Here is a 56,046-nt window from a genome sequence, read left to right on the forward strand (position 1 = left end):
TGGTCCCCAGTATGGGGCATGCAGGAGGCAGCCAATTGATGTTTCTCTCTCTCTCCCGATCTCCCTTCCTCTCTATCTAATAAGTCAATAAACATATATTTTTTTTAAAAATAAAAATAAAATAAAAGCTAATAAAAATTCTTGGGTTGTTTGGATTAGCAATGATACTCAAAATTTTTATTTTTTTAGTATTCACAATGCTACAAGGGATAAATAACATATGTCCACACCAAGAGTTATACAAGAATGTTCATAACAGCCTTATTCATAACAACCAAAAACTTGAAACCAAATGCCATCAGTGACAGAATAGATGACTAAGTATGGACTAGTTATACAATGAAACAATACTCAACAATAAAAAGAAATAATTCCTGATGCAACAATATGGATGCATCTCAAAGATATTATATTGAAGACAGACATAAGGCAGGAGGAAGTCAAAGTCAAGGCCATCCTTGATATCATTTATATGAAGTTCAAGAACAGACAAAACTAGTCTGTTGTGATTGAAATCAGAAAATGGTTGTTTCAGGGAAGGGGATTATCTAAAGAACTAGAAAGGAGCACAAAGGAACTTTATGGAGAGATGAAAATGTTCTATATCTTGTTTGGGTGGTAGTTACATTAGTATATACTATTATTAAAAGTCATGAAGTTGAAGTAAGATCCATGGGTTTTTATTATATGAAAATTATACATCAACTTTAAAACATTACAAAGAGCTATCATTAACTAAAGTTTGTGCCATAGCTTATTTAACCATTCCTCTCATGTTGGACATTAGTTTTTTCCCCACTTTTTCACAATTATAAATTATAATACAATAAATATCTTTATGCATATATTAGGTTGATCCATATAAGATTACCAATCTTCAACATATCAATGTACAAAAATGACAAGTCCATGTTTCAACATAATAATTTTTTAATATTTTGGATTATTCCCTTAGGTTAAACTTTCAGCTAAACTTGAGCTAAATTTATGAACACAAAAGGGTGTTGATATATATTGCTAAACTGCCTTCCCTACTAGTTCTCCAAATGTAAAATTCTTACTAACCTTTTATAAACCTACTTGCACCTTAATATTTCTTTATAATTTGATAGCCACTTACATCTCTTCCACAACTGTATGCATTGTCTTCTATCTTACCAGCACTTTGTAGTTTTCTTATGGCTCATAACACATTCTTCTTCCATCATGTATGTGTATACATATGGGTGTATAAGAAAACACCTTCTGGAGGACAAGAACAATGTCATTTTTCTTTACCTCTTAGCCCAGTACCTTGTGTAGGACATTCATTCATTCAAGGAAGTCTATTGAGTGTATACAATGGACCAGTAACTGAGCTAGGTGCCACAGGCATTCAAAATGTTCACCGAACCGAACACCACTAGTTTCAGATATGCCTTTATTGTACCAGCGGGTCTCACTCAACGTTCACGCCCCGCGTTTTAAATTTCCAGATTAATGCTTCCTCGTTTCTATGGTGCACTTAATCCGGAAACAAAAGCTCCGACAGCCTTTAAATGTGATGACTATGTACGGGTCCTTCCCTGGCCCTGTTAACAACTCCTTCAAATGCACCGAGCACCCATACTCTGGGGGACTTCGGACGGGACAGTAACATCGAAGGAAGCCTGGCGGTGCCGGGACTTTTCCCCGAAGTCTGAAGGGGGCCGAGGTGAGGGCACCAGTGTAATTAATACACAAATCAGGGCAGTACGAACTCACTCTCATTCCGGGCGCCCTCGCTGCCCCACCCCACTCCCCTGGGTCACCTTACTGGGAGCGTGGGACTCACACCTCTCGCGGGGTCTGAGGCGAGCCCCGCCCCCGGCCCCGCCCCGCCCGCTCTGTCCCTGGCGCACGCCCGGAGCCCCGCCCACCGGCTGAAAGGGCGGGCGGGCGCTGTTGCTCATCCTGCTGCGGACGGATTTGCGGCCGGAGCTGCGCGTCACCGGCCCGCACGGGAGCGCCATGAGCGCGCGCCCGAGCCACTGACAGCCTCCGGGATGGACTGTGACTCGGTCTCGGGAGAGGGGCCGAAGCGCCTGTCAGACCGCCGGCGGCTTCTGCTCTTCCTCGCTGGCCGCTGTGGAAGCCGGGGCGGCCGGGGCGTCCTGGCGCGCCTGTCCGCACTCCCGGAAGGTCTAGAGGCTCTGGTCCCCCACGCGCCGGCGGCCCGCGTGGCCTCGCGTGCTTCCGCACTGTACCTCCTGGTGCTGCTGCCCTCCCCGCGCCTGGCTGCCGCTGCCCTGCGCCGACCGCCGGGAGACTGGGAGCGCTCGCGCCTGGGGCCTTCGGCTGCCCCCGCCGGGCGCTGCTCGGCTTGGAGGTGCCAGCCCGGACTCGCCCCGGGCGGCGCCTGTGCAGCCAGCCCTCTCTACCTGTGCCATGGCCGGGTGCCCGCCCTCACTTCCTCAAGGAGAGGTAGGGTCTGGCGTCTCCGGAAAGGGGGCTCACCTCGCGGGGCTGGGGCAGTGGGCTGGGTGGAGCTTTTGCTTTGACCGCCCCGGGAGACCCAGACGTCCGGTCACTTGAGGTCACCGGGCTCCTCCTAGGGCGTGGGGACGAAGGTCTGTCTGGCCCCACCCTCCTGGTCCGCGGTATCCTGGGCTTGGCCACTAAGAAGACCTGAATTACTCGGATTACGTGTACAAGGGTTTGGGCGCAAAATTGGAATGGATTTGGGGAGGGTGCTGCGTGCTGGGGCAGTGCGTGGTGCACGCCCTGGTGCAGAGCTACCACGTAGGCGCTTGCGTACAGGTGGCTGTTGTGACAGGTGCTCCCCTTGTTGCAACTCAAGTGAAGGATGTGCAGAAGACTTGCAAGTTTGAGAAGTGGAGATCTGGAAATGAAGGCACTGTTTTACGATTTAAGTTTAAACTCGAATGCATTCGTGGATTCATTCATAAAGTAGGAGCTCCTACCCTGTACCTGGCACTTTCCTAGATATTTGGGATCTGCCAGTCAACAAAATGCCTTCCTTCTTGGAGCTTAATTCTAGCAAAGGAGATGATATAATATGTGTTTAAATAGATAGATATAGGTGTGATTTTTATATATGCATAATCTGATATGTAGGAAAAAATAGAAGTGGTAAGGCTTAGGAAGTGGGGTGGGCTTCCAGTTATGAATGTAATAGTGTCATCAGAGTAGGTTTCATTGAGAAGGTGGCATTTGACTAAATACTTGAAAGGAGCAACGGCAGTCACTGCCCTACATGAGAATAAGGAAATCTAAACAGGCTGAATTGACTAGATAGCAAATTGTTGATTAAAATGTCATCCTTTGGGGTAACGTTTATTGGCAAAAATATCACTTTGGGAGTGTATTTTTCCATCAGTAGCCATCAGTAACCACTGTGGTAGCTTTTTTTGTTTGTTTGTTTGTTTGTTTTTCTCAACAGAAATGCCCAGTAAATGTTGTCTGCACCTAAAATCTAAGAAGACCCTTGGCTGGGGGAGAAACTGATTGGTAGAGCAACAAAGTGAACAAAGATTTACACACACAGGGTGGGGAATGAGTCGTGAGTGAACTCTGTCAGTGTCTAGCAATAATTACCAGTTAGAGATGGCTTTGACCTTTATTTCTGTACTTTGCCTTTTGGTGCTCTTTTTTGACAGGCTGGAAACTTGTAATTTATTTTCTTCTCGTAACTCAAGATTATGGAGCAAAGGGGAGAGTGTTCTTTCTCATCAGTTTTCTGTCTTTGTAGCAAGGTGATAGTGTTGAATTGGTTTCAAATTATGTCATTCTTCACAGAGTGTGGATAGATTCATAAATATGGGGAAACACAGCCAAGACAGTTAAGGAATAATGTATGCCCATTAACCATCAGCAAGTGAAAGTTTTGTTCCTTTGTCTTCAGCTTAGTGGTTTGTTTGGCGCTGAAGGTTCTAATTAGGGCTACTTAGACTTAAGGATGTTATGTATAGGACATTTGTACTTGATTCCCTCCTCTGGTCAAGGCTAACATTGGGCTTCTTTGTAAATGTGTTTTTAATATCCTTTTGATATACTGAAGTGTCCTCAAAGGAGAATTTCATATTACACTTTAACATGGCTCAGTTTACTTGCTTCCTGGTTATAAGTAGAAATTTATAGTTCTTGGGGCTCATTTTGTTGTCACAATAAAAGAGGAAATGTAAGCCTGGCCAGTGTGGCTCAGTGGTTCAGCATCGACCCATGCACTAAGAGGTCGCTGGTTCGATTCCTGGTCAGGGCACATGCCCAGGTTGTGGGCCAAACCCCCAGGGCATGCATGAGGCGGCCAGTCAGTGTTCTCTCTCATCCATGTTTCTATCTTTCTCTCCCTCTCCTTTCCTCTCTAAAAATAAGAAAGAAAGAAAAAAAAAATTTAAGAGAAGAAGAAAAGTGAGTCAGAGGTGTTCTGAATGTGAGAGTGTTGCTGCATCCTCAGCATTGCCCTATGACAGAAAGCAAACTGACATTGACTGTCAGTCAGCAGGGCTGGAGGGCCAACTGGGAAGTGGCCAGCCCTTTTCTCCACTTCTCAGATGACAATATTTCTTTGAAATAAGCTTGCAATTGTAATAAATTCTGATAATTTATTGGGGAAAAAATCTGCAGTATCTACATTGGAATTAGCTCTTACTTAGATAGTAATTGTGATGCTGTGTGTGTGCGTGTGCGTGTGCGTGTGCGTGTGTGTGTGTGTGTGTGTGTGTAGGGCATGTTGTTTTAAATCACATGAAAGATTATTTTGTTATTAGAAACAAGGAATTCGGGAGTAGACCCTTCATAAGCCAGTTCTAGACTCAAATGTTTTCAAGCTCCCTAACCCATGACAATCCAGCACAGTTCTAAGACGGTGGGGTGGCCTGTAGAGAGCCCCTTGAGAGGTACATTCATTCATCCCTTCACCCACCGATGTTTCTAGAGCTAGGTCTGTTCTATGTCAACAGACGTTCAGGGTTTCTTCTTGTGGAGGCCACTTTTTGTCCCAGGACTGGAGATGAGGAATGGAAAAAAAGGTACCCATTTATGTGGAAAGGGAAGACCATAGGTGAAGAGAGGAACACTTGCTCCCGTGATTTTTTTTTTTTTTTTTTTTTTGTGAGCATGTAATAAGATGTGCCTCCCTTAGCATAGTATCTGTCACCTGATAATTAGTGATACTCTTATTACTTTTGCCATCGTTACTCTGTCCTCTGAGCATGCTCCTAGGCCCGGTCCCCACACATATTGGACTAGACATTATGACTCTGCCCCATAATCATAAGTAGCTGGGCCCATCAGGGCCTCTCAGAGGTCAAGAGGCTGGCTGTGCCCAGTAACTGGCAATGTGACCTTGGGCAAGTATCTCAATCTCTCTGACCCTTATTTTTCCTTGTATGGAAAACGAGGGTCATAATAGACCTAAATGCCCCATAGGATTGAAATGATAATCAAATGAGTTACTGCATGAACAGCATTTAGCACAGTGCAGGGCACATAGTAAGCACCTTTAGATGTTAACTATTCATGTTACTATTGATCCATGTGACTACAAGTTATTTGAGTGCTTGTTGTATACCAAGAAGTGTTCTACGTGGAGCAGGTACGTAGTGAACAAAACCAGACACAGCCTGACCTTGCAGAGCTTAGATTCTAGAGGGAGAAGACAAACAGTAAACAAGTAAATATAATATCTGGTAGGGAGCAGTGCAATTAAAAGCATTAGAGCAGGGTGGGATCTGTGATATAGATGATTAAGAAAAGGGGTAACATCAAGCTCTTCACCGAAGAGCTTTTGGGTTCTCCTTCCTGACCTTTGCAACTTGTTTTGACCAACGAAATGTGAATAGAAGTGGTAGGTGTCACTTCTGAGAGGAATTGCAGAGCAACTGTGTGATTCTCCACATCCCTTTAAAACAGAGAAAAAGGAATGAAAAAAGAGGTACTTGTTTATATAAAAAGGGAAGATAACAGGTTAAGAGGAGAAAGGAGTTGATCTCAAAATGTCCTTCTAGACAGTTTCATGATCCAGATCTTAGAAATCATACAATTGAATGTTTGTTCTTTAATATTTTTGTCCTACAGTATGCCAGGCCCCTAACAATACAAAAATGACTAAGATTGGCTGCTCTTGGGATCGTGGACTAATAGATAAGTCAGATATCTGTCCTGGGCTGAGAACACAGATAAGGGAGCAATAAAGGCTGCTTTCTGACCTGGGTGGAGTTGGCAGAGAGAACCATATATTGTATAACCATAACCAGAAACACAATGAGTGCTTAGGAAGTTGTCAAATTAAATGAACAGGGGTAAAGAAGATGCTTAAAAGTTACCAGGTGAGAAAGGGGAGCAAACCAAGCTTAAGGATGGAATACCAAAGTATGAAAGTTTAGGAACAGAATAGCATAGGTGGCTAGAAAGAAAGCTGAAAGGTTAAGTGTGGGCCAAACTGGAACAGGCTTTGTATGCCTTGCCAAGGACTTTATAGTATAGGCTAGTGCTTCTTTGAATCTAAGGGCCCTTTATTGACCATTAAACACATACATACAGACAATAGTTGTTGCATTTTATATTTTGTCAGTCTGCAAACTGTGTGCTACAGAGTGATTATTGGGTTGATTGATCTTACTGTGATGCTTGCTGACTATGACCACAGCAGCCCTACTCTTTCCAAATAGCCAGTAAATTGGGAACCAGTGCTCTAGGCTTACAGAGAAGAATCAGATCTGTGGGGTCCTGTAAATGTCATGTTTTTGCTTACTTCGCAGTTATTTAGAGTGTAGGGGTGAAGAATTGAGAATAGAAGTTTAGCTGAAGTATCTTTTTGGTCATTTAGGAGAACTACTGAGAAAATGTTTGAACTTTGAGTTAGTAGATGAGTGTTCTCTCTTCTACCACTCTTCTACAACACCTGGCATCATTGGAAAGAAAGGACAGATATGTAACAAGATTTCCACATAGCTATGTTTATAATATTTAAATGGAAGGTTTTTATTTTATGTTGTCCATCTCTTTTTTTCCTATGAAAATGTCTTTCTTATAATGATTATAATAGTAAGGAGCGATTATGTTTAATGTCCTTTCTTGACAAAATTATAAATTGACACTGCAGTTGTTACGTTTTCTTTTGTTGTTGTTGTTGTTTTTAAAAAAAACTAGTATTGTGGTTCATGAACTACAAAAACCAGGAAACCATTACTATCTACCTCCTTCAAATGAGTACCTTGAAAAAACTTTACAAAATGGGTTGGATTTGTGGTTAAGTGCACAGAAATTCATAAAAATAATAATATACAAATTATTAGAACTCATCTCTCCAAAAATGGGCTTTTGCAAAGACATCACAAGAAAAGAAAGTGATAGATTAATATCTTTTATAAATAAGGACACTAAATTCCTCCAAAAAATACTGGCAGGCAAAATCTTACAATACATAAGAAGAAGTATACACCAAGACCAAATGGGATTTTGTCCCAGGAATACCAGGTTCATTTAATATCTGAAAATCAATTTATGTAATGCACCATATTAATAAAATAAAGGAGAGAAACCACATGATAATTTCAAAAGACAAAAGGAACTTGACATAATTCAACATCCTTTGTGACTTTAGAAAAACAACAACAAAAACTATTCATTAAATTAGTAATAGTAAGGAACTGCCTCACCTGATAAATGTTATCTGTGAAAAACCCACGGCTAACATACTTAATGATGAAAGATAGAATGCTCTCCCTTTAAGGTCAGGAGCAAGGATGTCTCTCTCATCATTCCATTCAACATTGGACTACAAGTTCTAACCAGGGCAGTTAGACAATAAAATGAAAAAGCATCCAGACTATAAAGGAAGAAGTAAAACCATCACTGGTCACAGATGACGACCTTGTACATAGAAAACTCTAAGGAATTCACTAAAAATCTACTGGAGCTAATAAGTTCAGCAGGATGCAAAATCAATATGCAGAATATATGTTTAAAATATTCAAAAATTAGTTTTATTTCTATACACTAGCAATGAACAATCTGAAAAACCTAAAAATGAATTCCCTTTTAAAAGAATAAAATGCTTAGGGATAAATTTAACAAAAGAGCATAAAATTTGTAGTCTGAAACCTACATAACATTATTAAAGAAATTAAAGACCTAAATAAATGCAAAGACATTCCATGTGCATGGATTGGAAAACTTTAATATTGTTGAGATGGCAATACTCTCCCACATAGTAATCAAGAAAATGTAGAGGATTCCAAAATGGCAGTGGAGTGAATGGAAGCCACACAGACCATCTCCCAGGACCAAACTGGAATTACAACTAAAATAAAGACAAATTGTTGGGAAAAAGCAACAGAAAAGGAGCTGGAGAGGACCCATATAACCAGGGACAGGAAAAAAAGGACACTGAATCGAGCCTGGTAGGTGTGCAGCAGCACGAGAGGGTGGTCTGGGAGCCCACAGACAGCAGCTGTTTTAGCTGTGATCAGCTCCCTCAGGGTTAAAATCCCAAGCTGGCTCCACAGCCCAGAGAGCCGGGACAGAGCACTAAATTAGCTACAGCTACTCACCTTGGGCTCTGGCAGAAGGAGGGTGGACTGAACTGGAACTATGTGGGGACACTCGGGAATTTGGAGGGTGATCAAAGTTTTTGCTGAGTCATGGCCACACAGGACGGTGGCCATCTTGCTCAGGGAGCCCCTTCCTGAAGCTCTGGGGAGAAGCAGCAGCCCCTCCCTGGGAGATTTAACCCCACCCCGCTGGGCCAGAGAAATGCAAACTGAGGCTCATTAACAACCAGCATCTGTCCTGCACCCAAATCCTTTTATGCTGAACACCTGAGGGAGTTTTTCATTCAGCTGAGGGCTACAACCAAAGGCTCATTAAGTAACTGAGACTAATAGCCTCCAGGCAAAAAGCTAGAGAACAACTGAACCTTTCCTGGACTTACAATTCTACCCAGGAAAGTAAGACTTGACAGTGGTGTTTAACATGGATCCTCCCACACTCATCCAAACCCAGTATAGGGAGCCACAAACAGTAGAACACCCACAGGGAAAATTTGGCAGGCTCCAAAACCCACTGAGATAGCCAAAATGGTGAAACAAAGAAACAAATTCCAAATGAAAGAACAAGAGAACTCTACTGAAGATGAGATCAATGAAATTCAGTTAAGCAAGTTATCAGAGGTTGAGTTCAAGAGCCATGATCATGCGGAAGCTCAACAGCATGAGTAAGGAGTGCAACATCATTAGTAAAGATATAGAAACATTGAAAACCAACCAAGTAGAAAAGAAAAATGACATGACAGAAATAAAGAACTCTTTGGACGGTCTAACCACCATAGTAGAGGAAGCTGAGGACCAGATAAGTGAATTAGAAGACAGGGTAGAAAAAAATCAATCAATCTGAAAACCAAAAGGAAAAAAACAATTTAAAAACAGAAAGACAGCTTAAGAGAGCTGTGGGACAACTGGAAACGTAACAACATTCGCATCATAGGAGTTCCAGAAGAAGAACAAAATGAACAAGGGCTAGAGAATATATTTGAAGAAATAGTGACAAAATACTTCCCTAACTTGGTGAAGGAAGAAGGCATTCAAGTTCAAGAAGCACAGAGAGCTTCTTGTAAGAAGAACCCAAACAGGCCCACACCAAGACACATAATAATTAAAATGCCAAAAATTAAAGACAAAGAGAGAATCCTAAAGGCAGCAAGAAATAAGCAACAGGTTACTTACAAAGGAACTCCCATAAAGGCCATCAGCTGACTTCTCAACAGAAACACTACAGGCCGGAAGGGAATGGCATGAAGTAATCAAGGTTATGAAAAACAAGGATCTGAATCCAAGACTACTCTATCCAGCAAGGCTATCATTCAAAATAGAAGATGAAATAAAGAGCTTCCCAGACCAAAAAAGGCTAAGGGAATATAATGGCACCACACCAGTGCTGCAAGAAATGTTAGAAGAACTGCTGTAATTAGTAGAAGAAATGGGAAGAAAAATATAACCACAATAAAAAATGGCAACAAATAAGTACATATCAATAATAACCTTAAATGTAAATGCACTGAATGCTCTGATCAAATGACACAGAGTATATATGTTGTTTACAAGAGACCCACCTCATCACAAAAGACTCACATAGGTCGAAAGTGAAGGGATGGGAAAAAATCTTCCAAGGAAATGGAAAGGAAAAAAAAGCTGGGGTAGCAATACTCATATCTGATCAAATGGATTTCAAAATGAAGGCCATAACTAGAGACAAAGAAGGCCACTACATAATATTGAAAGGATCTATCCAACAGGAAGATATAACCTTGCTAAACATATATGCACCCAATAGAGGAGCACCAAAATTTATTTAAAATCTTCTGGAGGACTTCAAAGGAGAAATCAACAGCAATACAATCATAGCAGGGGACTTCAACACCCCACTCACATCACTGGATAGATCCTCTAGACCAGTGGTTCTCAACCTTCCTAATGCTGTGGCCCTTTAATACAGTTCCTTATGTTGTGGTGACCCCCAACCATAAAATTATTTTTGTTGCTACTTCATAACTGTAATTTTGCTACTGTTATGTCTTAGGCAACCTCTGTGAAAGGGTTGTTTGACCCCCAAAGGGCTCATGACCTACAGGTTGAGAACCACTGCTCTAGACAAAATAAATTGACAAGGAAACAGAGACTCTAAATGATGCACTAGATCAAATGGATTTAATAGACATCTACAGAAAACTACACCCCAAAACTGCAGAATCCACATTCTTCTCAAGTGCATATGGGACATTCTCAAAGATAGACCACATGTTAGGACACAAACTAAGTCTCTACAAGTTCAAGAAGATTGAAATTATATCAAGCATCTTCTCAGATCACAATGGCATGAAACTAGAAATCAATCAAAACAAGAACATGCAAACACATTTGAACACATAGAAGCTAAATATCATGTTATTAAACAGTGAATGGGTTACCAGGGAGATCAAGGAAGAAATTTAAAAATTCCTGGAAACCAGCGAAATTGAACACACAACAACATAAAATCTATGGGATGCAGTGAAAGCAGTTCTGAGAGGGAAGTTCATAGCACTACTGGCCTACCTCAAGAAACAATTCTAATTGACTATCTAACCTCACGACTTAACTAGAAAGCAAATAAAAAGAAAACCCCAGAGCAAGGAGAAGGAAAGAAATAGTAAAGATCAGAGCGGAAATAAATGACATTAGAGACCAAAAAAACAATTCAAAAGACCAATGAAACAAAGAGCTAGTTCTTCGAAAAGATAAACAAGATTGATGGACCCTTAGCTAGACTCACCAAGAAACAAAGAGAGAGAACCCAAATACACAAAATCAGAAATGAAAGAGGAGAAGTAACGACTGACACCACAGAAATACAAAGGATCATTAACAAATACTATGAACAATTATATGGCAACAAATTCGACATCTAAGCGAAATGGACAAATTTCTAGAAACACATAGTCTCCCAAAACTGTACCGCGAAGAGATCGAAAACTTGAACAGACCAATAACAACTAAGGAAATTGAAGATGTAATCAAGACTCTCCCAGCAAACAAAAGCCCAGGCCCACACGGCTTCATGGGGGAGTTTTACCGAAATTCAAAGAAGAACTAAAACCCATTCTCCTCAAACTATTCCAAGAAATCCAAGAAGAAGGAAGGCTTCCAAACTTGTGTTATGAGGCCAACATAATTCTCATTCCAAAACCAGATAAAAAAAACTACAAAAAAGAAAACTACAAACCAATATCCCTGATGAATATAGATGCCAAAATCCTGAACAAAATGCTAGCAAATCGGATCCAGCAATACATTAAAGAAATTATTCACCATGACGAAGTGTGATTCATCCCAGGGATGCAAGGTTGGTACAATATTCGCAAATCAATAAATGTGATACACCACATAAACAAAATGAAAGATAAAAACCATATGATCATATCAATAGACATTGAAAAAGTATTCGACAAAATCCAGCACTCATTTCTGATAAAAATGCTCAGCAATGTAGGAATAGAGGGATCATATCTTGACATAATAAAAGCCATATATGAGAAACCTACAGCCAACATCATACTCAATGGGCAAAAACTAAAAGCATTTTCCTTAAGAACAGGAATAAGACAGTGATGCTCACTTTTGCCATTCTTATTTAACATAGTACTAGAAGTCTTAGCCGTAGCAATCAGACATGAAGAAAAAATAAAAGGGATCCAGATAGGAAAGGAGAAAGTGAAACTGTCATTATTTGCAGATGACGTGATATTATACATAGAAAACCCTAAAGACTCCATCAAAAATCTGCTACATTTAGTGAACAAATTTGACAAGGTAGCAGGATACAAAATTAACATCAAGAAATCTATGGCATTCTTATATACCAATAGTGAACTCACAGAAAGAGAAAATAAAAAAACAATCCCATTTACCACTGCGGCAAAAATAAATAAATAAATAAGATACCTAGGAATAAACTTAACCAAAGAAGTAAAGAACATATTTGCAGAAAACTACAGGACATTGAAAAAAGAAATAGAGGAAGATATAAAAAAGTGGAAGCATATACCTGGTTCATGGATTGGAAGAATTAACATCATTAAAATGTCCATACTGCCTTGGCCAGTTTGGCTCAGCGGTTGGAGCATTGGCCCACGGACCAGAGAGTCCTGGTTTCAGTTCCCGCTAAGGGCACGTACCTCGGTTGCAGTTTGTGCCCAGCCCCGGTTGGGGTTGTATGGGTGGCAAACACTCAATATGTCTCTCTCACATCGATGTTTCTCTCTGTCTAAAAACAAAATAGAAAATAAAATGTCCATACTACCCAAAGCAATCTATAGATTAAATACAACCCCCCTCAAAATACCAAGGACATATTTCACAGAACTAGAACAAATACTTCAAAAGTTCATATGAAACCAAAAAAGACCCTGAATAGCCACAGCAATCTTGAAGAAGAAGGACAAAGTAGGTGGGATCACAATACCAGATATCAGGTTATACTACAAAGGTAATCAAAACAGCCTGGTACTGGCACAAGAACAGGCATATAAATCAGTGGAACAGAGCAGAGAACTTGGAAATTGACCCAAGACATTATGCTCAATTAATATTTTGACAAAGGTGTCAAAAGCATTCAATGGAGTAACAACAGTCTCTTTAATAAGTGGTGTTGGGAAAATTGGACAGCTACATGAAAAAGAAAAGAAACTAGACCATCAACTTACACCATACACAAGAACAAACTCAAAATGGATAAAAGACTTAAATGTGACTCGTGAATCCATAAAGATCCTAGAAGAAAATGTAGACAACAAAATTTCAGACATCATATGCAGCAGAATTTTCACTGATACATCACCTAAGGCAACAGAAACAAAGGAAAAGATGAACAAATGGGACTATATCAAACTAAAAAGCTTCTGCACAGTAAAAGAAATAACCATCAAAATGGAAAGGGAACCCACTGTATGGAAGAGCATAATTGCCAATGATACATCAGATAAGGGTTAATTTTCAAAATATATAGAGTGCTCATACAACTCAACAAAAGGAAGACAACCCAATTTAAAAATGGGCAGAGGACCTAAATAGACTCTACTCCAAACAGGACATATAAGTGGCCAAGAGACATATGAAGAAATGCTCAGTGTCACTAATCATCAGAGAGATTCAAGTTAAAACAACAATGAGGTATCACCTCACACCTGCCAGAATGGCCGCCATCCACAAATCATCAAACAACAAGTGTTGGCAAGGGTGTGGAGAAAAGGGGACTGTAGTACACTGCTGGTGGGAATGCAGACTGGTGCAGCCACTATGGAAAAGAGTATGGTGTTTCCTCAAAAAATTAAAAATTGAATTGCCATTTGACCCAGTGATCCCACTTCTAGGAATATATCCTAAGAAGCCTGAAACACCAATCAGAAAGAATATATGTACCCCTATGTTCATAGCAGCACTATTTACAATCGCCAAGATCTGGAAACAGCCCAAGTGTCCATCGATAGATGAGTGGATAGAAAAGCTGTGGGACATATATACAATGGAATACTGTGCAGCTGTAAGAAAGAAAGATCTCTTATCCTTTGAAACAACATGGAGGGACCTCGAGAGTATCATGCTAAGCAAAATAAGCCAATCAGAGAGAGACAAATACCAATTCATCTCACTTATTTGTGGAATATAATGAACAAGGTGGCCTGATGAATGAAATAGACCCAGAGACATAGAAAGGAGTATGGTTCAGATTGACAAACTTCAGAGAAGGCGGGTGAGGGGATGGATGAGATGAACCAAAGAACTTATATGCATGTATGCATAACCAGTGGATATAGACAACAATGCTGGGGGTGGGAGGAGGCAGGATGGGGAGTAGGGTATCTGGGGGGGGGGGAACATCTGGTAACAAAAATAAATTAATAAAAATTGGAAGGAAGGAAGGAAGGAAGGAAGGAAGGAAGGAAGGAAGGAAGGAAGGAAGGAAGGAAGGAAGTTAGTTTTTAGCACTGGCTAAAAACAGACATACAGATCGATGGAATAGAATGAAAGACCCAGAGATAAACCCTTACTTTATAGTACACTGACTTTTGACCATAGTCACATGACAGATTATGGGAGAAAATGGTGTTGGGACAACAGGACATCCACATCGTTCAAAAAAATGAAGTTGAGCCCTGGCCTATTTGGCTCAGCAGTTAGAACATCAGCCTGCGGTCCAGAGAGACCTGGGTTCGGTTCTAAGGGCGCGTACCTCGGTTGCAGTTTGTCCCCGGCCCATGCGGGTGGCAGCCACTTGCATCGATGTTTCTTTCTCTCTCTTCCTCTCTCTCCCTCCCACTCTATCTGAACAAAAAATGGGGGGAAAAAATGTCCTCGGATGAGGATTAAAAAAATAAAATAAAATAAAATAAAAAGATAATAACAAGTGTCGAGGGTGTGGAAAAATTGGAATGTTAAAGGGCACAGGCACTTTGGAAAGTAGTCTGACATAACCTCATAAGGTTTAAATAAAGTTACTATATGGTGCAGCAGTTCCACTCCTAGTTATGTACCTAAGAGAATTGAAAACATGTTTACAGAAAAACATATACACAAGTGTTCAAAGCAGCATTATTCATAATAGCCAAGAAGGAAACAGCTCAGATGTTCATCAATTAATGAATAGGTTAAATAAAATTGGCATATTTAATACAATGGAATAGTATTTGGCAAGAAATACAGTACTGACACATACTACAAGGTGGATGAATCTTGAAAACACCATGCTAGGTAAAAGAAACCAGTTACAGAATACCACATATCTTATTGTGTACATCTGCAGTGTCCAGAGTAGGCAAATCCATAGAGACAAAGTATGGATTTGCCTGGCAGTGGGGGTGTAGGGAGTTTGTGTGTAGGGTTTCTTTTGGGGATGATGACAGTACTCTAAAGTTGATTGTGAGGATGCTTGCACAATTCTGTAAGCATAATAAAAACAATCAGATTGTATATTTCAAATGAAGGAGTTGTATAGTATGTTAATTATGGTTCAATAAAGCTGTCGTAAAGAAAAAACGCAGGCTTTTGAGGTATACCTGATTTTTTCATGTTGCTGTGTTCCTTTTGTTACCACTAGGTCCTGTTTTGAACTTTATTGTCTTTTCCATTCTAGAACTAAGCCTCTCTGCTGGGTGCCTGCAGCTGGAGCACAAACACCGAGATTTTACCTCCTCTGGGAATAGGAAGCTCTACTTTGACACCCACGCCTTAGTGTGCTTACTCGAAGAAAATGGTAATTCTCTCTCTGGTCATCCTGTGCCATAGAAGAACAAAATAAATTGTGACTTCTCTTATGATTTCATCTAATTTCTCATATTTCTCTTTGACTTTTGAGTCTACAGGTAATCTTTTGATCAATCATCATTTTTTAAGTCCTCATGTTTTGTTAAAGGACATTTTTACTTCATTGGTACAGTAGAAATATTTCCCACACATTTGTCCAAGTGAAGCATATTGTTTTAATATCTCTGGAAATGCAGTGTTAACGATAAAAATTTGGACACAAGTCAGCAAAACTCAGGGGTGGTTTCTTATGACAACTATCTAAAACACAAAAGTGATAGTTTTATTACCATGCATCTTGTGTGTTTTTACAGTTTTTATGAAATTAAAATGTTGCTGAACGGCAATTATTGATAACATCAACTCACTGTGTTCTTTAAAAAAATTCAGACTAGCATTTTCTCTTATTACTATTCTGTTAATATAAAGGATTGTTCTGACATCTGACATTTGTTGAAAGCGCACTTAGTATATAGGTAACATTCTTATATTTATTTAATCTTATCTAGACAAATACACCAATTATAATTCTCTCTACTGTGACACACATATTCTCAAAATCAATCTCACATAACATAGATTATGCCTTGGAAATAATTATATAAGTGATTTTTACTTCATTGAATAAGTATTGATCGAGTCGTGCATGATCACATCTGAAAAGCTGCCCTCTGTAGATGTACTAAACTTGCCCAGGTCAAGGTGATGGAATGAATTCTGTGCTCCTGTGGGGGTGTTAGAAGCTCTGGGTTCACGCCATGCTGGGTTCTAGTCTAGGCTGTCCTTTTATCCTCAATTTCCATTTCCTCATTGTTGGCATGGGCATAATAAGAATTCCAAAGAACCTTCTGAATATTAAATGAAATAATGTACTTGAATGCACTTTGGAAAAACTGTCAAATGCTGTATAATAATTTTTACAAGCTTTTCTTCTCAAACTTGAAATAGTAGGCCTTTTTCATCAAAAACTTCTTTTATTGGCAAAAAAGAAAAGTGGGAGTGAGAAGGCGACCATCTAAAAGTATCTGGACAAGCAGAAGTCTTCCTACTTTTTTCTTCTTATTCTTTTTTAAGTTTTAATTGATTTTTAGAAAGGGAGAGGGTGAGAGAGAAACATCGATGTGAAAGCAACATCTCCATTCTCTGCCTCCTGCATGCTCCATACTGGGGATCAAGCCCACAGCCCAGACATGTGCTCTGACTGGTAATTGAACTGACAACCTTTTGGTGCACGGGACAGTGCCCAACCAACTGAGCCACTCTGGTCAGGGCTCTTCTTATTCTTATTTTTATTCTTCTTTTTTGAGGGTGAAGGGGGTGGACCTGTGTGTTTGTATTCAAAGTAACCAATTGTAAAAAGAGATATGAGAGATAGTGGGGGCGTTTCAGCATCCAATAGGTATTTGACGATATTAAGGGAACTTTTATTAAGTGTAACAATGGCAAGGTAGCTGCAGTGGACTGTAGATGACCGCCAATCCTTCCAACAAGAAGTGGAATTTATTTCCCCTTTACCTTTCTCAATATTTATTTCTGTATTTATTTAGACAAAAATTGTATATGTTTAAAATATGTTTTGGTATATATGTACTTTCTGCTTTCCTTGGTTTCGAACCTTGGCCTGTGAATATTTGCATATTTCAAGGCCAGTGATGTGAGGATCCCCTGAAGTGTATGCAGGGTGTGAAGTTGCTGAGATCGGCCATGGATGTGTAAGTTGTCTGGGTTAGAGTAAGGCCAGGAAGAACCCTTCAGGGAATATTCCCTCCTTTATCTTTTTTTCTTCAGTTATGTCTCCTGACTAACAAAACTTGCTATATGTCTGTAATCTCCCTAACTCTGATATGCTTTGTTCTCTCATTCCTACAAAAAAAATAATTTGCATCTAGTAACTCAGCAGATTTTCAGGCTTCTGCGTTTCCTTATCCTCTTTCACCTTCCACAGGTGCTTGTTAAATTGTAAGGCTCTGGAGTTTGTTTGTTACTGTCAGCATAAGTTCCTTTTCAGTCTCTATTTTTCTTTTCTTCATAATTGCCAAATCTCATTATGTGTAACTATGAATTTCTCTTAAAATTTTAAAAATTGAGAAAAACATGTTTATTTTCAAAAAATTAGGAAGGCAGAAAAGAAACACGAAAAATTATTCTGAATTTCAATGTCCCAGGGCTAACCACTATTAACATTTTGGTGGGTAACCTTTTGGGTGATTTTTCTAGATGTGCATGACCTCCACGTCGAAAATTAAAGGATTTTTAATTAAGTGAAGGGAGTAGGTCTTAGAAGGTCTTTTTGTCTCCTTTAAGTCTGTGCCTTGTTTTTCTTTTTTTTTTAAATGATAGTCTCATGCATGATGTCATTCAGATTATATCATCTATAACTTTATTCAAGCAAATGTGCCATTAATTACTTACAAGAGTCAATAGATTCTTTTGAAATTCTTATAGATGGACATATTTAATAGAAAGAATTACTTTCCAGGGACCTGGTTTTAAGCATTGTATTATAATTTTCAATGTGAAATATAAATTACTGCCCTGGCCGGTTTGGCTCAGCGGTTAGAGCGTCGGCCTGCGGTCCTGAGAGACCCGGGTTCGGTTCCCGCTAAGGGCGCGTACCTCGGTTGCAGTTTGTCCCCAGCCCTGGTCGGTTGTGCGGGTGGCAGCCACTCGATGTGTTCCTTTCACATCGATGTTTCTCTCTCTCTCTCTGTTCCTCTTTCTCCCTCCCACTCTACCTGAACAAAAAATGGAAAAATGTCCTCGGGTGAGGATAAAAAAAATATATATATATATAAATTACTATGTAAAGTTATTAAAAACAGTAATACTGCCAAGTTGAATCTTAATATAATTCAATTCAGCATCATTTATTGAGTATGAAAGAATATTTTTTTCCAGTTTGGGCCCCCATCTTAGTGACTAAAGATAATTGTGGAGGAAAAACAAAAAACTGATTTTAGCATTAACTGTCTTTGCACATTAAATTAACTAACAGCTAAATTACAATTTCTGTAGTCAATAATTTAACTTATGCTGGATATAAAATAAATGAGCTTTTCTACTTAAGTAAATTTTTTTTTACTACTATATACATTTTCAAATTAAGGAAGTCACATCCATGAAGAAAATAAAAATTAGACATTCTCTGAAAACATGATTTTTGACACCTAGGAAGGACATTAGAGAGCAGTTAGCCCGACTGCTCATTTTACTTGAGGAAACAGACAGATGTGACTTGTCCTGAGTGACAGACAGACACATCATAGCCTGTGACCATAGACTCCTCATCCTTCTGCCACAGGCTTTCTACCTGCTTCTTGAATTCAGACATTCCCCTCAGTGTGTAAGTTTGTGTTTTCTCCCTTTCTATGAAGATTTTTTTTTCTTTGTTGACAACTAGAGTCCCCTGAGTATGATTATCTTCGTGTGTTTGCTTAGGGTTTACTACTCAACAAGCAGAAATCATTGTATCCTCATTGGTCAAGATCACAGAGACCAACATGGATATTGTTTATAAAAACATGGTCACCAAGATGCAACAGGTAAGCTTTGTCAGGGCACTTTCGTAAATCTGAAATCTAAAAGGAAGATGTCATTTATAATATATATTTTTGATAATGTTCTGTTGAAAAGGATATAGTTGATTTTAACCATAGTTGAGAGGCAAATTATTACAGTGGCATAAAAAGTATTTATTCAAAGCTATTTAGTGAACTCTTACGGAATCATTATGCTTGAAATTCACCATGCTTGGAAAGTCTGTATGCTTAAAAACTGTTTCAGTCCACCATGTTTAATAAATGGAGGTGTGGCCAGAATTAATAGTGTGTTTTTGAGCCACTGGTCCGCAGACTGCCACCCTTTTAACTGTGATTCACTAGATAATGGTAATGGACTTGACTTTGTATTCTTTTCCTTTTCTCATTTTGGAGTAGAGGGTGACCTTGCTGAACCTGTTTTCTTGTGTTCACACTAGTCCCATTAAGGTGATACCAGGTAGAGACCATGGGAGCTGTGCTTCCTAGACAAGACTAGGTTATATGTTTTGTTTTCCTTTTCCTAGGAGATCACTCTTCAGCAAATAATGTCTCAGATTTCTAATGTGAAAAAAGATATGATTATTTTGGAGAAGAGTGAATTTTCAGCCCTCAGAGCAGAAAATGAGGTAAAACTAAACAGCCACTTATCCTTATAAAATGCTCTCTATTCAGACATTGAGATATACACACACAGAAGTGCACAAGTAAGTGAACATCTCTATGAATCTTCACAAAATGTACACTACCAGTTGGATCAAGAAGTAGAACATTACCAGCACCCCAGAAGGCCTGCTTCCGCCCCTTCTGGTCACTCCTCCCACGCAGGTGACCACTGTCTTGGGTTCTATCACCATTGACTGATTTTGCCTATTCTAGAACTTGAACTGATGGGATCGTCAGTGTATCTTGCTGCAGTAGGTTATTCTTTATTGTCTGTGGTGCCATATGAATATGCCACATTAACCTACTGTGATGCATATTAGAATTGTTTCCAATGTTTGGTTATTATGAATAAATGCAGCTGTAAAATAGCCCTTAGTTTCTTGAAGTGTGACATATAGGGTCAGTGTCTGAATGCTTTGCATCTTCCTTGAGTTTTTAGTCCTATTAGAATCCCATAAAGGAAGTTCATTTATTACCTATTTGATAGTCCTAGTCTTACAAGAAATCTTCTGGCAAAGATTGCTAGAAAAAGATAAAGTCTGAAACTCTCACAATTGTCCTTGAAGTCAGCTGTTTGAGGGCATTTAGTTAAGAGAAAAATTAAAGGAGGTACTAAAGAAAGCAAGGTCTCTGATGGCAAATGTATATGTTAAAAAAAATTATACCATCCAGGCACGACAGTGATGACGTCTCCTCCAGAGACTGTTCCGTTGATGTTGTATTCTGAATGTAGCCATCTTCACGTTGAAGGAGGGAAGAACTTGTGCATAAATACATGTTCTGATGCTAATTTATTACCAAGTTTTATTTTTCTTCTAACCTTCTAAACATATCCTTGACTTGTCTCTTTTTAATGTGTTTTTAGAAAGTAAAACTTGAACTACATCAGTTAAAACAACAAATAATGGTAAGATCCTCAATCCTGTTTGTTTGCTTGTTTATAATTACCTAAGCTTAATAATAAATAGCATGTCAGAAATACTTTGTATGTCCTTAAAAACTTAATTCTATGTTAGATGTTTGTATAATATATCTCAAAAGTACACATTGAAAGATTTAGCTAAGAGCACAGCCAATGAATAAATTACTGATGTGTGTAACCAAATTCATTAAGAAAATTGTGTTCTAGGAGGAATTAAGTCATTTTCAGATTTTAAAAAATCTCTGAAGTATCCATTAAGAACCTTTTTATTCTCTTAGAAGAGAGTATCTTTAGAGAATTTGATTTTAAAATGCTTAGCATTGTACCAGTTGTTTGATGTTTTTAAGTGTCAAGGACATTGATGAGTAAGAAAGAAGGCTTTATTTAAGCAAGAATGTAATATTTTACTTCTTTGAGTCCATTTCTGCTTTCCAAAGTTGTCTAAGAAACAGCATTAATCATAAATTCCACAAGGATATTATCTTGGGAATCTTGAGGTTAAAGGCAACAGTGACTCACTCACTCTGGGTTAATTTAAGCATAAAAGGGAATTATTTGTGTATATAACTGGGAAGTCCCAAAACAGGGCTGAGTCCAGACATGGATTGGCCAGAGTCTCCCCAGTCCCTGGTCCCCAGCTATGTGAGTCCCTGTGCTGCCCCTTCCCTGGGCTGCAGCCTTACCTAGAAGCTGTGGAGGCAGCTTTCCTGGGCTTCACACACGGTGGGTTTGGATTTCTTACTTTGGATTTCTTTCTTTCTTTGTTGTTTGCCCTCCTACTAGGATGAAGTGCTCAAAGTCCGAACAGATACCAAATTAGACTTCAATCTAGAAAAGAGCAGAGTAAAAGAACTGGTATGTTCCTTTATTAAAAATAGAGTACGAGTTAAATTCTTGCAGGATGGAGTGATTGGTCAAGTCTAAGTTTATATGCAGTTCACAAGTACTGTTAAATACTCACCTGTATATTATTGTTAGACAATTTTTTCTTTATTTTAATTATATTTTGGATTAGAGCTTTAATTTGATGCTTTCATAAGTAACATTAAAATTAAAATCTTGCCCTGGCCAGTGTGGCTCAGTTGGTTGGAGCATTGTCCTGTACAAAGAGGTGGCAGTTCAAATCCTGGTCAGGCCACACTCCTAGGTGTTTGAGACCCCTGCAGGGTGTATATTAGAAGCAACTGATCAGTGTTTCTCTCTCCCTCTCTTCCTTCCTCTGTCTAAAAGAACAACAACAATAAAACACTTTAAATGTAAAGTTTAAAACTTTAAAATATTGGTCAAATAAGTTTGGATCTTTTTTTGTTTATGTATCACTTAGACATTAATAAATTAAACTCAGTCTTGATCTATTTCAGTCTGACTTAAACCTGTACAGGTCCTAATTTACAAAAGTTAAGTTGATTATCTGACTTGAATAATATTAAATTATTAATATTAAATTTTATACCAAAATTTAAGATTTAAAAAATATTTCCCTATTATCTTTTCCTTAAATAGAGAAATCTTAATGACTTTACTGCATTGTTTTATTTATTTATTTATTTTTATCCTCACCTGAGGACATTTTTCTATTTTTTGTTCAGATAGAGTGGGAGAGAGAGACAAAGAGAAACACCGTTGTGAAAGGGATACATCGAGTGGCTGCCTCCCGCGTGACCCCAACCAGGGCCAGGGACAAATTGCAACTGAGATACGTGCCCTTGACCGGAATTGAATCCACGACTCAGTGGTCCACGGGCCGACGTTCTAACCACTGAGAAAACCAGCTACATTTACTGCATTGTTTTAAAATGCAAATTCTAAATGAGTGAGTTATGTTAAATTGAAACTTTTAATTAGGAAAAGTAGTGCTGCACATTTGTTACCAAAAAGAGATCACCAAAGGGGTCGTGCACAGGAACTACGAAAACTGGAAATACAGCTCTGTTGCCCTTGCCTTTTCGAAGACAGTGCGTAGAAATACAGTATGTTTTCCCTCAGAGCTTTCACAGTAACACTTTTTTTAAATTGAGATATAACTGACATATTAGTTTCAGGTGTACAACATAATAATTTGATATTTATTTATATGTTGCAAAATGATCACCACAGTAAGTCTGGTTAATATCCATTATCTTATTACAAAGTTAAGAAATTTTTTCTTGTTATAAGAACTATTCAGATTTACTCTGTTAGCAGCTTTCTAATACTGTATACAGTAAAGTATTATTAACTCTAGTTGCCATGTGGTACATTACATACCCAAGACTTACATTTGAACTGCAAATGTGTACCTTACCCACTTGACCCATTTTGCTTATCCTCCATCTCTCTCCTCTGGCAATCATCTATCTGTTCTCATTATCTGTGAGCTCCTGGGGTTTCTTGTTTTTGTTTTTTTAATTTCACATATTAGTGAGATCATACAGTATTTGCCTCTCTGTCTAATTTCACTTAGCATAATGCTCCCAAGGTTCATCCATGCTGTCGCAATGGTGATATTTTTTCTTCTTTTTTATGGCAGAATAATATTTCATTTGATATATATACTATATATCTCATATTTTCTTTATCTATTCACCCATGAATGGATTTTAGTTGCTTCCATGCCTTGGCTATTGTAAATGCTGCTATGAACATAGGGGTGCAAAAAGTTGTATGTTTTAATCTTTATGTGTTGGGTTGCCTCTGATTTTTAACCCATCTACTTATTCAGGCTTTATTTAGATTTGACAACATTGGGTAGATACCTTTTCTATTAGCATAATGAGCAATGGAGCATATAAAGCATTTTTCACTAACATAGAAATGGATACATGTTCAGAAACCCAGTACTCACAATTGTTCATTGTCTTCTCATTTTTCACAGTTTGTTTTTAACCAAAATTTGCTATGATGGATGATAAATGAAACTGATATTGAAATGCAAACAGGTACTTGACTATATTTTGGAACTGCCTCTGGATTCAAGAGTTAAGCTGAACTTTGTTATACCAAATAATTATTATGTTCATATTACCTGTCTTTCTGGGGGTTTTTTTTTGTTTTTGTTTTTGTTTTTGTTTTATCCTCACCCGAGGACATTTTCCCATTTTTTTGTTCAGGTAGAGTGGGAGGGAGAGAGAGGAACAGAGAGAGAGAGAGAAACATCGATGTGAAAGGGACACATCGAGTGGCTGCCACCCGCACGACCTACCAGGACCGGGGACAAACTGCAACCGAGGTACGTGCCCTTAGCGGGAACCGAACCCAGGTCTCTCCGGACTGCAGGCCAGCGCTCTAACTGCTGAGCCAAACCGGCCAGGGCTGTCTTTCTGGTCTTAAAACACTTTTCAACCATAAAGATTAAATCACTTAGTGATCACTAGCATATGACTAGTATTTAGAAGAGGAGAAACTCTTTTGGTTACCTTTGTTCTTATGGTTTGTGTACTTAGCAAAATTCTGAATTCACTTTTTAAAGTTTTTTTTTTTTTATTGTTTTAGAGAGGGAGGAAAGGAGTAGAGAGAGACAGAGAGAGACAGAGAAACATAGATTTGTTGTTTCACATATTCATGCATTTATTGGTTGATTCTTGGATGTGCACTGATCGGGGATCAATCCTAACACCTTGGCGTATGGGGATGATGCTCTAACCAACTGAACTACCCAGCCAGGGCTAAATTCCCCTGATCCAGATGCTGCCTGTTGTCACCCAAGCTGGAAAGACATACACCTAGAAGGTTGGGAAATATGGGATGTGAGACTGGATTAAAACCAATGAATTTATGTGATTTACCAACCAGCTGAGAAGTTATTCTTGGTAGTTCTAAACTGAGATTACTCCAGAGTGCAGGGCAGTAGTGTATTACTACGTAGCTACTGTGTATTTAGCATGCATTGATGAAGGTGAGTCATTTGACCTTGTTTAATAAAGTTGTAATGTGCCAATTTCATTAACTAGTGATATTTACAGCCAGTTTCAAAAGTAGTATGGCCTCTAAACTGTTTTGGGATGCAGGAATTTATTTTTTAAATTCATGACAATATCAAGATGTGTTTTTGTTTTTGTTTTTCTGTTGGCTGAATCCAATATTGATTGACTTACTGAAGGCCAGAGTTTAAAGGTGTGAAGAAAATCCAGTTCCCCCCTGCCCTCTGGTGGTGATCTGATGAATAGCTCTCTCCTAGTCTGAAGGCCTGACATTTAAAGACAGAGATGAGCATTCTTTGGTACTGTAACTAGTCCTTACTTTGGGATTTGGGGACGTCTTCTTCTCTTTTAATTTACAAGCAATGCTTGTTTTTTGTTTTTGTTTTTTATTCCTCACCCGAGGATGCTTTTCTATTTATCATCAGATAAAGTGGGAGGGAGTGAGGGAGGGAGAGACAGAGAGAAACATCGACGTGATAGAGCCACATCACTTGGTTGCTTCCCACATGACCCAATCAGGCTGGAACGAACAGCAACCGAGGTACGTGCCCTTGACTGGAATTGAACCCACGACTCATTAGTCTGCGAGCCAACGCTCTAACCACTAAGCCAAACCAGCCAGGGCAAGCAATGCTGTTTTATGTAGACACGGGAAATTTTTATAGCTAGAAAGTTTATAGATATTTCAAAATATTATTTTCCCCTATAACAATTTTTAGTGAAAAATGTTTAATTCTTCACTTATAGATTTACATTTGTTCAATTAAATCCTAATGCCCACTACTAAGGAAATATATCTGATTTTGGTCTCAGTGTCAACAAAATTATACTAAATATTTGCACGAACATTATCGCCTAAGGCAAGATACAATTTTAATTCTGGGTAGAACTAGTTAGTTCCTTTAGTAACACTGGATTATGACTATGCCGAAGTGGATTTGTTTGTTTGTTTTAAATTAAATGTGATGATATAGTATATTTCTTGTATTTACATTGTTTATAATCACAAGGCAGCATCTATGTCACAGAATAATATTCCTTGAAACTATTCATTCCCAACTTTATATCTTTTGTCTGTTTCAAGTTTTGATTGTAGTTGTGATGGGATAGCCACTAACTGGAATTATTCCTGACTTTTTCAACTCTCTCTTATCAAAGCCAAAATGTGTATGACTCAGCATCCATCTACATTGGTCCCAGAGAAGGCTGGTATAATAGTGGGAGGGACCTAGAGACATCACAGCGAAGAGATGAAAAGAGAAAAACAGCAGAGAGAAAGGTGAAGGCTGGCAAAACAGAACCCAGATATTGGAGCGATGAGTGAATATAAATAAGGAACCTCAAAAAACAGATCTCAAGAAGAGGGTCAAGTAGGCTACTTCATCCTGGAGGCAATTTCTAGTGGTACATATTCTTGGAAGTAGTGAGTCCAGAATATTTAAGACATTAGAGAAGGGGAGAGAGAGAGAGAGATCAGAATCTGACCTTTGTGACGTGTCTGTTTCAGTATTCATTAAACGAAAGGAAGCTGCTGGAAATGAGGACAGAAATGGTGGCATTGGTAAGAAATGAGACTGACTTTTCTTGGTCATTTTATTTGTCTCTGCTTCATCCCGTGCATCATTATTGCTATTTGTAGTGATGTGTTATAAGAAAATATGTGCAGGTTTAGTGTCATAGGATTTTTTAAATTGTGGTAAAATACACATAAACATTACTATTTTAAGTGTGTAGTTTAGTAATTTAGTGCATTGACATTATCATGCCACCATCACTACCATCCATCTAAAGAACTCTTTTCATCTTGTAAAACTGAAGTTCTCCCCATTAAACAATAAATCCCCCAGCTCCTGGCAACCACCATTCTGCTTTCTGTCTGAATTTGACTAATCTAGGAACCTCATATAAGTGGAATCATACAGTATTTGTCCTTTTGTCTCTAGCTTATTTTCACTTAGCATAATGTCCTCAAGGTTCATCCATGATGTAGCATGTGTCAGAATTTCCTTCCTTGTTAAAGCTGAACAATATTCAATTGGATGGATACACCACATTTTGATATTCCTGTCTCTGGACAGTTGGGATGCTACCACCTGGTGGCTGTTGGGAATAATGCCGCTATGAACATGCGGGTGCAAATATCTGCTGGAGTCCCTGTTTTCAAGTTTTTGACTGTATACCTGGAAGTGGAGTATCATAGGATTTTTTTGTACTTAACCAAATACCTGATTATCTTAATAAAAGTTTAAATCTCAGTGATTGAAGAATAATAAGGAATGGACATAGATTTTTTTTTAATTGTATTTTTAACTTATGGCATGCATTTACTTCTCTTCCATCCTGTATTACCTGGGACCTCTGAAATCTACGAGAGACTTCCATGAGAGAATATTGAATATTCCTCTGTAATACTTTTCTGTTCATCCAGGCATTTATTTTCTCATTCATTACCTGAATTGTTAGCCATAGGGAACTGTGTACTTGCCTAGAATTTTTAGTGAAACATTGCCAGTGCTTTGATGCATTAATGAAATATGTCAACCCCTTTATAACAGCCAAACTCACCACCCTTTGTGAGAATTATGTATCTGGTTTAACTGTATTATATTTGGGAAAGAACACAAATAGGCCTTTGGTATAACCAAGCCTCATAATAGAACACTTGGTGTTTGAACTGTAAAAGAAGGAAACTTTTCAAAATGTGAATAGAAATAGTATCAAGGCAAGCAGTGTTGCTTTTTGATTATCCAAGATTCTGTTCTTTGTTTTTTTAAAGCTTTTTTTATACCTTTCATTAGGGGAATTTAGAAAGATGGGGCATACTCATTGCTTTTGAGAACAGACTGGCTTCATAATGTTAACCTTACTTATAGAGCAATCAATAATGTACAAAAGCTTTTTTACATAGATTATCGCATTGGATTCTCTACACAGCCTGTGTGGAGGAAGGGCTAATGGTATTTTTTTTTTCTTCCTTTTTTCAAACAGAAGAAAACAGGCCTAAATGTACTAAAGGCCCTGACCAACGCAACATAGCACGAGGTTAGCAGAACTAAGATTAAAGCCCAGGTCTCCTTAATCTTAGCCCTGTGCCCCTTGTCTGCACCTATTGGGAGGAACTCTCAGGACTGACAGCGAGGGGAGTATATCCCAAGTGGTATAATGCTGTGAATCTCTTTGTTTTGAAAGCACGCCCAGCAAGACCGAGCTGTCACCCAGACAGACAGGAAGATAGACACCGAGGTTGCTGGCCTCAAAACCATGCTCGAGTCGCACAAGCTTGACAATATTAAATATTTAGCAGGTAAGCTGCTTTGTATCTATGTAGTTAAAACAAGCTGCAAATAAAATAAAATGTATAAAATAAGTCAGACATATTGCATTTCATTGATTCTAACATATTTTTTCATATTTTAATATCTTTGAAATTGGCAAGCATCCCTCTTCCAATGGATAATCATACTATAGTTTCATCTAGTTATTTAAATTTTTTTAAGTGAAATTCAAGACAGAATATTTGATAAATAGAATGAAAGTCTCTTGAGTTGGGATCTTTCTGCTTCAATTGGTGACCCTCTTCATAAGGAGTTATTTGCAATTTTTGAGCCAAAAGGGGGAATAAAGATTCAGGTACAAAAAAATTAGCCATTATTTTAACTCAAATTTAGTATTTTGTGTTAATCAATATTTTAAAGTTACAATAGTATTAAGAAGTGAAATTTTGGCCTGGCCAGTGTGGCTCAGTGGATTGAGCGCCATCCCGTGGACTGAGAGGTCCCGGTTCAATTCCCGGTCAGGGCACATGCAGGGGTTTCAGGCTAGATCCCCAGTAGGGGGTGGGCAGGAGGCAGCCGATCCATGTTGCTCACATCGATGTTCTCTCTCCCCCTCTCTCTAAAAAAAATCAATAAAAACATATTTTTAAAAAAAAGAAGTGAAGTTTTGCTCATTAAGTTAAAGGCACACAGCCCTGTACAAGACATGTGCTTTGTGACCACAGACTTTTTGTAATTCTAAAGTCACATTGAAAAGTTTTCTTGAATAGTGTATACATGTGTACTTTGAAGATGATGATTTCAAGGTGTGGCCTTTTTCTATGGGCAGATGTTTCATGGAATGTGGCACGTCAGTGAACAAGTTTCCTAGTGTGTGTGATAGGTGGATAAGTGTCTCTGTTTTCTTAAGACAAAGATGTTCCCTCAAGTAACTGCTAATATAACTAATACTGTGCTCAATTATTATTTTCTTACAGGGTCTGTATTTACATGTCTTACAGTAGCTCTGGGATTTTATCGCCTGTGGATATAATGAAGTGTCTATTTAAAGAGATCTCTATTGTTTTGCCTTGAGAATACCAGATTGTGCTTTTCCCCCTCATTTCAACTTTTAACACCGATTTTTATTTAATGCGTGTTATTTATTTTGTGCAAATTATGGACCTATAACCCAGGCAAAGGAGCCAGGAGTTTTGTAATTGCTCCTTTTGTCATCTCTCTTTGGTTGACTTGATGACACTGAGTGGTGGTGGACGGCACACGGAGGACTCCACCCAGCTGGATCGGTGAGCTTGGCCTAACCTGTGGGACATACCAACAGTCAATATTTGTATAACTGGACAGTTGTAAATATTTTGTCACACAGAGGATTTGGAGTCCCCATTTAAAAGACCCATTGGCTTTACTGAATGCTGAAGAACCACTGAAACTAAACCAAGAGCAATGAATCCTCTTCACCTCTGCCCAGTCCTAGCATCTGTGGTCCCTGTGTTCGAGTTCTGTTTCAGCTCTCTGGTTGGTTTGTTAATGACACACTGTGCTTTACAGCCAAAGGATGATTTTTTCTTTTAATTTCCATTGTCTTAGTAAGTTACTGTTATGGTTATTTTTTATGTGCCTTCCAGCTAGAAAATGTTGTTGCCTAATGAAGTGTTGTAATTGTAATGGGGACTCTTGTACCTCTAGATTTCTTTTCCTCCCTCCCTCTCTCCCACCCACCTGGTCCTTCTTCCCCTCCCTCATAATTTGAGAGCTATCATAATGCTCCATTGCCTGCCTAGAAAACTTGCAGGTTCTTGGTGTGGACATCTACTTCAGTTTGTGGGATGGAGTCTTCTTCCTTCTGGTCTTCTGCCTTTTATACAAGGGAGGCCATCTGTTTTCCTTCTGGAGCAACATTTAGGTATTTAGATAGTGTATGCACTTTTTAGAGATGTCTTTAATGAATGTGCCTTTGCCCATTACAAGCTCAGATTGTATGCTTTCAAAATTGGAGAACTGTCATGCCAAGTAGCATCTAAATTTAGGCTGATTTCTTTAGTTGTTAAAGATATTCTCAAACCTACCCTTCCTCTATATTTAAAACAAATAAATTCCTAGACACAACTGGGGTTATTTTGGAAAAGCACCTTCTCTTATTTGAATGGCACGTAGGAGAAATGATGGCATTTTAGAAATGATGACATTGACAGGCCCCTTTCTGTCTGTCTCCACACGCACACATGTACATAGTCTGGTACAGTGGAGAAGCTACTCAGGGACTACCTGATCAGACTGGTGGAATAAACACCCATTGTCACTGTTCCAGCCACACTGGCAAGAAAGTTACCTTTGTCCTGTGGATATCATTTCTGAACTTTGGGAAGTGTAAGTCTCTACCTTTTTAAAAACACTTGTGTAGCACAGATTCTGAATTCCAAGTAAGTGTGGAAATCAGGTACTTTTGCATTAGTGATAACAGTTTCAAAGTGAATAATTTAATCTTTTTCAACTAGATCCAAAATTACCTTAGCTGCTTCCTAAAATATGTTATCACTGTATTCTTCCCCTTTCAGAGAAGGATCCCCAGAACGGACTGCACATTTAGCAATTGCCTTAAGTATTAAAGGCTTAAGTAAATGACATCCCATTAAGACCACATTTGCAACTACTTAATGTAGCTATAACTTGGGTTAGTAGAGCTTAGAGAAAAGGCTTTGAATGCAGACACTCCTCCAAAATAAAGAACACCCAAGGGAGAAAGTCCTGAACATATTTACGTTTCAAACCAAACACTAAATTGCGTAGGTTAAGAACAGCAAAGTGACCTTATATCCTGGTAAAATATTTTTAAAGTAGCATTCAGTGGAGTGACATTTCTTTCATCTGCCAAAAGTATTCCAAATGACATTCCTACTGGTGATAGTGGGCTGCATCAGCCCATCACTTCATTTGGGCCATTGATTTTGCTGTGGAGTGCCTTCTTCGCAGTGCACAGCAGCCTTCCCCTCCGCCTCAGGCACAGTGAGCTCTCCTTCCGATGGAGGGATTGCATGCTTCTACGGAGGTTAGGAGGGTCCAGGGCGATGTTCCCTTTGTTCAGTCAAACGTACTCTATTTGAAAAGCACGTGAGCCAAAAACACAAGTGTCCTCTTTTCACTGTGGGCCTAGACATCTGAACAATGAGCACGCTGTGCAGGACACCGTGTGACAACTTTCGGAGCTCGCTCGGCTGGGAAGGGTTCAGATCACTTTAGGAAATTGTGCATTAGCATTCGGAGGGGGAAGATGCGGGGCAGAGCTTAAGGAAAATCTGTGTCTAGCCCGTGGGGAAATAAACTAGCTAGATCCTGACAACACGCCTCTCTAGGCACAGGTGCCTGGAGTACAGATGCCTGAAGCCATCAAAATGGACAGAAACGTATTTCCTTTTCCTGAATTAATCACTCCATTCCTAAGGTTCCTCTGCAGTCCTCCTTTCTTCTCTCCTCTCCCCTGCCCTTTATCTTTTTGAAAGAGCTAAACTCCAATTCCTCTTCATTCCTGCCCCATTAATAAGCAAAGCCTGTTTGTGTGTATGGTTCTTTTCAGGAAACACGAATTTTTGGTTTTCTAGCTTAATATCTGACAAAACTAAATCTGAATGTATTCATTTCTTCCCTTAACTGTGCCAAGTACCTCGGTGGAGAAGTCTCACATTCAAGAAGAAAGGCTTGGCAACTCAAACCAGACATCTTGCTGGAATTTGTCTCTGAACACTTTAAAAACCAAAATCCTGAGCCACCTTGAACATGACCCTGGCAGGACTGTCTCGGGCTCAGCTTGTGCTTTTCCCACATGGTGACAGGATCTTCCGTCCTCTGCCTGGTCTCTCCCCCGCCTCTGTCCGTCCGTTGACCATGTTGGCGTCAGCGAGCGTGTCTCTGCCCTGCCCTTACTGCTGTGCTCTAAGCCTGGGGCCTCGTTCCTGACAGCCACCTTACAGACGGTACCAGAGAACTCACGTCTAGAAGACTTGGATTTTAACATGCATTTACCAAACTGGTTGTGATTTTTCTGCCGCTAAAGCAAAAAACATATTAACCAGAAATAATTTATTCTTTATGTATAAGAAATGTTTAAGAATGTTAAGCCTTTTATTGAAATTTTATTGGGAAAATGCCTTTCTACAGATTTATGCTTATGTTCCTCTGATTATAACCCAAATAATTTTTAATCCTTTTATTACTTATGCAAATACTCACTTACACTTTATGATATATTAGAATGGGTATAACATTTTTATTATCTAAAATAAAATATTTAATTCTCTATGTGACTAATACACATTTCTGTTTGTTCAAATTGAATATGAAAACTAGAACTTCTGCCTACACTGTATTACAACTGTTTCCCTCCAATTGTATATGATAACACTGGTGTACTATAAGAAAATCTAGTACCTAAAAATTTGGATTTACATAAAAGAAATTTGAAAGTATTTTATTTACAAAATTTTTTTATTTTTCAAAAGAATTCTTTTAGCATGCTCGTGTAAAATACTTTGAGGGGAAGTGGGGTATATATACATGCTTTTAAAAATAGCTGAGGATTCAGATTGCAAGTGATAGAAATCTAAATCAATCCAGCTTTAGCAAAAAAGGAAGTTGCTTTTTTGGCTTACATGATCGAAGTTCAGGAAGAGCAAAACCAAAATGCCATCACCTCTCTGCACCGCTTACACTTCTTCTCCAGGTGGGCCCAGTTCTCTCCACCAGCTTCAGGTGTGGAGAGCCAGAAACAGCCAGCAGGTGCCCTACAGCCTCCGGGTTAGAGAGCTCCACTTTGGAAAGGCCGGGAAGGAAGTAGCCAAAGCAGGGCGCTGAGCTAGCGGCCCGCGGAGGGTCCCTAGGGGGACGCTGTGGTTCAGTTCCCCGATGCTCCTCTTCCCTGAGGACCGATGAGCAACCGCCCCACCCCTGGAGACGAGACGAGCTCCCCTTCAGTCAGCCTGCGCTGGCCGACCGGAGTAACAAACGTCTGCAAAGGAACACTGGGGACGTGGACAAACGACAGTCTAGAAATTAATTTTACATTTCATTTTCTCCAGCCAGAAATCTTTTACCAAAATCAGAGTCAAATCAACTAAATAGATTTGAGGGTGAGCCGTTAACTTTCTAAAAGACCCCAAATGATTGGCAAACTGAGTCAGCGTTTTAAATGCTGTGCTGTGGACGTTTTAGATATAGGTCATCCACATTGTCTCACCTGGATCCCACTCACACCTGTGGTGTGCGGACAAACTAACACGTTTCCTTCACCTTAAGGCTTTGATGTCTTTAAAAATAAAATGTCTAGAAACGGCTTTCTGGAATCGACCTCTGGCATTCTCCAGCACAGCTTCGCCATGCAGTCATGTCTCCACCTTAATTCTGCAGTTTCCACCCCAAGATGGGACCCTGGGACCCTGGAGAGGGGTCATAGAGTCCACTGTCAACCTCAGGGGTCTGAGCTGCCGTGCCCCTAAATAGAGAGCAGTAAGCTTGGTCTTGTACGTATCACAGATGGGCAGATAATGTTTTAGGCCAACACTCAGGAATAAGAAGTTGAAATATATGGGCATTTTACAAGGTCCTAATTTTTCTGTTTAATCCCTTTTTTTTTTTTTTTTGCACACTCTGTTTCAGTAAACCCTCATCGTTATTTACGGTTTTGAAGTTTCAGATCCGCGTAAAGCCCAGGAAGCTGCACTTACAGTCTCAGATGAGTGTGTCATTTCTGAAGTCACTGTCTTGAGGGGTTTTTTAAAACGTCCCTCCGCAGTCATCTAGACTGGACGGCATCCATTCTCCCGGGAGAAAAGAAACAGCTGCTCCGCTGAAAGGGAGCTGCTCCGTCCAGCGTGAAAGGCAGAGCCTGCCTAACACACAAGTATTTCTTACTATTTCTCCTTAAGTTTACAGTAACTTGGGTGAGTTTGGATGAGCCTCACAGCCACCCCAGTGATGCTATAACAGGCAGTCTCTCTCAAACCTCAAGAACTGCTGTCTGAAAACCTCAGTGGTAACTTTGTGGGGGAAAGATGGAGGCCAGAGATCAAGACACTCAGCGAGCCCGCGCCAGCACTCACGTGTTTTTATTACATGTGTCAATTGGATGCTTTCCGCTGCAAGTAACAAAACGAACAGTGGCTTTTGCCTGATGACAATAACTTGCTGGAGTCTAGAAATAGGTGATCCTCAGGGTTGGGTTGGCAGCTCAATGTTGCTTTCAAGGACCCAACTCTTTCCGTCTTTTGCATGTTTATCTTCCCCTATTTGTTAGCTCTCGGCTGCAGCCTGGGTCACAAGCCTGATCGCAGTATTGCTGCCACAGCTCCAGGCATCACACCCTCACGCGGCAGCATCCAAAGTAAAAGGAGGGAGAAAAGGGCTCTTCTCGTGAGTCTCCTTTTAATCAGGGAGAGCACCCTTCCCTCCACAGACATCCCCGTACGCCTCGGGCCAGGACTAGGGCACGTGGCCACCTAGAGCAAGACAGGTAGCAAAAGGATTCGATTTTTTAGCCCCTCAGGTAGGAGGTGGTCAAGGAAGAAAGAGGCTAGAAATGGCTTGTGGTTGGCATGCAACGGTGTTGGGTACAACGTTCATGAAAACAGAACACAGGCTGCACACTGAGGACCATACAGTCACCTCGGAGTGGCCTCCCTTCGGTGCTAGAAACAGTTCAGAATGCCCTTTCCCTTTACTTCCCACAACGTGGGCAGTTTTATTCTGTGACACATAATATTTTCTGGCTCTTCAAATCTTCAATTTCTTCGTTTTATAAACCAGTTTCTGGGGTTCCACCACTGTTCTGGATTAACTTGTATGCTTGAGGTGGGGAAAGGTGTTAATTACAAATTCACATACACACGTGAGTATTTCTCAAAACTCCTCCTCGATATACAGGGTTATATAGCCTTGGCTCTGCCTTATTATTTGAGCCGCACCACAGCGTACCCCAGGCACCACGCTCTCCCTTCCAAGCAGCGGGCAGCCCCCGCCCCACCCCGGGCACTGCATTCCTCAGCACCCACAGTTTATTTTTGCCTCAACTGCTTTAAGCTACATGGCAAAAGCATGTCTCCTGCACCCCATCTCTCTTCTCTCCCCAGCTACCTGGTTTCCTCTTTGCTATCTCCTCCAAGGATAACCCAGAACATATATCCTTGATGTAAAATTCACATGGTTGCAAGAAGTGCAAAAGGTAAGTCTAGATGTGTTAGAATTCGAGTTTGGGGAGGGAAGACTGGGCTTCTTTGGGGGTGGACCTAGAAGGCATCGTGTTCTCTACCGAACAGTATGTTCTTTGTGGGATGCTGCCAATTCCTGATTATGTCCAGTTCCTTCGTGTGACCTAGGACAGGTGTACCTGCAGAAAGTGTGCCTATGATGTGTGTATGCAGTTAAATCATAAGGTCGGGTTTCCATGAAAACAAAAAGCTGTTGAACCAAGCATGGTCGGTGGTTCTGTTTTCTTCTTTAGTATTTCTGTGAAGGCGGTGGCTTGGTTATGAGCACCAGCAAGTGCTATTAGACAACAGTAGCAAGTCCCCAAAGTTTAAGACTGAGAAAAATCTATTAACCTCTTCCTGCCAATTCATAAAACCATGGTTATTTTGTTTTAGCTGCACCACAATATCTTAGTCTGGGTGTTAAACACTGGTTTTGTTTTGAATCCTCACCTGAGGATAGTTTTCCATTTATCTTCACATAGAGTGGGAGGAGGAGGAGAGAGAGAGAGACATCAGTGTGAGAGGGACACATCGAGTGGTTGCCTCCCGCATGACCCCGACCAGAACTGAGGACTGAACCATAACCTAGGTATGTGCCCTTGACCGGAATCAAACCCGCAACTCTTCAGTCCATGGGCCGATGCTCTAACCACTGAGAAACCGGCCAGGGCTAAACACCGGTTTTTACAGGCAGATAATTTCACAACAATTAATATGATGAGTTAGGAGCCCAGAGTTCAGCTCCCAGCCTTGCCAAGCCTTAGTTCCCCCCCTTCTGAAATCATAACAGCAATAATAACGGGAATGTCCAGTGCATTTGTTCACTGCATTCCAGGCACAGTTCTCAAGTCTTTACATGATCACTGAATTGTCATCACATCCCTGTGAAGTAAGTACTGCAATGATCTCTATTTACCAATGAGGAAATCAGAGCAGAGAGAGCTGAAACAACTTGCCACAGGCACCCACCTGCTCGGTGGTGACTCCAGACTCACACCTGAGTGTCTAACGCCAAGGCACCTCTAGGGACCCTACTCAACTGGTCGCACTTGGTAAGGATTGAATGAGGTCAAATATGTGAAATGTTTTGTAACCTGTGAAACCATACATGCATAGCAAACAGTGGAGTCCGTGTGCCGTAACTAGAATAACATCGTAGTGCTTAGTAATATTGCTTACACCACCACTCAAACAAGTGCAGGTCCCTCAGTATGGTCCCTAGCAACCACTCCAGAGTACCAGGGCAGGCAAATTGTCTGAGGAAGATGCAGTATCTTAGCAAAAGGACATAATCCTTTGAACTCCCAGGGGATAGCTTGTAGTCGGTATGGAGGGAATAAGAAAACCTACAGGGATCAGCACAAGCTCTCAAGTGCTGTACCCCAGAGCCCTCATAAATTCCAGGTGATTGTGAACGTTCATATTTATCTGGAGGTCTTTATATAAAAAGATTGATGTTTACTCTGTCTAGGCCTTAGCGTCATCCAAACTTTAGGCCTTAAATAATTTCTTAGTTTGGTGCCCTTTCTTTTTGTGATGCTATTATTAACTAGGGTATTTCATTCATCATCAGCCAGGTCAACCATCTCTAGCACTACATGAGAAAATAAAACAAATTTCAGATGCTTTTCAAAAGTTTCCCAGAAATCTGTGCTGCCAATTCCTGACCAGGCTCTTGGGAACGTTCAAATTCGGTTTTATTTATATAAAAACCCTTGTTGCCTGCTCTCAGCCTCCCACGGAAACCATGTGTCTCCGACTCTTCTCAAGCAAAACAGGGCTCCAGGTCTCAAAGAGGTGGGGGGAAGAATGGGCACACCCTGCTTCTCACCCCAACCTCTTTTTTTTTACCACCTAGTGGTTAATGAATCTTGTTTTCGAGATCAGTCATTTTCTTAAGTGGGGGTTCTCAAACTTTCCTGGTTTGTCTCAGAATCACTCAGTGACCGTGTACGAATACTCGACTCTTACAGATCCTGACTCTAGATGTGGGGCTTGCTTTCGGAGTTTTAACAAACAAGTTTCCCAGGCGGTTGCTTTCGCTGATGGTTTTAAAACTCAGAACTACGGCCCTGGCCGGTTTGGCTCAGCGGTTAGAGCGTCGGCCTGCGGTCCTGAGAAACCCGGGTTCGGTTCCCTCTAAGGGCGCGTACCTCAGTTGCAGTTTGTCCCCGGCCCTTGTCGGTTGTGCGGGTGGCAGCCACTCGATGTGTTCCTTTCACATCGATGTTTCTCTCTCTCTCTCTGTTCCTCTCTCTCCCTCCCACTCTACCTGAACAAAAAATGGAAAAATGTCCTCGGGTGTGGATAAAAAAAAAAAAAAAAAAACTCAGAACTACGTCTTTGGAAATTAGCCTCTTGTTGTTTGTATGATTCCCCTCCCCTTTCCTTTTACTGTTGTAAAAAGCATTTATGCAGGATATTTTACACTTAAAATCAAAGTGAATTGTAACTAATACTGCTTTGAACTTTTCTGAGGATTTTGTGACATTCAGATCAAAACAGAGACCAGAAGGTGTGTGGGGGATGGTGTAGGGTGGCCCCAAATCAGGGTTGCAATCATCGCTTTAATCAACCATACCCAACTAAATATGATAGATTTTTTTTTGTAATCTCTCTAATTTTAAGGCTGTCCACCATCTTCTATCCTGTTGACTTTAATAATTAAAACGTTTTAACTTTACATAACCACAGTACAATCACCAAAACCAGAAAACTAATTGACACAATACTATTACCTGATACATAGACTTTCTCTGAATTTTCCAGTCTGAATAGTTCCACTAATGCTCTTTTCCTGGTCTGCAATCCAATCCAGAATCTCATATTGTATTTAATTATCATGTCTTCTTCCTCTCCGATCTGACACCCTTTAAGTCTTTCAATAAACTTGATTTGACTCTTTTGAAAAGTAGTGAACAGTTATTTTTTGAATGTCCTTCAATTCAGGTTTTATGATGTTTCTTCATCATTAAATCAGGTTTATATTTTTAGCAAGAAGTGATGTTTGTATCCTTCTTAGCACATCTGATCAAGAAACATGATGCCAATTTGTCCCCTTACTGATGATGTTAATTTTTAGCTCTGGGGGGTTATGGAAAGCTCCCTTGGGTGTCCTTTTCACCCCAAACTCGTGTGTTAAAACCAAAAATGTGGCCCTGGCCGGTTTGGCTCAGCGGTTAGAGCGTCAGCCTGCGGTCCACAGAGACCCGGGTTCGGTTCCCGCTAAGGGCATGTACCTTGGCTGCAGTTTGTCCCCGGCCCTGGTTGGGTCGTGTGGGTGGCGGCCGCTCGATGTGTACCTTTCACATTGATGTTTCTCTCTCTTCCTCTCTCTCCTTCCCGCTCTATCTGAGTAAAAAATGGAAAAATGTCCTCGGGTGAGGATAAAAAAAAAAAACAAACAAACAAAAAAAACCCCAAAAATGTGTATACACATACACACACACACACACACACACCCCTTTACCAGAAGAGGCAAATCCATAGAAAAAGGAAATAGATTGCTTAGGGCTGGCAGGTGGGTTTCTTTTTGGAGTGATGAAAATGTTCTAAAAATGGATTATGGTGATAGTTGCACAAATCTGTGAATACACTGAGAACCAATGAATGGCACACTTTAGGTAAATTGTATGTGAACAATAAAGCTGTGTGGTTTTTTTTTTCAAATGTTCGTCTATACCTTCAGTTTGCAGGGGAAGAACCCAAGCCAGAGCATTGTGTGGGGGCCTGCACGGACCACACAGCCGGTTCCTGGAAGGCCAGGCTGACTGAGGGGGCCCACTGCTCCTTTGGGCCCCCTCCCTGTACCCCACATGACTCCTGGCTGGTCTTCCAGGATGATGCTTTGGTTTCCGTTAACTCATAAATTACTCTTTATTGGACTCGGTGATAACTAAATGAAATGCAGTCATCGTCCCTACATTTACAATGTTTTATGAGGGGCAGATCGACTCCTGCTCTGTGCAGGGAGAGAGACAGAACATCCATTTACAAGTCTGTCTCCCTAACACACTGCAGGGGCCCCAGGCAGGGTCAGGACTTGCTCATCTCTCACCCCAGAGGCCAGCACTGTGCTTATAGCAGCCAAGGTGCACAGAGCCACCCATCCTGACGGCCCTCTTCTAGGGAGTGAGTCAGCGTGGGGACAGTAGGGGGCACTCTAACAGGCAGGAAGGCCCAGAGGCTGGCCATCCTGGGAGCCCAGACCGGTCCACACCACAGAAGCTCTCTGACAGGACCTCGGCGATTCCCTCTGCTCGTCCCTAACTCTGGGCTGACCTAGACCAACATAGGTAAGCCAAGCGTGCCTCAAGGTCCCCATCTGCGGCCACCTTATACGGCCAGTCTCGTCTGAGAAAGGCCTGCTGCTCTGCCCCTCTCGTCCCAGGCCCAGTCCGCCCCAGGAGGTCGATAGGTGGGGTTGGGGTTGGGGGTGAAAGGCCCCAGACCGAGAACCAGGAGGCTGGGGTGTGCTGATCTGGGCACCACAGAATCTCTGAGCTTAGTGTTTCTTGTCTATAAAATAAGGAGGCGAACCAGGTGATTTTATCGTCCTTTCCAGACCCACAACTCTCATTCTATAGCACTTGGATCTTGGAACTCAGAGCACGCAGGGACCCCCAATGCCAGTACTCATGGAATGATAAAATGTAAGCATTTATGGAAAAGGCCTCCCGGCCTCCCATTAAAGAAAGCTCATTACAACCATTAAAAGTAAAAAAGGTTAGTGAAAAAAGCAAACCTATATTTTACTCTAACTCATTCTCGTTCACCCCAAACATTGCCCTGACTCCCCATAATTCTTCATCAAAACTTAACTCCCGTCCTGGCTGGTGTGGTTCAGTTGGTTGGAGCATCCTCCCGTCATGGGTTTGATTCCCAGTCAGGGGACATGCCAGGTTTCGGGTTTTATCCCCAGTCCAGGAGTGTGCAAGAGGCAACCAATCTATGTTTCTCTCTCACATCGATGTCTCCCTCTCTCTCTCTCTCTCTCTCCCTCTCTCTTCCTCCCTCTTCCTTCCCCCTCTCTAAAATCAAATTTTTAAAATTTTTGTTCTTTATTGATTTTAGAGAGAGAGGGAGAGAGAGAAAGAAACATCAATGAGAGAGAACATCGATTGGCCGCCTCCTGCATGCCCCCCACTGGGGATTGGGCCCACAACCTGGGCATGTGCCCTGACCGGGAATCAAACCAGCGACCTCCTGGTGCGTGGGTCAACACTTAACCACTGAGAAACACCGGCCAGGCTAAAATCAATTTTTAATAAAACATATCCTTGTAGGAGGACTAAAGAAAAAACAACTCCCGCAGGAAGCTGCCTGGGGCAACCCCATCTCTCCGGGTCCCTCCTTATCAGCATGCTGTGGGGCGGTCAGGGGAGCGGCCTCCAGAACCAGGCTGCCAAGCGGCCTTGGTTCGAATCCTGTGACCTGGGGCAAACGAACTAACCTCCCAGTGCCTCAGTTTCCTCATCAGCAAAATAGGGATCATGACAGCACCTACATCAGAGGGCCAATATGAGGATGAAATTAGTTTATACCTGTCAATACCCAGTACCTAGAAACAATTTTTGTTAGCTCATCCTATTATCTTCAGTGTGTTATGATGATCTACTTATAGACATACTTTAAAGTTGCTTCTAAACCTCATTGGAAGAACTGCTCCCTGACTGGTGTCCTTTCCCAGTGCTTAAATTGTGCTCTGCACACAGCAACCGCTTCGATAAGTGCTTGTCTGTTCCCCAGGGCAATCTGCTTCAGATACGAGAGTTTTTCATCAGAGGTTTTGTCGGGAATAACCTGCCCTCATTTAAGCTCTGGGAGAATTTTGGAGAGAAGAGTTGTCGCCTGCTTGCTCGAAGCCTTGTTCCAGGCTTTCCCTGCGTGTCCTGTCGCCAGAACCACCTCGGGACTGCCCTGTGCTGGGCTTCAGATTACAAGTTAAAATTAGCCACACCACCCTGCGAGGGGGGACAGAGGAGGCAGGAATGTGGTGGGAGTGGATGAAGCAGATCTGCACCCAGTGGTGTGGGGGGCTAGAGGCATGAGCCCCCTCCGTTGTGGGCATCCACTGAGGGGCCCCAGAGCCTAGGGATCCCCAGGGTTAGAAAAGTCCCAAATTCATGCAGGCCATCTGTCTCCTGGGCAAGGTCTGCGGCTGCTCCATTTTAGCTGCTTGACGACTGGAATCTTCCAGACTGTTCCTTTGTGATTACAGACTGCCTTCGGAGCCGCACGGTGTGGGTGGCTGCAGTTTATAGAACTGCTTGGACCGAGGAGCCTGCTCCTCAAAGGAACACTTGCTTTACACTCTTCCCGTGTTGTTCTTGCGAAACAACATCGTATGTCAATCTGTTTGGGAGGAAGGAGAGGAGAAAGGACATCATTCAATTTAATGACATGAAGAGACACAGGAGCACAGGCCAAGCCTGAGGAGAATTCAGCAGGAATTATCTGATGCGTCCTCCCTCCTCTCTCTGGACCTTCTCCCCATGCCATGGTACCCCTTCTTCTGTCATATGCCCACTGCCCTCATGTAGTCTCAGTACCCTAACCTGCCAAAAATACATACAAAACCCTCCACTCTCAGGAAAGAAGCACATCTTACCCTTTTGTGGCTTTATTATGAAGGGGGGCTTTGACAACAGAGACCTGGGTTCCAATCCTCCCTCTTCTGCTTCCTCGTTGCCTGAATCACTGGAAATGACCGCACCTCTGTCGTGTAGAATACAGGTAATAACGCTCACCACACCTGCTAGTGTGCTTTCAGTGCGAGTAACCAAAAAGCCAACTCAAGGGGGTTTAACCAATAAGGAAATGTATCGACCTGCGTAATCGGAAGCTCACAGGTGGCACAGACATTGGGCCCTGGCGTCAGGGATTCAGGTTCTCTCTGCTCCTCTGCCTTCCGTCCTCAGTCGGCTGCATCTTAAGGCTCCTTTCAAAGTCAGAGTGGCTGCCAGCAGGACAGAGAGGGCCACTCCCTCCACCACAAACTAATGACTGACATCAGGGCATGCTGTGTGCTGACTGGCTTGGGCCTGGGTTCCTAAACCAATTACTAGCAAAGTAGGGACAGAATTACATGATTGGGACATAGACCAGGTGATTGAGCGTGCATCAGAATCACCTGAAGGACTTATTAAACCACAGATGCGTGGGCCTTGGTGCCTGAGGATCTGATTGGGTGAGTCCCGAGAGGAACCTGCAGTCGGCCTTCCTAACAAGTTCTGAGAGGGCACTGGTGTTGCTGGGCCACATTTGGGAACTACTAGCATAGGCTAATCAGGGGTACCTCTGCACTGGGGTCACCTCTCCAACTTGCAGGTGTCATGGATGTTGGAGAGTTAACTGCGATTTCAGAACCACCTTGCAGAGTACATATGGAGTGTGTTTTGGTAACCGACTGATGTGCCACAGAACACTTCATAACTCAGTGGCTTCAAACAGCAATGTACTGCTGTTTCTAATGGTTCTGTGAGTTGACTAGGCTCAGCTGAACAATTTTCACTTAGGGCTTCCTATGCAGCTGTGGTCAGAGTGGTTGGGGCCAGAATAGCCCAAAGGCTACACTGAGCTGGACGTCCAAGGTGGCTTCCTCTGCACATGCCTGGGACCTGGAGTGGGACGGCTGGTGTGGTCTCAGAAGAGCTGAATTTTTTATATGACCATTGACTTTCCCCAGAATTATCATTCAAGAGACTAAGACAGAAACTGTAAGGCTTCGCCTGATCTAACCTTGGAAACCAGACGATGTCACTTCTGCCACACTCTGCTAGTTACGTATGAGTCACAAGGCAAGCCCAGATTCGAGGGGAGGGCACCTCACCAGGGCATGAACAGGCAGAGGCAAGGCTATTGAGAGGCTGTCTGGGGACAAGCTATCAAAGGGGTTAAGGGAGATCAGTCACATGAAGTTCTGAGTATGAATATTAAGTAAAGCACTTACCATAGAACATAAGTAAGCGCTCAGGAAATGAGCATTCTTGTTATTGCTGTACTTTCCAGGGTGGGTTGCTTATCACACTTTATCTGTTATTGAGGAATTTAAGGCTTTCTCAACTGGAAAGGATTTTCAAGCAAGGCACTAACCAGGTGAGGCAATATTTCCTTGGAGTGCGATCTTTCCCGTGTCCCCAAAGTAGCTATTTCCTGAACCAGGAATAAGACCTGCATGCCCCGTCTACCTGCTAGTCAATGGAAACCTTCCTTTTCTATTGGCTCCCATGCGGCTCCTGTGTGTCGGCTGATTTTACTAATAATTACGACAGCTCCTGTATTCTGTGTCCGTGCGCAGGTAAAAGCCAGCCCTCCAATGTCCTCATTCACATTGCAGTTATAGAAAAAGTCTCTAGATCAACAACTTACCAAGTTACTCTGTATCACTCTCCTTCAGGCCCCTCTATTCTGAAGACAAATAGGCCTTCCCAATGTGAAAAACACTAGCATCACTTAGTTTCAGAATGGCCTCATAGCCGGGATGATTTTTCTTATTTCTGCCAAACATGCACGCATATTCTTAGCTTTATACTTACTGGTTTTCCCCCTTTTCTTCAGAGTGTGAGAGCAAGTTGGGTTTTTAGTCAACTGCATGCCCAAGAGAAATGTGGGGGGTTTTCAGTTTCGCACGTTGGGGGTGGGGAAGGAGCAGGTGCAATCTATAGAAGACTCTACTGGGTCCGAGGGAAAAAGCCAGGAGAGTCTGAGGAACTAAAGTGTTTGTCTGTGAGCTAAGGAAACCACGAAGCTCTGACATGTTTAGACTTGAGTTCCACGGGGAAGATTGCACCAAGACAAGCTCCTGGGGTTGCTTCTGTGGGCTGGGTGGGCTGTGTGTTTTCACGGGGCTATTTCTGAATAAAAGCTGTCTGGAACCATCTGAGAACACAACCACTGCTGTCCACTGCAATAGATCTAGTCGCTCTCTGTTGCATCCTTTCCCCTCTGTTGTATTCTTAAGAGAATGACTGTGTGTGCACATGTGTGTGTCCGTGTGTGTGTGTGTGTTGTATGTGTTCCAAAGTTATGTTACCGTGGAGAATTGTTTGAAAAAGGCATCGTATGAACCACTTCAGCTGCACATATAAAAACTGCATTTCAAAAATCAAAGCTCTCCTTATATGCATAGACTGTCTGGAAGGACACACACAAAATTGGTAACAGTAGTTGCTTCTGGGGAAGGGAACTGGGGGTCAGTGGGCCGAGGGAGACTTAACTCTTCACAGTGTACTGCTTAGTATTTTTCCTCTTACCATGAACACTTAATACTATTTAAAAATGAAACCTGGAGTTTACATGCCACGGCTTCTCCTGGAAAACATTTGCTGGCTTGCACCCCCCCCCTTGACTGCTCCCCTCAGCTTCCCGGGAGGAAATTGGGGACCTCGGAACAGGCACGGGCACAGTATGCACAAGGAACCTGGCTGCCTCCTTGGATACTACCCACTGCAACGGGTCACATACGTTGAGGGGAGATACCATGTCTTTCAGATTCAACAGTAATCAATAATGACTTTAAACACACTCTGCCTGGCAGTAGCACAGAGAAATGCAGCTGGCGGCGAGTGCAGCAGCCCACGCTGGCTGCAGGGAGCTCGGCAAGTACCTGCGGCCTGGCGCCGCCTGCCAAGCAGCGTGAAACAGCTCGTCCGGCTTGGCCAGGGACGCTCTGTACCTGGTCACATGGAAGAATAGTAAACACTTTCATCACGTGTCCGCACGGGTTTCGATTCCTCTCTTTGCTGAGCTGATGACCCACTTCCAAACCGAGAACAGATTGCAAGGGAACATCTCAACAGCACTGCCATTTCCATCTTTACTGTAGGGGAGTCCACTACAATAAGGTGTCGACGCAGCTCCTCCCATCGGCCTGTGTTCAAGAGGGGCTGCCTGGACCGGACGGCACAGAGTTCTAGTCACTGGAAATCATTTGCCAACACCAGAGGAAGGAAAGCATTGCCCCTCACAGAAGTAACTCCAGAACTGTGCAATCTGCCGACACCGATCATTTGTGTCGAACTTGCTTTCAGCACTCTGTTAACTACACGGCGCCCTGCGGCTGAAGCAATGACTCCCTTCCTTTGAAAAACAATAACTAGAAAAGCTTCTGTGAACTTGGCAAGGTTCAGAATGAATGTTTCCATTAAACCTGGCACAGGTGAGCATGGGAGAGGGCAATGTCTATTCAGTACTCTTCGGTGCCACCTGCCGCTCACGGCTGCCTTCTCCGGTCAGGCCGTGCTCGCCTGTACACGAGGGAATGCCTGGCCCTGGTATATTGGCTGACAATGTAATCTGGCTGCACAGGTTATTGTTGCATTGTTCCAATATGTTTGAAATTATCATGGAACTCCGTGTAATGCTGGATATTTTCCCATGGGAAATATTCTATTTGGCACGGGGCTACCCAGTCTGAGTTTCCTGCTGAGGACATTGTGTTACTCCTTTGAACACAACAGAGCAGATGTTACAGTCAGGAGAAATGTGCTGCCAGCCATGCACCAGACACTTTCTTACATCCTCATGTGTTGTTGACAGTCGTCTGAGAGGCTGACGTCACTGACTGTACTTTCCAAGGGAGGAAGCTGGAGTGCAGGGAAGTGAGCGCCTTGCACAAGGGTGTGCCCTGTAAACGGCAGAGCTGGGGGCCCTGGCCGGTTGCTCAGTGGTTAGAGCATCAGCCCTCGGACCAAAGAGTCGTAGGTTTGATTCTGGTCAAGGGCACGTACCTCGGTTGCGGTTCGGTCCCTGGCCCTGGTCGGGGTTGTGCGGGAGGCGACCAATCGATGTGTTTATCTCACATGGATGTTTCTCTCCACAGCCCGCCCCAGCACTGTATCTGAAGATAAATAGAAAATATCCTCGGGTGAGGATTATAAAAAGAAAAGAAAAGGAAAGAAAAGGAAATGGCAGAGCTGGGGTACACACTCAGGCCCTTCTGGCCCAAGGTGAACTTCTTTCCCCACAGTGGGGGTGCTGCCCTTCATCGCCATCCTGATGCTGGAGGTGAGGGCGTGGCTCATCGTCTGGACAAGGACAGGCAGCTGACGAGACCATGAGGACTTGGATGGGCGGGGGCGGGGGGAGTCTGGTAATTGACAACGCAATGACATCTGGAGAGTGAGAGGTGGGGTACCTGCTCGCCTAGCAGCAGCTCAGTAGGAACGGTGCTGTCGGAGCAGGACTACAGTCTCTAGAAAGACTGAGGAGGAAATGACACGGCAGGCCCTTCGTCATGGAGGATAGAACCAGGAAGGCGCTGCTGCAGAATCGAAGGGATCAGAAGGTCAGGACGGAAGCCCACAGGCAGGACCTTAGTCGGAGGGAATATAACAATGACAATGACTGGCATCAGGTCAGAGCCAGACCAGTACCAGCCTGACTTGGTGCTGAGTCTCTACTGTGTGCCAGGCACTATTCTGGTTACCGTGGAAATGGCAGTAAATAAATAGATGAAGTCCCTGTCCTTAGGAAGACAGAGCACAGTGAGAGACATTAGACAAAGTAACAAGGAAGTATGTATAGCAGATGATAAATACTGTAGAAAAGGATCCAGCTGGGTCAGGGGACAGTACTGTGGCACCAGCGGCACCTGCTCTTTTACATAAGGTGGTCAGGAAGGGTCACCTGCTCTGGGACACGTGAGCAGAGACTTTGACAGAGTGAGGGAGTAAGCTGTGCGAATATCTGGGAGAAGAGCCTTATAAGGAGAAGGAACAGCAATTACAAAAACCCTGAGGCAAAGGGTACTGGGGGCGTTGGAGGGAAAAGCAAAGAGCTTTGTTTCCCTGGTGGGGTTCCCCGGGAAACCGTTTCCGAGGCGGTGACTCACACACAGGATGTTTATCAGGGCACGCTGCTGGGATGGACCTGTGGCAGGGCCCAAGTGGAAGGAAGCACGGCTGGGCAGAGGGAGATGAGCGGTGACACCGTCCGGGTCCCAGCAAACGCCTCAGACAACCCAGGGGGAGCTCTCAGGTAGGAGGACCCTCAGAGCTGTCCCACCCTGGGAAGAGGAGGCTGGGCCCTTGCACCCGCTTTTCGTTCAGTAGTGGCTGCCATGGCAAAGGGTGGGTGAGATGTTGGGGGGACAACTCTCCTTGACTCAGGTCATTCTCAGTACCTGGGGAGATCTGGGCGGTGCCTCTCTCCATCCACCACCGCATGCTGGTGTGATTGGAGCAGAGTGACAGCAGATGGGCTCGGACAGGTGTCCAGGGGCCAGGCTGTGCAAGGAAAGAGGGAGGATTGGGAATATATAAAATGGAGTCTCTTTAACTAAGCTGCTAAAATTATTAACATTATGAAGGTTGACGCATGAGGAAACAATTCTATTCTTATTCTAACTGGCCTAAGAACTTAAACTTTTAAAAATTTGATTTAATCTTTCAATTACAGTTGACATGCAATATTATATTAGTTTCAGGTGTGCAACACAGTGATTAGATATTTATATAACTTGCAAAGTGATCACTCCTATAAGTTAGTACCCATCTGACACGATGCGTAGTTATAGCAATATTATTGACAATATTCCTTTATGCTGTATTTTACATCCTGTGACTGTTTTTATAACTGGCAACTTATACTTCTTAATTCCTTCACCTTTTCACCAACCCCCCCCCCACACACACACACACACAACCCTCTTCTCATCTGGCAACATCGATCTGTTCTCTATGAGTTTGTTTCTGTTTCGTTTGTTTATTTATTTTGTTTTATAGATTCCACTTCTGGGTATTTATCCAAAGAAATCCAAAACACTAATTTTAAAAGATATATACACCCCTGTGTTCATTACAGCATTATTTACTATACCAAGATATGGGAGCAACCTACATATCCATGGGTAGACAAATGGATAAGGAAGATGTGGTATGTATATACAATCGAATGTTACTCAGTCATAAAAAAGACTAAAATCTTGCCCAGCCGGTATGGCTCAGTGGTTGAGCATCTATCCATGCACCAAGAGGTCCCCAATTCAATTCCCTGTTAGGGCACATGCCCAGGTTACGGGCTCAATCCCCAGTATGGGGCATACAGGAGACAACCAGTCAATCTGTCTCACATTGATGTTTCTATCTCTCTCTCCCTCTCCCTTCCTCTCTCTCTAAAAAAAGTCACTAAAAACATATATTTTTTGAAAGAATAAAATCTTGCCATTTGCAACAGCATATATGAACCTAGAGGATATTTTCTAGGTCAGACAGAGGAAGCTAAACTTTTGAACTTTCCATTCTTGCATCAGTGCCTAGATATACATCAGTTTGTTGTGTTTCAATGGCTGGACATACACTAGACCTCCAGATAACCGTCTGATTACCCTCTGAAGGACACACATACCCAAACCACTGGATATCCACTGCCCAGACCACCAGACATGACCAGACCACTTGGCATCCATCATCCAGACCACCTGACATCTGACTGATAACCATCCTGGACCAATCCTAGGGCAAAGAGTGCAGGACTGATAATTCTCAGGAACGTGCTTTTTACTATAAGAACGCTTAACTTTTTTTTCTTCTTTGGAACATTTCTGGGTTTTTTGTTTGCTTTTTGCCTAGCTGTGTTTCTAGTTTGCAAACTCTAAGACCTTTGAATAAATCTGTATCATTTATTTCTAGCCAAAGCCCCCAGACTCCTTCAACAGAGTCCTTGGTAAAGACTTTTTATTCCACTTGAGGATGGAAGTCATTGAAGGTTTTGAGAAAGGAATGCTAAGCTCTAGCTTATGTTTTAACCTGATCACTTGACGGATAAGTACAATAGCCTGTAGATGAGGAAGGTGGGAAGTGGGAAGTCTCGTCAGCAGATATTTGCGACAAAGAGGTGATGAGGGTTTAGAGCAGATGGTACTGGTGGTGACTGTGAAAAGTTGTTGGATTCTGGGTATAGTTTGAAGGTAGGGCCAATAGGACTTACTGATGGGTGGATTAGATGTGGGGTGTGAGAGAAAGGAAAAACAGGGACAACTCCAGCGTCCCTGGAGTGACTAAGGGGATGGAGTCACCATTTACTGTGTGTATTAGTTTCCTATTGCTGCTATAACAAGTTACCAAAAACTTAGTGACTTAAAATATCATGAATTTGCCTGCTGGTGTGGCTCAGTGGTTAGACTGTCAGCCCCCACACCAAAGGGTCTTGGGTTTGATTTCCAGTTAAGGGCACACACCTGGGTTGCAGGTTCGATACCCAGCCCCAGTTGGCGACCATTCAGGAGGCAACCAATCAATGTGTCTCTCTCACATCCATGTTTCTCCAGCTCTCTCTCCCCCCCCACCCTTCCTCCCTTCCACTCTCTCTAAAAACCAATGGAAAAAATATCCTCAGGTGAGGATTAACAACAACAAAAAATAACATGAATTTATTCTCTTACAGTTCTGGAGGTCAGAAGTCTCAAGTTAAAGTGTGGGCAGGGTTATGTTTCTTCGAGAGGCTTCACGGGAGAACCTATCTTTGCCTTTTCTATTGTCTAGAGGCTGCCTGCCTCCCTTGGCTCATGGACCTGCCCTCCATCTTCACAGGGCACCATCTCAGTTTCTGGCTCGGTGGTCACATTCCCTTTTTCTCTCTCTGACTCGGATCCTTCTGCCTCCATCTCATGAGGACTGCTGTGATGACACTGGGCCCATCCACACGATCCAGGCTCATCTCCCCATCTCAGCATCCCCAACTGAATCACATCTGCAAAGTCCCTTTTGCCACATTGAGGTAATATGTTCACAGGTTCAAGGGACTAGCCATGGACATATCCGGCAGGCCATTGTTCACACTGTGGAAGGAGTCAGCTCAGCAAGGTGGAGTCAGAGCTGAGCTGTGAACATGTTAAATTTGAGATAACTTATTACATATCCAAGTGGCAGCCTGGAGTTCAGAGGAGAGGTCCCCGCTGATACATGAACTTGGTCGCTGTCACAATATATTTAAAGCCACATGAGCAGAGATGTCACCTACAGAGTGAATGCAGAGAGAGGAGAGAAGTCTGAGGACTGAGTCTCAGAATTTTCCAGTGGTTGGGGGTTAGGGAGATGAAGAGGAATCAGCAAAGAGTGACAAGCGAGGCAGGAAGAGAAGCATGCGAGAGTGGTGCTCCACCAAGTCAAGAAGGGGCTCCACAGGGGAGAATCAGCAGCTACTGTGAGGTGGGGTAAGACGAGGATGGAGCAGCGCCCGTTCGATTTGGCTGGTGACTTTGACAAGTGCAGTTTCGGAGCAGTGGTGCGGTGAGAACCTGTTTAAACCAGGTTCAAGAGATAACGGGAGGAGAGGAATCGAAGACAATCACTATAAACAACTTTCTAAAGAGTTTGCTTGGGTCCCTGGCTGGGTAGCTCAGTTGGTTAGAGCATTGTCCCAATACACCAAGGTCGCAGGTTCAATCCCCAGTCAGGACACATTCAAGAATCAACCAATGAATACATAAATAAGTGGAACGACTTCTCTCTCTGTGTGTGTCTCTCTCTCGCTCTCTCAAATCAATTTTAAAAAGAGTTTTGTTGGAAAGAGTAGCAAAGACATGGGCAGTAGCTGGAGTGAGTTTGGGATCAAGAGGCCATGAGCCGAGGTCTTGCAAGGACAGCGAAGTTCCAGAGTGGGAGCTGGGGTCTGTGAGCACAAAGCCGGCCGGCTGGAGGTCGGAGAGGACCAAGAAGATCCTGGCGTGATAAATGGAGGGCGAGGGAAGAGAGCCACACAGACCTGCCTCTTTCCACACGAGGGGTATCTTCCTACTGACGCTGAGATCGAATTTTTAAAAAATTTTTGTCTCGTTTTAAGTATAGTGGGGAAATTATTTATAGGAAACTAGTGGTGATGTGTTTAATGTGAAAAGTCCTCTCCAAATATAACCATGTTTTGAGAATTTTCATGTATCAGTTTTTCCAAAAACTGGGTACACCTATAATTACACTTTTGGGTCTCTGCTACATCTAGTATGCAACTAAATATAACTACATATTTTCTTCAACGAATACTAAACATTTCTTAAAAACCGAGACCATCAAACTGTGACTGCGAGGTCATAGAATGGCATGTAGTTTTAAAAAACTAAAACGTGGAGCAGGGGAGTTATTTTCCAGATGTCCCTGGTACGCCGGGCTGTGTCTGGCATCGAAACGAGAACAGGAACTCGGGGCCAGAATCTCGTTGCCCTCAGCGCCCACAGAGAAGCCATAAGCAGTAGTTCCAAGGCTTTGGGAGGGCTTTCAAAAGTAAAGGACCAACATCTAACATAAACAGAATCCTGCAGAGCATCGCGGGGCGGGGGGACCGCAGACATGTGCTCTAGCACGTCTGCAGGTGGGTGGGGCTACCAGCTCTGGCTTGCACTAAGCAGGTGTCCATCCTGCACTTGGAGATCTAAGGCTGTAGAGCGTCACCTTGAAAGTGACCTGATGAGTAGGCCACCTCAGGTCCTTTGACATGGTATTTCCTCTTCTTGGACTCCTCGGCCCTTCTCCCAGCCCTGGCTGACTCTTAACTCATCCTTTATGCCTCATCTGAAATGTCACTTGGTAGGAAAACCTTTTCTGAACCCCCAAGCCAGCCTTATTCTACCTGAATCCAGTTGTGGGGCCAATTAATTTGAAAGTTATAAATATTTCTTCTGGCATAATCATAGAATACAATAAAAAGAAGAAAAAAAAGAGCTCAGTTGATTGGAGCATTGTCCCATACACCAAAAGGTTGTGAGCACACGCCTAGGTTCGGGGTGGTTGGGGCACATATGAGAGGCAACTGAGCGATGTTTCTCTCTCATATTGATGTTTCTCACTCGCTCGCTCTTGCTCTCTCGTTCTCTCTCTAAAACCAATAAGCATGTCCTCAGGTGAGGATAAAAATAAAAGAATGTCAGCATCTCATTAAATAAGGTCTAATGGTCTCACTGAGACCATTAGAAATGCTCTGTGAGCTATGCCAGTTGTGTGGATGCTAAAGCCCAAGGTAACAATAGCTTCTGGGCCTTCCCAGGCCTCCTATGCTTAAGGACCATAACGTTTCTGCCCAAAGCAGTCCTATTACAGAGGCCTGGCGAACCTCCCCTCCCTCCCTCTAGGTCTCTGCTACCCACCGTGAGACTGCATTCCCGAACACTCCATAAAATAGCAAGTCCTCCCAGGCCACACCATCACCAACCCTCTTACCTTGCTTCATGGTTTGCCACAGTCTCTGATGACATTTTCATATGTTTATTTGCTTTTGACCAACCTCCTCCTTGCCATGGGGGCAGGGAGTCTGTCTTATTCACTGTTGCATCCCCAGAGCCTTGAAGAATGCCTGGCAAGTTGCAGGCGCTTGCTAGATATTTGTTGAATGGATGAGTGCATCAATCAGTGTCAGCTGATGGGGTGGGACGGCTGCCAAGGCACTGACCTGGCCCATCACAAGCCAGTTCCAGGACCCCCGGGCTCCACCTGGCCCCTCCATTTCTTGGTTTTGGTGCAGCTGCTGCCCCAATTCTTTCTCACCTTGTGGGGAGTTAATGCAAGCCCCTGACAGACAGCCTGTCCACACCCTGTGGTCTCCAGCTGCTCCTCTCTGCCTCCAGCAGCCCGTTTGAGCTCAGTCCCACCTGTTCTATGAGACAGAGCATCTCAGCAGCACTACATCCAGGTGCTGCAAAGACGCTCACCTGCTCGCTAGTTATGCTGGGGGAGATGCTCTGAGGAAACTTCTCACTCTCCTGCCTAAATAGTGATCACAAAAGGTTTCCCTGCAGCAAAATATTCCAAATAATCCCTGAGAAGCACTTTGGGTTTTTTGTTTGTTTGTTGAGGTATAAAGGACACACAACATTATGTACAACACGTATACATTGCAAAATGATCGCCACAATAAGTCTAGTTAACATCGGTTGCCATACATAGTCACAAATTATTTTTTCTTGTACTGAGAAGCGCTTTGATTTGTTGTAGAAGTTGCCCTTAAAATGTCCCATTGTTGCCCTGCTGGTGTGGCTCAGTGGACTGAGTGTTGTCCCATGGACTGAGAGGTCCCATTTTGATTCCTGGTCAGGCACACGCCTGTCTTACAGACTCAATCCTCAGTAGAGGGTGTGCAAGAGACAGCCAATTCATGTTTCTCCCTCAGATCAATGTTTTTCTCTCTCTCCTTTTCTCTCTCTCTAAAAAAATCAATAAAAAAAATATATACATATATATTTTTTTATCCTCACCCGAGGACATTTTTTGTTCAGATAGAGCAGGAGGGGGAGAGAGAGAGAAACATCGATGTGAAAGGGACACATCGAGTGGCTGCCACCCGCACGACCAACCAGGGTCGGGGACAAACTGCAACCGAGGTACATGCCCTTAGCGGGAACCGAACCTGGGTCTCTGGACTGCAGGCCGACGCTCTAACCGCTGAGCCAAACCGGCCAGGGCAATAAAAAAATATATATTTTTAAATTGTCCACCCAAGCCGGTTTGGCTCAGCATTTAGAGCATCAGCCTGCGGACCAAAGAGTCCTGGGTTCGATTCCAGTCAAGGGCACATACCTCGGTTGTGGTTTGATCCCTGGCTCTGGTTAAGGTCGTACAGGAGGCAACCAGTCGATATGTCTCTCTCACATCTGCGTTTCTCTCTCTCTCTCTCTCTCTCTCTCTCTCTCTCTCTCTCTCTCCCCTTCCCTCTCTGCCTCCCTCCCTCCCACTGTAGGTGAAAATCAATGGGAAAATATCCTCAGGTGAGGATTAAAACAATGTTCCCATTGTTCACGGAGACCTCCCGTGTGGAATTTTAGCTGACATATTTTCGTGAGGTTCTGACTAAAGCACCAGCAGAGAATGAACTTACGGGAAGACTTCACAAGGTCCCACGTTGTTTACTATTTCAAATGTGCACTGGAGTGGAAAGGGGTGAGAGAGAGAAACATCCAGAGGTCAGGCGGCCACGGCGAGGCTCCCCAGCAGCGCTGCGCTGCCCCCACCAGCCGGACGCCCCGGAGAAAGCCCGCAGCCGGAGCAGAGCGCGCCAGCTGCCACCGGCCTGCTGACTCTCTCGGGCCTTGGCTTCTCCCAAAGCAGACGTGGCGAAGACCTCCAGACTCCGCTGGCCAAAGACTTTCCACGGTTTGGATTTGTGGTCCTGAAGCCGCGTCCTCGAACGCCAGGGACCACAGCCTGCCTTCTCTCGCTAAGACCACAGCCGCTGTTGGCTGCCACTCCGGGCGTGGGGCTCGGTACCGAACGCCAGCTGCACCGAGCCCTCCCTGGCTTGCTTTGCTGGACCAGTGCCATCCACAGGTAGAAAAACAGGTGAACACACCCTTGCAGTTAATGAGGAATTGAGACGTTTCTCCCTCGTTCCCGTGGCTCTTGTATCTTTACACTGGTAGACGTCAGAAGCCTCCTTCCCAGAGACCTTCAATACAGTGCCATCTAGGCAGCCCCGGGCTCCCCTCGGGGGAGCCTCCTCTGAGGACACAGACTCTCTTCAACTGTGTTGCACAGCCAGCACCTGCACGCAGGCCAAGCGCAGATCTAAATATCTGTTGAATGAGTAAATATATAGGTGGAAATTTAAGGATGGCCTTTGGGGACCGAGAGGGCTACAACTTACTAGCTGAGTGACTATAGGAAGGTTACAGAGCCCTTCTCAGTACCCTAATGTCAGTGAGGCGAGTGCCTATTTCCCAGTTGTTTTCAGAGAGTAAACGAGATTGGCAACAACAAAGTGAGCCACACTCTGGGCACAAAATCTCAACACGATATCCCTGTGATTCCCTGTGTCTTCCAGCCCTATTCTCCACATAGGGCCTCAGATTCCTGGATGACATTGTAGTTCAGAAACCAAACAAGAGGAACTACTGCCTTTTGTATGTCTGGGGCACTGTGATTCAATATTATGTAACGATTCCTTCTCAGATCCTGCAGGTGTGAACTTCTGTGATGTAAAATGGTTTTTTAGTATTAGAGTCCTTTCTGGTTGAAAATGATTCATTGCATGTAAATTATTGCGACCTCATCAACAAAGATCAGGTAAACAAATTCACATCAATATATTAATGACTAATGACGTTCTCTGCACTTTAGGAAGCAGTGTAGTGTTCATGGTGGAATTTGGGGCAGCTAAATGTGAACTGTAAGGTATTACTATTTAAAATGTGGGCCTTGGGCCCTAGCCGGTTTGGCTCAGCAGTTAGAGCATTGGCTTGCGGTCCAGAGAGATCCGGGTTCAATTCCCCCTAAGGGTACATACCTTGGTTGCAGTTTGTCCCCAGCCCTGGTTGGGTCCTGCGGGTGGCAGCCACTTGATGTGTCTCTTTCACGTCGATGTTTCTCTGTCTCTCTCCCTCCCGCTCTATCTGAACAAAAAATGGAAAAATGTCCTAGGGTGAGGATAAAAAAGCAAAACAAAAAAATAAAAGAAAAATAAAATGGGGTCCTTGGACCAGCAGCACTGGGATCCCTTGGGGGGTTGTTAGAAATGCAGAATCTGAGGCCCTACCAGACCTACTGAATCAGAATTTGTAGTTTAACATGGTCCCCAGGTGAACCATATACACAGCAGTTGAGACACACTTGTCGAGGGAACCATGAGACACTGGTACTGCTCATTCAGTCTATACGAAAAGTTCGCTGTGTTGAAATCTGAAGAGGGCACCTGGATGTAGTAAAACGTCTACAGGTAAGCACCCGTTTCCCACCTGTGTCTGTTGCCCCTCCTAACCTCCCTGTTCTAAAATCCACTT

The 56,046-nt window shown here is 42.6% G+C and overlaps 1 protein-coding gene across 1 annotated transcript; it reads left to right on the forward strand.

Moving 5' to 3' along the window:
* Positions 1-2,024: 2,024 nt before the first annotated feature.
* Positions 2,025-29,164, forward strand: MCUR1 (mitochondrial calcium uniporter regulator 1). Its single transcript, XM_036257392.1, has 9 exons — positions 2,025-2,442; positions 15,646-15,765; positions 19,254-19,357; positions 19,879-19,980; positions 20,883-20,924; positions 21,723-21,794; positions 26,346-26,399; positions 28,028-28,142; positions 29,091-29,164. Exons 1-9 carry the CDS (start codon positions 2,025-2,027, stop codon positions 29,144-29,146), a joined length of 1,083 nt encoding a protein of 360 aa, XP_036113285.1. The 3' UTR covers positions 29,147-29,164.
* Positions 29,165-56,046: the final 26,882 nt, after the last annotated feature.

The sequence above is a fragment of the Molossus molossus genome, unplaced genomic scaffold, assembly GCF_014108415.1.
Source record: "Molossus molossus isolate mMolMol1 unplaced genomic scaffold, mMolMol1.p scaffold_m16_p_12, whole genome shotgun sequence".
Classification (NCBI taxonomy): Eukaryota; Metazoa; Chordata; class Mammalia; order Chiroptera; family Molossidae; genus Molossus; species Molossus molossus.

Excerpts from the sequence above, each read along its gene's own strand:
- MCUR1 (XM_036257392.1), top strand. The coding sequence starts at position 2,025 with ATGGACTGTGACTCGGTCTCGGGAGAGGGGCCGAAGCGCCTGTCAGAC. Across the intron at positions 2,443-15,645 it reads CCTCACTTCCTCAAGGAGAG|AACTAAGCCTCTCTGCTGGG; the intron begins GTAGGGTCTGGC and ends TTTCCATTCTAG. Across the intron at positions 19,358-19,878 it reads TGGTCACCAAGATGCAACAG|GAGATCACTCTTCAGCAAAT; the intron begins GTAAGCTTTGTC and ends TCCTTTTCCTAG.